At 33.9% G+C, this 61,980-nt stretch overlaps 4 protein-coding genes, 1 long non-coding RNA gene and 1 other non-coding gene across 9 annotated transcripts; 3 read left to right on the top strand and 3 right to left on the bottom strand.

The window, feature by feature from the left end:
- Positions 1-1,595: 1,595 nt before the first annotated feature.
- On the top strand, positions 1,596-1,702 carry LOC141662944 (small nucleolar RNA R71). The gene has a single exon (XR_012551043.1). It is a non-coding gene; the product is annotated as a small nucleolar RNA R71 (small nucleolar RNA).
- A 9,299-nt stretch (positions 1,703-11,001) lies between these two features.
- Positions 11,002-12,892, top strand: LOC141661896 (uncharacterized). Of its 2 annotated transcripts, XR_012550162.1 has the most exons (4): positions 11,002-11,493; positions 11,718-11,921; positions 12,305-12,463; positions 12,577-12,892. It is a non-coding gene; the product is annotated as an uncharacterized LOC141661896 (long non-coding RNA). The 2 variants fall into 2 exon arrangements; XR_012550161.1 differs by having other exon boundaries at positions 11,018-11,493; positions 12,305-12,892.
- Positions 12,893-26,692: 13,800 nt separating this feature from the next.
- On the bottom strand, positions 26,693-29,303 carry LOC141661894 (BIIDXI-like protein At5g11420). Its single transcript, XM_074468913.1, has 3 exons — positions 29,126-29,303; positions 27,642-28,154; positions 26,693-27,487 (listed from the first exon to the last, which is right to left on the bottom strand). Exons 1-3 carry the CDS (start codon positions 29,238-29,240, stop codon positions 26,952-26,954), a joined length of 1,164 nt encoding a protein of 387 aa, XP_074325014.1. The 5' UTR covers positions 29,241-29,303; the 3' UTR covers positions 26,693-26,951.
- Positions 29,304-36,612: 7,309 nt separating this feature from the next.
- On the top strand, positions 36,613-38,293 carry LOC141661893 (trimethyltridecatetraene synthase-like). The gene is made up of 2 exons (XM_074468912.1): positions 36,613-37,596; positions 37,670-38,293. Exons 1-2 carry the CDS (start codon positions 36,682-36,684, stop codon positions 38,291-38,293), a joined length of 1,539 nt encoding a protein of 512 aa, XP_074325013.1. The 5' UTR covers positions 36,613-36,681.
- Positions 38,294-44,593: 6,300 nt separating this feature from the next.
- On the bottom strand, positions 44,594-45,301 carry LOC141725032 (uncharacterized). Its single transcript, XM_074527394.1, has one exon. The coding sequence runs from the start codon at positions 45,299-45,301 to the stop codon at positions 44,594-44,596; it is 708 nt and encodes a 235-aa protein (XP_074383495.1).
- Positions 45,302-46,354: 1,053 nt separating this feature from the next.
- LOC141661891 (boron transporter 4) lies at positions 46,355-51,342 on the bottom strand. 3 transcript variants are annotated; one of them, XM_074468906.1, is made up of 14 exons: positions 51,201-51,342; positions 50,615-50,720; positions 50,432-50,514; positions 50,055-50,247; positions 49,824-49,962; positions 49,565-49,730; positions 49,299-49,465; positions 49,032-49,205; positions 48,853-48,948; positions 48,640-48,756; positions 48,093-48,412; positions 47,702-48,005; positions 47,447-47,581; positions 46,355-47,339 (listed from the first exon to the last, which is right to left on the bottom strand). In XM_074468906.1, the coding sequence occupies exons 2-14, from the start codon at positions 50,716-50,718 to the stop codon at positions 47,310-47,312; spliced, it is 2,028 nt and encodes a 675-aa protein (XP_074325007.1). In that variant the 5' UTR covers positions 50,719-50,720; positions 51,201-51,342; the 3' UTR covers positions 46,355-47,309. The 3 variants fall into 3 exon arrangements, with proteins under 3 accessions (XP_074325007.1, XP_074325009.1, XP_074325008.1); XM_074468908.1 differs by having other exon boundaries at positions 47,720-48,005; XM_074468907.1 differs by lacking the exon at positions 51,201-51,342 and adding an exon at positions 50,810-51,125.
- Positions 51,343-61,980: the final 10,638 nt, after the last annotated feature.

Raw genomic sequence — 61,980 nt, 5'->3', positions numbered from 1 at the left:
ACTTTTAAGCACTCCTCATCTTCTGTAGGGAATTTCATTGCCTTGAATACATTGAAGGTCACATCCTGATCTTGGACCCGCATAGTAAGTTCACTTTTTTGCACATCTATCAAGGTACGGCCAGTAGCCAAGAAAGGCCTTCCCAAGATTATGGGAATCTTCTTATCTTCCTCAAAATCTAGAATAACAAAATCTGCTGGAAAGAAGAGCTTATCCACCTTGACGAGCACATCCTCAACTATGCCCCTTGGGTAAGTAATGGAACGGTCAGCCAATTGTAGCGACATGTATGTGGGTTTTGGATCAGGCAGATCAGCTTTTTAAAGATCGACAACGGCATCAGATTAATGCTTGCTCCCAAATCACAAAGGCACTTGTCAAAAGTTAGATTGCCAATGGTGCAAGGAATGGTGAAGCTTCCTGGATCTTTCAGTTTTGGTGGTAACTTTTGCTGTAGAACAGCGCTGCATTCTTCCGTGAGAGCAGCGGTTTCAAGGTCATCCAGTTTCACCTTCCTTGCAAGAATAGTCTTCATAAACTTCGCATAACTAGGCATTTGTTCCAGAGCCTCAGCGAAAGGTATATTGATGTGAAGTTTCTTGAACACCTCCAGAAACTTCCCGAATTGTCTATCCAGCTTTTGTTGCTGCAATCTCTTAGGAAAAGGTGGTGGAGGATAGAGCTGTTTCTCCCCTGTATTAGCCTCAGGCAGAGTGTGTTCAACAGTAGTCTTCCTTGGTTCCGTCGCTTTCTCCTTTTGCTTAGATTCTTCATCTCTAACTTCAGCTTCGACTTCCTTTGCCTTTTCAGCATCAGCCACTTTTTCAGACCTTAAGGTAATAGTATTGACTTGCTCTTTAGCTTCCTTCCTGCCTGGTACTTCCGTGTCACTGGGAAGAGTGTCAGGTTGACGATTGAGCACTGCATTGGCTAATTGACCGATTTGATTTTCCAAGGTCTTGATAGAAACTGCCTGACTTTTGCACAACAGCTTAAGTTCCTCAAAATCAGCACTAGTGGGTGCAGCTGTACTTCCCTGTTGAGGATATGATTGCCTTGTAGCATACTGCTGTGGTTGCTGGAATCCAAGTGGGTTAAACTGTTTACTCATTCCTTGCTGATATGGTGGCTGAATAGCATTCTGATTATTCCCCCAGCTGAAATTTGGATGATTTCTGTTATTAGGATGATAGGTCGCTGACACAGGCTGCTGTTGTCGCTGATAATTATTCACATACTGAACAGATTCGTTGACAAGAGAACACTGATCCGTAGCATGAGAACCTGCACAAAGCTCACAACCCATAGCTATTTGATTAACTCCATACGTAGCCAGAGAATCAACCTTCATTGATAGCGCTTGGAGCTGGGCTGCAATAGCGGTGGCTGCATCAACTTCCAGAATACCTGCTACCTTGCCTGACGTCATCCTCTGAGTTGGGTTTTGATGCTCATTTGCAGCCATCGTCTCTATAAGATTATACGCCTCAGTATAGCTTTTAGCCCATAAGGCTCCTCCAGCTGCTGCATCGAGCATGGGCCGAGATTGGGCCCCCAAACCATTATAGAAACCAGTGATCACCATCCAATCCGGCATTCCATGATGTGAACATTTTCTCAACATTTCCTTGTAGCGTTCCCAAGCCTCGCACATAGATTCTGTAGGTTGCTGCGCAAACTGAGTAAGAGCACTCCTCATAGCAGCAGTCTTTGCCATCGGATAAAACTTCACCAAAAACTTTTGCGCAAGATCTTGCCACGTAGTGATGGACCCAGCTGGTTCAGAATGTAACCAGTCTTTAGCCTTGTCCCTTAGTGAGAATGGGAAAAGCCTCAACTTGATAGCCTCATCAGTCACGCCATTATACTTAAAAGTGCTGCAGATCTCGACAAAATTCCTTATGTGCATGTTGGGGTCTTCAGTTGCCGCTCCTCCAAAAGAAACAGAATTCTGCACCATCTGAATAGTGCCCGGCTTGATTTCAAAGGTGTTAGCTTGAATAGCCGGATGAAGGATGCTTGACTGAATGTCATCAATTTTAGGCCGAGAAAAATCCATAAGAGCTGGATCAGCTTGAACAATACGATCTCCCATGTTTACTGGTTCTTTCTGCTCAGTTCCTGAATCCGAATCCTCAAAATCTAACTTCTCCGGAATATCAAGAACTTCGTCTGTCTCCTCAGCTGTATCTAAAGTCCTCTTGCGAGCACGAGAACGAGTTTGCATAAACGCTTGCTAAAGTACCTGAAACACAACCGAAAAGAGTAAGTAACTACTACGTCCTAATCACTGAGTCCTAATGACCAATGATGGTAAGTACATAAAGTAAACAAATACGCCGAGTCCCCGGCAGCGGCGCCAAAAACTTGTTAGGGCGAAAACACGCGCTAATATTCACGCAAGTATACGCGTTCGCAAGTAATATATAATATTTTCTAGTTCGTTCCCTCAGAGACTCAGACTAAATTATTGTCTAATTAAACTCACTCACCAATGTATGATTACTTCTCAATGTTAAGATAATAACACTTAAAATTGTTGATTAAATATTAACTATAATTAACTACTTAATTAACCACTTAACTAACACTTCAATTTATCAATAATAAAACACTCATGAGATCACAACTTCATTATTACTTCCTTCTATAGCCATTGTTATTACCTTTAGCATGTGACAGTGATGATATTAATCGAATAACACGAAACTGATAAAAGCCAACTTTCATTGTACTAATACCATTCTACCAAGTATCCACAATTAAGATAGAAGTTGAATAGTCATCAATTATGTTGAGTTCCTATATGTCTACAGAAATTGACAACACAACGATTTAAGCTCAAGTTATTCCTTTTGATTACATAGGGCAAATAAAACTGTTAGAGTTACCCACTAATCATGCACAACGTACATGAACCTATGCTAGCATGGCAAGTTCTAAATCTCAAGATCCACCGTCGCTTCATAAGAGATTAACACCCTATCTTATATGTTCGCGACGCACATAAGACGAATACGCACAACCAATACTATATATCATGCAATCATCACACACTAAAGTATTAAACAATTAACTAAAGAATTCCATAATAAATTCGTTGCAACCCCATGATCACGATTAGCCCATAATAGAACTTATCGCCATCATGGGTTCATATGAAATCATGACAAACAAACACAAGAAAATAATAACTAAACTAATTATATTAAAACAGAGTACGTCACAAGAGTAAATAAGTCAAAGCAAGAAAACTAGCATCCAACGTTACAACGAAACAAGAATCACAAGAGAATATGCTTCCTCTTCGTTGCGGTGTGCTAAATCGGTCTTCTTCCTTATCTCCTTCGCTTCTTGCGTAAAACACAATCTAAAACATAATCCCCTTAATACTCTCTGTGAAAACGTCTCAAATCTACCTATATAATAGTCCCATAAAACTCAGATTACATAGAAGTTGGAAGCCAAACAGAAGTAGAAGTCTAAAATAATTTATCTTTTTCCCCGACCCTGCACGGCCGCTCAGCATAGCTGCGCGGGCGCGCAGGTTGCTGCGCGGCCGCTCAGCATTGCTGCGCGGGCGCGCAGGCCTTTACTGGAAAAAATCCAGGTTTGCTCCGTTTCTTCGCCGTAATCTGCCCATTCCTTTCCTCTCGCAATGGTGAACACATGCCAAGGCTTATTCTTGATGATTCCTCCCCCGAAATGCAACTAATACCCTGAAATGCATAAACACTAGAAAAACGCATCAAATACACAAAATACTTGATTTCAAGACACCAATTTAAGCCATTTTAAGATGTTCTAAGTGGTATAAAATGCCACTTATCAGCGGTCGGCGATGGTGGTGGTCGGAAATGGTGGTTGGAGGTAGTGGTAAGTAGAAAAGAGATGATGAAGGAAGTGATAGAGATGATGATGAAATATAAAAGGAGCTGATAATTAGATCTAGTGATTTTTGTGATGATATTGGTGATCATAGTTAATGAACGTAGTTGATGGCCGGATCTGGTGGATAAAAGTGGTGACCAGTTGTGATAATTTTTTTTCTCCGATGGTGATTTGTTGTTTATAGATGGTCGGAGGGGGTGATTTTTGTATTTCCGATGGTGATTTCTTATTTTGACGGTGGTGATTTTCTGGAGGTCGCCGGAGGTAGTGGTTGCCGGAAATGGTGATGTCCAGTGGTTGGAGGTGACGGTGGTTGGCTGGTTTAGAAAGAAGATGGGGGAGTTGATAGTTGGTGAAGATGATGTTGAGATTTAAAATGAGTGGTGTAGATTAAAAGTAGCTTTAAATTTTGTGTGGTGTAGATTAGATCTCATATCTCATTTTAAAATGGGTTCTCATTTGAGTAAGACTCTCTCTCTCTATATATATATATATATAAAAGAACTGCGGAAATGATGTACAACATATATATAAAAGAACAGCGAAAATAATGTACAACAATAGCGTATAACTAAATCTCAGTATACATTATTTATGTACTTAATAATTTTGTTTATTGACTTAATTGCAGGTAAATGGACTGAGTTATAATTGTTTTGCACAAAAATGGCCGACCTATAATAATAGGCGCCCGCATGACTGAAATTTGATTTTTAAGCACTCAATTGCATTCCGTTAGTTACCTTAAACGGACGTTACTTTTGAAGGGATAAAGTTGGAATATAGTCATTTTACCGGCTAATACGATACAATCTCAACTATATGTATATATTACAACATGTATAAATGAACTCTAACATTCAAGAATCAAACTGGCACCCCTAATCATACCAATTAACTTTGTGATGAAGGCAACCTGATGGGTGTGGCTGAACCACTTGTGAGAGTGAATTTTCCAGAGTATTGCCTTTTACTGATGTAAGAGTCTTGAAGTTTATATTGCAGAGTTTTAAATTGGATCTAGCCACGATGCCATGATGCAAGCTAGCTCATCCTCAAATTATCTTCAAAATTGAGTGCCTTTTAAATTGTCATAACACCATGATTGGTCGTCATATCTAAATTTATGGCCTTTGATCTCTCTTTTTACTATCCCCCCTTTCATGCAGATTGGAATTACTCCGAAGTGCCTAAAAAAGAAAAGTCATGTCCTAATATTATGTGGTTAAGCTTTCTTTTACTCAATTCTGAATTCTTTTGATTGTGTCTTCTTTATTGCTTTTTTGACTTCATCATCTTCTTCCACCATAACAAGTTCTATGGATTTTTCAGTACCCTGATTTTGCCTTGAAACTTTTAGGTCATCTAGCATCGTTCAATCACCGTATAGGGGTGTGTTGGATACCATTTTAAGCAATTAATTTGTAATATATTCACCTGATTTATATGATTGGAAGTTTAAATTTGGTTATTGAGTATTATGGCTTGGTTATATATGATTTAATGTATATATACAGCTAAAATTATATCAAATTAGAATAAAATTCAAATATGCGGGTTTCTACACTCTTTTTTCTCTGTTCATTTTTCCGTGCCCTGCATGGCTTTACCCAGCTCCTTCTATTATCCAACAGTTTGTTCCTCTCTTTCATCCAACCTTCTTCTTCAACCTTTTTTCAGGCCATACTTCTTAACAAACCTCTACTTAAACACGATTTCTACCTCCATATTCATTACTAGAAATACTGCATACGACATCGGTGCTTAGACATCGGCACGTAAAGCACCCGATGTTAAAATATTTTTTAACATTAGTTTCTAAATAAGTGATGTTAAAAACATTTTTGACATTGGTTTCTTATAATAGCTGTTGTCTATGTTCCCAAAAAAAAAAATCCAAATAGAAGTTTTAAACTTTAACAACCCAACTAATAAAATTTCTCAAGATAATACTTATTTAAATCCAAACTCCATTAAAATTCGATAAAACTTTCAATTCTTGAAATAAAATACAACCAAATTACAACCAAACCAACAAACACTAAAGAAAATCTAAGAAAATACAAAACTCCTCAAAGTCTTGGAACTCACACTCTTCCCCTTAAACGACCCACCTAAAAGAGAGAATACCTGCCGGAGGAAAACAAGAAAAACAAAGGACCGGCAGTGAGCGAAAGGCTCATATACGGATATAAAACAAAGCATAACTGAACAAAGATTAAAAGATGACGAGGCTAAGAACACAACTGAATATTTGAATGAAGCAAATAATAATAGTGAATGAGACAATATAAAAAAATGAATACTCAACTCACAAAACAAAACTAAATGCTTACCACCAAAAACTTATCATACTTTACACTACATATACTCTTACTCATATTCTCACACTTACAAAATAATATACAAAATAGCTTACATACGAACATGGGAGACAATCTTACACTTGCAGGATGTCCTACATTTTCGGTAATCCAGAAATATGTAGTCATCAAAACTTACAGGGGCTTGCACAACACATAGCAAATTCTACCCAATATCTTACAGGGGTTTGCACGACAATAAGCACGTGCTATCCAAAAGGCCAAATTATACACATACTAACCATGGCTATACGTTTCTCACAACTTCGGCGACACGCCCATACAATTTAAGTACACCGCATAGGAGGTGCCAAGCACGAGATTATCCACTCGCGACGGATGTCTAACAAACTCCCAAGTCATACAAATAACATAAATAACACAAAACAAATACTCAAATATCACACACTCAAATATCTTACATCTCCAAAATCATATATAAATTTATCAAATAACCTCAAAACACTATAACCCAACATCACAAAACAAAATAACATAACAAACCACTAATTATTGATAAACTAAAATCTGATCAGTTTCAAAGAATGTCAAATTACTGCATAAAGATGAAATCAACTGAAAAAGTACGAAACACGAAAGTCGTAGGAAATTCTGAGACCTTTCCACAATGGTAAGGCTCGTCAAAAGCGAACAAGTAACAAATTCAGAAAACAAATAAATGCGGACTGCAGAACAGAATCATCCCCTGATTACAATTGTATTTTGATGTTTAAGATATCAAAATCACAGAATTTAGCAGCATAATGTAAACACAAATTGCAGATATCGAAAAGAGCTTTCCAGAATGGTATTGCTCATAATATTTGAACAAATATTCAATTTAATATGAATTTACGAAGTCAGGCCGAACAAACAGAAATTTCAGCAATAGATTACAAAAACAACAGATTTTGACATATTTACAAACAGAATTTCAGAAAATACAAAGAAAAAAGAAAAACGGAGATAATCAAATTATCTTTCCAATGAGAATAAAATCACAATCATACGATGAACAACGAATCGGATGCGAATTTAACAAGATTCAGAATATGCAATATACACACACGAATTCGAATACGAAAAGAAAAAATACAAGAAAGATATCCGTACCTCGAGATCTTAGTAACCAAGAATGCTAATAACGATTTCAGAAACACAAATCACAAGAACCCTAATTCCACAAACGCCAAATTCATAACCCTCCAAAAAGTTCTTGATGTTCATCTCTATCTCCATCTATTTTCTCTTTCTCTTTCTCTCTCCCTCTCTCCTCTCTTCTCCGATCAAAGTAACGCAAACCCTTATTTTTTTGGCAAACCCTAACTCTTCCTCCTTTCTCCCTTTTTTTTATTAAAACCCTCACATTTTTTTAATAAAGCCTTACTATTTTTTTAAAACTAATACTCTTAAAATAATATTCTGATTATAAAAATAAAAAAAAACTTATAAAACTATTTTAACTACAGCACACTGACATTAATAAATAATAAAATCAAATAATCCAACTAAAAATAATTATAAAATATCGGGATGTTACATTCTTCCCTCCTTACAAAAATTTCGTCCTCGAAATTTAACTGACACATCTCTTTTTAAAAAAAAGCGGATATAGACAGACAACAAAGGAACACGAAGCGAATAACATTCTTAACTAACGATCCATTTTAAAGTCTACCCACACTCATAGGTCGAGCCTAAAGGCAACTCTAAGGCTATAAGTCTATCTTACAACTACCCACAATTCATACATCGAGCCTAAAGGCAAGTCTACAGAATCTGAAAACACTAGCTCTGATGCCAACTTTAACAACTCCACTAATAAAATTTCTCAAGATAATACTTATTTAAATCAAAACTCCATTAAAATCCGATAAAACTTTCAATCTTGAAATAAAATACAACCAAATTACAACCAAACCAACTAACTCTAAAGAAAATCTAAGAAAATACAAAACTCCTCAAAGTCTTGGAACTCGCACTCTTCCCCTTAAACAACCCACCTAAAAGAGAGAATACCTGCCGGAGGAAAACAAGAAAAACAAAGGACCGACAGTGAGCGAAAGGCTCATATACGGATATAAAATAAAGCATAACTGAACAAAGATTAAAAGATGACGAGGCTAAGAACACAACTGAATATTTGAATGAAGCAAATAATAATAGTGAATGAGACAATATAAAAAAATGAATACTCAACTCACAAAACAAAACTAAATGCTTACCACCCAAAACTTATCATACTCTTACACTACACATACTCTTACACATATTCTCACACTTACAAAATAATATACAAAATAGCTTACATACGAACATGGGAGACAATCTTACACTTACAGGATGTCCTACATTTTCGGTAATCCATAAATATGTAGTCATCAAAACTTACAGGGGCTTGCACAGCACAGAGCAAATGTTACCCAATATCTTACAGGGGCTTGCACAGCAATAAACATGTGCTACCCAAAAGGCCAAATTATACACATACTAGCCATGGATATACGTGTCCCACAACTTCGGCGACACGCCCATACAATTTAAGTACACCGCATAAGAGTTGCCAAGCACGAGATTATCCACTCGCGACGGATGTCTAACAAACTCCCAAGTCATACAAATAACATAAATAACACAAAACAAATACTCAAATATTGTACTCAAATATCTTACATCTCCAAAATCATATATAAATTTATCAAATAACCTCAAAACACTATAACCCAACATCACGAAATAAAATAACATAACAAACCACTAATTATTGATAAACTCAAATCTGATCAGTTTCAAAGAATGTCAAATTACTACATAAAGACAAAGTCAACTGAAAAAGTACGAAAAACGAAAGTCGTAGGAAATTCCGAGACCTTTCCATAATGGTAAGGCTTGTCAAAAGAGAACAAGTAACGAATTCAGAAAACAAATAAATGCGGACTGCAGAACAGAATCAGCCCCTGATTACACTTGTATTTTGATGTTTAAGATATCAAAATCACGGAATTTAGCAGCAGAATGTAAACGCAAATTGCAGATATCGAAAAGAGCTTTCCAGAATGGTGTTGCTCATAATATTTGAAAAAATATTCAATTTAATATAAATTTACGAAGTCAGGCCGAACAAACAGAAATTTCAGCAATAGATTACACAAACAACAGATTTTGACATATTTACAAGCAGAATTTCAAAAAATACAAAGAACGAAAAATGAAGATAATCAAATTAGCTTTTCAACGAGAATAAAATCACAATCATACGATGAACAACGAATCGGATGCGAATTTAAAAAGATTCAGAATATGCAATATACACACACGAATTCAAATACGAAAAGAAAAAATACTAGAAAGATATCCGTACCTTGAGATCTTAGTAACCGAGAATGCTAATAACGATTTCAGAAACACAAATCACAAGAACCCTAATTCCACAAACGCCAAATTCATAACCCTCCAAAAAGTTCTTGATGTTCATCTCTATCTCCATCTATTTTCTCTTTCTCTTTCTCTCTCCCTCTCTCCTCTCTTCTCCGATCAAAGTAACGCAAACCCTTATTTTTTTAGCAAACCCTAACTCTTCCTTCTTTCTCTCTTTTTTTATTAAAACCCTCACTCTTTTTTAATAAAGCCTTACTATTTTTTTTAAAACTAATACTCTTAAAACAATATTTTGATTATAAAAATAAAAATAAACTTAAAAAACTATTTTAACTACAACACACTGACATTAATAAATAATTAAATCAAATAATCCAACTAAAAATAATTATAAAATATCGGTATGTTATATAAACTTTAACATCAGTTATTTTTACAAGCCGTTGTGTATGACCAATTTTAAACAAATTCAAATTTGACTTATCATTTTCCCTGTTTTAATACATATATTTCCCCCCTTTACCAAAAATCTTTCCCCCTTGCTAAAAATCTTTCCCCCGCTGCCTCATTTTTTATTTCCCCCTTTCCTAAATTATCTCTCTCAAATTTCTCCATTCTCTCAAACATCCAACTCAAACCCGACTGTAACCTCGATTCTCTCTCTCTCTCTCTCCCTCCATCTCTCTCAACACTGAAACTCAATATCCTCTATATTCCGTCTCTCTCTCACCTCTCTATCAACCCATCTCAAACCCTAATTATTTCATCCTCACAAATTAGTACTCACTAATTCAGAAATTCAAACCATGTACCGTAATTAAGCACATGCCCAATTTGAAATGGGTTCGATTCATGCTTAATAATCTTAAAAAAAACTTTATTGGTTTGATTTATACGAAATCGATTGGTGGAAGGTCAGATTCTGGCCTTGGTGAAAGTGATTGATAATCGTTTGATGAAAGGGTTGGAGTTTTTCATAACAAATTGAGCTTGAAATTGGGAATATTTGATTTAATAGCTTGAGATCAAGCCTTGTAAGCAACTGGTTTGGTTTGAATAGGTATGTAAATTTCAAATTATTTTAAAATTTTAGGTTGTGATTTTAATTAGGTTCTTGTTCATAGATCTGAAGCTTAAAGCTTGAGTTATGTAATACATATTGCGAAAATATGGCCACTGTGGGTAATTATTTGGTCACAGTTGGTCCAAACTCGCAATGCTTACAACTGACTTTATTATTATGTCAGGGTGGTGACATCTGGTCGTCAACTTGCAAAGAGTTTGGAGTTGCAGTCTCTGAATGATATGGGATTTTCCAAAAGATATGTGTGGTGCTTACGGGTAGATTCCTGATTTTTATTCTAGTACAATATTGGTTGATTTGAAGTTCTTTAATTAAGCAGAGCCACTTTGTAACAAATATCTGAGGTGGTCAATAGCATGAAAGATCTTATGGATTTCTGCAAAGGCCAGAAAGATGGACTTATTGGTATATGTTGTTTACCTTTATTTAATTCACGGGTTCATTTAATATATTATCAAGTTTGAAGTGTCAATCGCCTTTGTTTCCAGTGTGGTTGCCTGTGTTTAGCTGCAACTACTTCTGAGCATCAGAGTTATATTGTTCTCTTGTGCATCATAATCCTGTCAACCAGACTTTCAGGCCTCTAGACGTAACAAGGAAGCTCCACAGAACAAGGGCTTATTTAAGGTTTGTGATTATGTTTGTTTTTGAAATGAGGTTTGTGATTTTTGTTTTCTTTTATTTAACAGAGTCCTGATGGAGATGTTGTAGAGTGTGTTCTATCTCACCTTCAACCAGCTTTTGATCACCCCCTACTCAAAGGGCAGAAAGCCATTGGTACTATACTTGCTTATTCTGCTTCCATTCAATCAATGTCAAGCTTTGTTTATGACTATTAAGTCAAATTCATCACCTAAATATTAATCATGAATGTCAGTGATACAAGTTGATGATAGTTTTCTTCTCTAATCAAAACTTTCGAGTGTTAGAAATCCATTATAATGCAGACCAAATCAGAGCCAACATAATGCTTTCTCAAGTCTAAAAGGTTTTTTATGCAGGAACCACCTGAGAGGCCAAAACATAATGAATCAATAGATTTTTCGACAGAGGTTATTCAGGCCTGGATGAATACAAGTGAATCATGTCCTGAAGGAACTATTCCAATCAGAAAAACTATAGAGCAAGATGTTTTAAGAGCTAGTTCAGTCAGGAGATTTGGAAGGAAAATTCGACGAAGAGACACCACAAGCAATGATCATGAGGTTGATTCTCTACTCAGTTTTAAAATCCGATAATCATTTATATTTAGACTGTGCAATTAAACATCTAATTTTGCCAAGTGGACTTTCTAAAGCTTCTCATGGAACAGAACATTTCCTTCTTAATGAATTATATATACCTACAATGTTTTTTGATACATAAAACTGTATTGTGATACAGAAGTTATCAATTTATAGACAAATCTGTCTATATGGTGTTTTCTTAACTGTTCACAAACTATCAGAATGTCGATATTGTTAAACGAAGGGCTAAAAAATCGAAAAGTTCACAGAAATACAATGAAGCATGGCACAAATCTTATAAGAAGCTGCAAGCCATCTTATCAAATTGTGCTTTTAACTGAACTATGATCCTCTGACTATAGCATGCAGTAGCATTTGCCACTGGAGATCAATATTATGGAGCTAAAGCCATCATTAATGTATGGGCGCCACGAGTAATTAATCAATACAAATTCAGTCTATCACAAGTATGGGTCATTTCTGGTTCCTTTGGAAATGGTCTTAATACCATTGAAGAAAATGTGAGGATCGTTACAACATCTTGTATTTGACTTAACTATAAGATGATTACTAGTCCAATGTTAAATCTGTTTCAGTAGTGTAATTCCAGTCACTTTCCTTCTTGGATCATCAGCTTGGTTTGCTCGACTTTTACACTGTCACTGTGGTATAATTTCTAAGATGGAGCACACACACACAAACACACATACTCGTTATTTAACATTTTAAGGGAAAAAGTCAAGCATGCCGCCTACAACTGACAGTTTGGTTGATGCTTTGGCAATTGCGCAATATCATGATACGGTTAGTGGTACTTGCAAGCATTATAGATGTTTATAATGTCGGATGTAATAACTAGGGAATTTGTGTTTTATTGTTTTTGGTTGTGATGTTTATTTTAGACTTGAATATATGTACGAATTGAGTTTGTTGGATTGAATGTTAAGAAATTTGCTATCAATGTATTTTTATGTTTCTATTGGATGTTTTTGGATGTTTTTTGTTGGGATGTTAGCATTGTTTTGTTTTTTTTGGTTGTAGATGCAATTGGTTCCCTGTGGCTGTAAATAGTACCAGGACGGTATGCAATTTACAGAACATTAACATCACAATGGTACATGTAAACCGATGTAAAAAATGTACAAAAGACATCATGTAAAATAATATTAAATGAAAAAGAACTAAAAAAACCGATGTGAAATAGTCATTTGACATCGGTTCTGAAAAGAAACTCAATGTATTTTAAGTCAAATAACATCGGTTAGGGAAATTGTCTGATGTTAAACATAAAGATTTAACATCGGTTTCGTGAAGAAAACTCATGTCTTATCTATCATTTCAAATCGGGGGCTAATTTAACCGATGTTTGATCAAACATTTGACATCGGGCAACTAATCTAATCAATGTCTGATCTAGCATTTCACATCGGTTTGTTCGAAAGAATTTTAATAAATGGCTTTTAGAGCTTGTAGGTTTCATGTTTTAATGGATAAATACCTCATAATATACTCATATTCACCTAGAAATACTGTAATATAAGCTGAAATTTGTTGCAAAGACATCATATTTAATCTTAAAACCGATGTATAGCACTGTAATAGACATCGGCTATTAACCGATGTCAAAGGCTGATGACATTTAACATCACACGCGAAGACATCGGTTCAGATTTTTTTTAACATCAGTTCTGAACCGATGTCTGATCCCATATTTCTAGTAGTGATTTCTCTTCTTCTAATCCGTAGCTTCATTCTAACACCCACTTTCATATACTTTTATTATTATGTCAAGTGATAGTTCTTTTAGCATCAACTCCGGCAAGTCTGCCATGATGTTTGGTGTTGGTTTTGGCCATGATTATGACATTGCAGCCATTAATAAAGCTCGATATCTTGAGGATGTGGACTTAAATGAAGTCTTCCCAAACCTTGTGAGGGTTAACACTAATGATATCTTGCATAGGGACAGTGGTTCCACACGAAATGACGATGGTCCTAGTGACACCGTGAGTTCTAAAGCAAGTGCTACAAGAGGCATTGTTAATGGAATTGATGTTGTAGGAGGTTTACAATCAGGAGAGGTCACGAGGACTCAAGAAAATGACCAGGATGTTAATGAAGGCTTATTACAACAATTGGATGCTTCCGTATCCTCACTAGAGGTACGATTTTGGATAATTCCACTAAGTCCCTTGAAAATCTTCTTGATAATTTTATTGTTAAGAATGGGATTTTAATTTTGGTTAATGAGCAAAATGATGGTGACATTGTGAGTCCTGCAATTGGTAATGTGGCATCTCCAAAGGGACTGTGGTTGTGAATGATGTGGTAGTTGCGGCGGCTGTGGCAGTTGTGGCAGCAGGGCCGACTGTGGGGACATGGGCAGTTGATGATAATGTGGGGGTTGTGGCCATGGCCAGCACACCTAATTTTCATCAAGGAGGAACTAGTAAAGCGGGTGGGAAGATGGTAACTTGGAGTGACGAGGTGAAACATAATTTACCTAACAATAATCCTAGTTTTGAGTATAAGGCTACATTCACCACGAACCCGGATGGTTCCATTAATTTGATTCTACCTCGAGAGTTCTTGGTGCAAGCTCGTAATCAATGGTCCACTAGTTGTATAGGACACTTTATTGGTGGAAGTTACGATTCAAAGTTTGTTAGGGAGAGAGCTATGGGTTTATGGAAAAATCGAGGCTTGATTCATGTCTTTTACAACAACAAGGGCTACTTTACTTTTAAATTTGATAATGAGAAAAATATGAAAGCAATCGTAGGGCTCAATTCGGTGCAAATGGGAGGTAGGGCTTTATTTCTCAAGCCATGGAAGGAAAGTTCAAAATTTAAAAGAAATGTGATATATAAGATGTCGTGTTGGATTAAATTGGAAAACATCCCACCATCTTATTGTTAGTGTTTGTGCCCTAATGACAACACTATTATGTTTATATTATGAAACATTTGGATTATTAATTATGATTATATGGATTATTCTTTAGTAATTTATTTTATCTTTATTTTCCGTGATAAGATGTTAGATTAATAAATGTCCTTGGAATATGATATGTAAAACTATATCTCTAAGTACGTGACTTAGAAATGAGATTATGAGAATAATATTGATATTCCTAAAGGTCCCTAGTCAAGTATTATTGTTAAGGGACGATAATAAATACATTGAGACTAGTGTGTTTGTTGGATGATGATCACATCTCATTGATCATACGTATGGTGATACTAAAGTCAAAACACATGCACATGTATTAAATACATGGTGCTGGATTGACCCGTTGTGAGATACTACATGTTTAAAGTGTCATAAGTTAATCTCACAGTGATAATGATGTATTAGTCCTTGACCTAAAATCATTATATTTTTATACGAGAATTAATATACTTTGATACTATTGAAAGTTATCCTTGACCGGATAATAATAAAAGTAGACATTGGGTACATTATGAATCGTATGAGAAATATGAATGATCTAGATGAGATTTAGTCCTCCTTTATTAAAGGAGTGATATTATTGGTCTCTTGATTGAGTAAGACTATAAAATACATGGTCGTGCTCCAATACTGATTTGTTTAATAGTTTACTCATTGATCAAGGAAAAAAGGATTAAACGTTAACAGAGGATGACACAATGCATGCATGGAGTTTGATTAATAATATAAGGCTAAAGGAATTATATTGCATTGTACATTATTCACGAAAGGTTTAATCGATCACTAATTTAATTATTATTACTTGGGTAGCAATGATGTATTACTAGATGTCACTCATTATTTATAATTTAAATATGAGAAATTTAAATTATTACCGATATAATAATAACCTATAGGGTCGCACAAAGAATGCATGGAGGAATATTTAATTCAAATTCGGATTTGAATTAAAAAAGAAAATTTGAATATATTATATATATAATAGAGCAAATAAGGGGTTATGTGAGACAATTTATTCCAAATTACTAATTTACCCCTCAATAATAAATAAAAATAATTGTCAAATTTAACCATATATTAATTACACTTAGGTCATTATTACTCCTTATTAATAAATATAAATAATTGCCATATTTAATAACATATATTAATTACACCTAACTCATTAGTATTAATAATTTTATATATGTTACCATTTATAATTTAATATTAACAACCTATAATTATATATCTAAAATTTAATAATATATGCATGTATATATACTAAATTCTTATTGTTTTTGAAGACTTTATATAAAATAAATTTATTTTCAGTAAATAAATTTAATATGTTAGCTAATCTGAAAATGACAATGTTAGTATATCAAGTATTAAACCCAGGAAATGTAATAGATATTCTCTTTGTATAAGAATAAAATAGTGGGTTATGAGGGGGTTTATAATAAAGTTGAGATTCTTATTATATGGCCAAATCGAATATAAATTAAGACTAGTTTGAAGATTTTGAATATATAATAAAATATTAAAATATCAAGTTCATTAATGGTAAGGTGAATTATTTTTCTTACATTAACCAATTTAAAGTTTTTTCAGAGGTATAAGTAAAAGAGTTATAAGATTACTGCAGTATTATAGAAATCGACAATTTCGCCGATAAATTGCTAGAAGACAACCAAACAATATTATAGAGCAAAATCGGAGCATACAACATTTTTGCCATTTCGATCAAAATCGATAATTTTCCGGTCAAAATTTGACGAATCAAACACACAATTTGAGGCTATGAAGAGAAGAAAATGAAGAATAAATATACTCAGCATCGAGTTGGTGAAGAATGACGATTTTAAATGAAGACATCAGACGGCTGCCGAATAGACTGAAAATATAAAGGAAGAAGAAGAGAGATGCGTAAAGATGATTAAGACTCTTATTATTTTAATAAATAATGCACACAAAATAATGTTATAACCTATTATGGATGTACAAATGCAATTTTACACATCTCAAATATAATTATTTTACTTATATATTTTTAAAAGAATATAAAAAATATGTTCGACATTATTTCGATTTAGCATTTCGATAAATTCTCGATTTTTTACGACAGTTCAACCGATGTAGTCCATTTTTCAATTTCCATAACCATTGATTACTAACGTATCTATTAATATATTTATCATAAAAATGATGTATATTGAAAAATGTATTTATATTATCAATTGTACAATATTATATTTAATATGTCGGCTTTCATATACAGTCATTACATTTTCTAATATGAAAAATAAGAATTACATCATATTCATTGTATTTTGTATCACTAATTGTACCATGTAAACAAATATAGTAACTCTTTAATTAACTTCGTAATATTTCATTCATTGTAATTATTTTCATGAGATATGTGTGCTGTCATTTGTATAATATTTTGATCATATATTTCGATTTCATTGCCGCATATTCAATTCATTTTGAGAAAAACGCGTTAGGTACAACATCGATCTCAATTCCATAAAGAGAGATATTTAGTTAATTGATCCATCATGAGACAACATGAATATATCATCGATAATTACAATCAAAATAACATCGATTCATGTATTGAGAACATGCCCGTGCATTGCACGGGCTATAGAGTTAGTTATTTATTATTAATTAAGTTGGACTTAATTAATGAGATAAATGAATTTCGAATTTGTATATTATTAAATCCGAAATTCAGTTGTTATTAAGTAATTGAGTTAAACTTAATTATTAAATAAATAGAATTTCAGATGTTAATAAACTCTAACTTGGATTAGGGTTAGGACTGTTTTTGGCCTCTATATATAAACATCCTTAAGGCTAAAATTAGGGTTACGTTTTTATTAGATAAAAACATAAAACCTTAGTAGCTAAATATGAGAGAGAGAGAAGGGAAAACAGGTTCGTTCTTGGTGCAAGTAAACGCCTCCTCCGTATCAGCTTTCGTGTGGATACCTCTACGGCGTAGATCGTCAAGGCGGGATACGTGGTGTTCGGTCAAAGCTAGGATCTCCTTTTGACAACCATAATCGTAAAGTTCTTTAAGGTAAACATATATTCTCCGTAATTATCCGTTCATTATACATAGATCCAGCGGTAGGGATTCAAAACTTTTGTTTTTCCGTTACGTTTTTATGCTCGAATCCCTGACATTTATTAATGTTCAAGATCTGGGATCTCTATGATAGCCAAATTGATTGGTCGTGTTATAAAGTTTGATGAAGTTACGCATAAATTTTTGCCTATAAAATTTGCTAGAGTTTTGGTGGAGCTCGAGTATAACTCACCACGTCCCTCGTATATTATTGTTCCTCTGTTGAATAGTAAAGGGATTGAAGACAAATTTCGTGTTGATGTTGAATATTAACAATTGCCTTATTCGTGCAGTTTATGCAAGGCATTTGGACACTCACTCTCTAGATGTTCAGATAACCCTGATAGAGAAATTCCAACTCGATCTCGTGGCAGTGTCAAAGTGTCAACAAGAAAAGTAAGACTGATCATGAAGAGAAACAACAATGTGAAGGGGACGATTTGATTAATACAAAAAATATAGAAAATCTGGAGGATTTTGTGGCAAATGATGACATGGTTCCTTATGTCACTGGTTCGTTTATGGGATGTGATGTTACTATGGATGATGATTTAGAGAATTTTGATTTGGAAATCACAACTGCTGTGGTGGGGGATTTAGTTGTTAAGGATCCTCGAGATCCTTTGGAGTCCCAGGATCCAGTTTTGGAGTCCCAGGTTCCAGTTCTGGAGTCTCAGGATCCAATCTCGCCAGGCCATCGCTCAGGCGCAAAGCGCGCCGCCAGGTCGCCAAGACAGTCCCAAGTGAATCCCAGTAATCACAAAATTCTTGTTGAGTCCCAGCGCCTAAGCCCTGTGCGCACGATTAGAGCTCCCAGCACGCGCGTTGCCTTGACAACGCCTGTCCCAGCACAATCTCAGGATCCTGTACATGACCCAATTACTGCGCCCAGCGCGCGCAGCACCCGGTCTGCTTGCACCACTGCTACTTTTACTGCCCACACTGAAATTTCAAAAAGTGGAGAGGTTATTGTTACTCAGAATAACTTTGACGCTTTAAATGAAATTGAAGAAGGAAAATTGATGGATTTTTCTCCAGTCACTAGGAAGAGAAAGGGTAAGAGCCCTGTTAAGGTGATTTTGGCACATCCAGCAAAAGGAACACGATCCTCAGGCTTTAAGGCTCCTTTCAAGAATGATGTACAGAACAAGAAAATTATAACTAAGAAGAGTGTCAGGCTGGCTAGCCTTCAAACAGCCACCAACAAATCTCAATAAATTTTGCCGCCTAGAATGTCAGGGGCCTCAATAAAAAGCCTCATCAGAAAGAGGTTATGAATTTTCTTTCTTCTAATCAATTATCTATGATGTGTTGTGTTGAGACTAAAGTTAAGCTCCAAAGTAGTTTGAGTGTTTCGAAACGTATTAATATGAACTGGACATGGCTGTTTAATTATGAGTTTCATGATAATAGACGTATTTGGATAGGGTGGGACCCTAATATTTGGATGGTTTCAGTCATATCAAAATCTGCTCAACAAATAACTTTTTCAGTCACTTTTGTTTGAAAATAAGTTCATTTTTTGGTGACTTTTGTGTATGCTTTTAATAAGCCCCATTTGGAATGAGATCCAAGCAATTGCTTCCACAGTGGACTTACCATGGTGTGTGAATGGTGATTTTAATTATATCACTGGCATGGATGAAATGCTATGGGGAAGGGAGACTTGGACGACTGATATGCAAGTCTTCAAGAATGTGATTACTTCTACTGGCCTTGGTGAAATTCGAACAATGGGGCCATTATTTACTTGGAATAATAAGTGAGGCAACAATTTAATTCACAGGAGACTTGATAGAATGCTTGGTAACAGTCTATGGTTCCATGCTTTTCCTGAGACTCTTGTTCATGTTAAACCTAAAAGCCTTATGGATCATACTCCACTGCTTCTTCATGTTCCCATGAAGTTGGAGAAACTTATAAAACCTTTCCAATTCTTTGATTACATGAAGGACTTAGAGGGGTTCCACGAAGAAGTTCGTAAAGGGTGGAGCACTGTTTGGTATGGGGATCCTATGGCGATCATTTGTCAAGAACTGAAAGAGGTCAAGACAGAATTGAGGGCCCTTAACAAAGCTCATGGTAACTTACACAATAATTTTAAGGCTGCTAGAGAGCATCTCAGTACAATTCAACAAAGTCTCAATGATAATTTCTTGGACCCTGTTATACTAAAGGCAGAATTGGAGGCGTCTAAACGCCTTGAGGGGGCTTTACTTGAGGAAGAAGCATTGCTGCTTCAAAAATCTCGAGTCCAGTGGTTGAAACTAGGGGATGGAAGCAACAAATTTGTCTTCAATCAAACCAAGGCCAATTTGAACAAAAATAAAATTCTTGCAGTTGAGAACGATAAAGGAAATGTTATTTTTGGACATAAAGAGGTGGCTTCTGTAGCAGTGGATTTCTTTGCCAATTCTTTGGGATGTTCTCCTGTAGCTACGAATATTAACTCGGATCCCTTGAATTGTTCACTCCAACTAAAGCATTGAGTCTTATTAGTAAAGTTACTCCCACCGTTGTTTGGGACACATTAAGGAAAATGAAGAGAAATAAGGTGCCGGGATCGGATGGATTTACTATGGAGTTCTTTATTGTAACTTGGGACATTATAGGTAAAGATTTCTGTGATGCTGTCATTCAGTTCTTTAGTAGGGGTGTTATGCATCCAACTATTAACACTGCCTCTATAGCCTTAATTCCTATGAGTGTTACTCCAACAAACATAAAGGATTTTAGGCCTATTTCGTTATGTTCTATTGGTTATAAGTACATAGCAAAGATCATGGCTTATAGAATGAAACTCATCATGCCTTCGATTATTGAAAAATCTCAATCTGCTATTATTCCGGGAAGGAGCATTTCAAATAATGTTTTCTTGGCGCAAGAATTATTTCGAGGTTATTTTCGAGAGACAGGGACCCCAAAGTGTGCTCCTAAGACATGGACCCCAAAATGTGCTCATAGAAAATTGTGTTTCCCTCTTCAATTTATTTCATGGGCTGAAGCTTGTATTACCACCACACGCTTCTCTGTGAAAATCAATGGAGACCTACATGGTTTTTTTCACGGTGCTAAGGGACTTCGTCAAGGGGACCCTATGTCCCCGTATTTGTTCACTATTGGAATGAATATCCTCTCGAGCTTACTAGGGATGCATCTGTAGGATTTAATTTTCATTGGAAATGCAAAGACTCAAAGCTTACGCATTTGTTTTTTTGCTGATGATGTTTTGCTTTTCTCTCGTGGGGATGTTAACTCGATTACTTATATTATGGAGTGTCTTGGTACCTTCTCAAGAATCAGTGGTCTTCAACCAAGTCTCCACAAAAGTACGGTGTTTTTTTGCAATTGTAATGAGGCTGTGATCTCTTGGTTTGATAACACTTTTTCAGTCCCCCGTGGTGCTTTACCAGACAAGTTTCTAAGGGTCCCTTTGATTTCTTCGCAGCTTTGTGTGAATGATTGCATCCCTCTCATTGATAAGATTATAGCTCGCCTTGAAAGTTGGACCTCCAATTTTCTCTCATTTGCTCGACGAGTTCAACTTATAAAAGTAGTTATTTACTCGATTCAAGGTTTTTGGACTAACCATTTTTTGCTCCCTAGATGTGTTCACAAGCACATTCAATCCATCTTTACTCGTTTCATGTGGAAAGGGGACCATCGGAAAATTGGAGGAGCCAATGTTGGTTGGGACTCGTTGTGTTTACCTCGTGAGGAAGGAGGCTCGGGGCTAAAAAATACTGAGCAGTGGAACCATGCTCAACTGCTTAAACATTTCTGTAGAATCATTTCTAAGACCTCTAATCTTTGGGTCTATTCAACACACTTGGAAACTAATTCGTTTTGGACAATGGAGGTCCCCACTGATTGTTCATGGATTTGGAGGAAAATTTTACAATTTCGACCAGATGCAATTCAACATTTTGAGTTCGAAATTGGGAATGGTAATGCCACTATGCTCTGGTTAGACCCCTGGGGGAAAGGTCACACCTTGGCTTCTCATAAGCGGGACTCTATCGCTACTAGAGTGGGACTCGATATTGGGGACCCTGTATCAAGGATCCTTTATGAGAATACTTGGAGGCTCCCCTCATTGAACAGTATAATTCGTCATGTTCAGCCCCGTTTAACTGAATGGTTGTCTCAATTTGATTTTCCTGAGGTTGATTCCACTAAAGAGGATGTTATTTTTGGGATCAAATCAACATTAAAAAAGTTTCTACATGGCAGATTTGGGACTCCATTCGAATGAGAGGTCGGGTAGCATCTTGGCCTCCCCATGTTTGGCACAAGCTTCAAATCACAAGGTATGCACACCATGAATGGCTCCTTTGTCTGGGGAGGTTACCTATATTTGATAGATTACACTCGTTTTGGTTTCAAAGTAAATTCTAGTTGTGTCTTGTATGTGGGCGTTAGTGAGTCCCATGATTACCTCTTTGAGCAATGTTATTACAGCAGTTTTGTGTTGCAACAACTTGCTATAAAACTGAACCTTTGCCTCCATGGTGACACCTGGGTCCAACTTATTCACTCGTGGGGACAGATCACTCTCAGAGGTCACAGGGCTCTAGCTTTGCTCTGCCTTCAAACATTTGCTTACCATATTTGGCGAGAGAGAAATTCAAGGGTCCACAATAAAGGTCTACTGGGACCGGCTGCTCTTATCAAAGGTATCGTCTAGGATGTGCAAGCTCGAGTATCTACATCAGCATGGTTTACTTCTCTGAATTTGAACTTCAACTTAGTTTGTATACACAGTTCGTAGAGTTTCTAGATTGCTTAGCTCTAGTTTGTTTAGTCTAGATTAGCTTGGCCCCTTTTTCTCTTTCTATCTTCAATCTACTCGAGTAGATTGACTATAGATAGTGGTCTCTGGGCTTGTCTTAGAGCAAGGGTCAACCCCTGTATTTGTTTTGTTGTTAAAATATATCTAATTTAGCAACAAAAAAAATTATATCAAATTAATAGTTAAGATCAAAATGTTCCAACTTTGCCCCTAAAAAGATAACGCCCGTTTGAGTTAAGTAACAGAACGCAATCAGCTGCTTACAAAATTAAAGTTGAGTCATGCGGGCGCCTATTATCATAGGCCGGTCATTTTTGTGCAAAAAAATTATAACTCTGTCCATTTTTCTGCAATTAAGTCTTTCTTTTATTATAGCTTATCTTAAATTTGTCTAGTCATTAAATTCATATTAGTGTTCTATTAATTCATCAATACGAATTTCCTCATTTAACAATACTACTTGTTTGTTACATTATACTAAACAATTATTTTTCTTATATTTATATTAAATAACAACTGTAAATTTTCTTAATATCATATTAAATAATTATTTTTTTAAAAAAATAAAAACTGAAATCGATAAACTGTTAACCGAACTGAAAATAACCGTTCCGAACGGTACAATTACGATATATAGCTGGAAACCGAATCGAACCGACATACACGATTCGGTAACAGTTTTCCGTAAAAACCGAGCTAAACCGAACTGTGTAGGCCCTTCCACCACACACGCTTGTTTTTAAACTTTTTTTACCATTAGTTAATTTATTTTTTATACCGAAAATAAAATCCATCGATAGTAATCAAGAATATAACTCGGAGTAATAGAGCATGTCATTCATAAAGTATATCACCTGCAAGCAGTGTTCTAAAAATACCCGATTTAGTCGATTAATCCTCTGCAAAGTATTAGATCGGTTCGATTTTTGAAATCCGATTAAACTCTACGAATTTTCCTTTATCCGAGTATATATAATTATTTATTAAAATTAAAATAATATATTAATTTAAATATGAATAGTTATAAAAATTATGATATAATAAATATATTGTTAATAAATAACTAATATACTCATAAAATATAATTTAACATTATAATACATCTAATTTTTACTCCGATTAATCTCCGATTTTCAATTAATCCCAAATCGATAACTCGACCGATATTCCCTAATTTCCGATTTTTACAACACCGTCCACAAGCAAGTACTCTTAGACATTTAAAAAAAATAGTTTTTAGTGTTTGAAAAAATAACCAACAAAAAGATATCATTAAAACTCCTTAAAAGTAAAGTTGTATGAGAAAAAAACTAATTATAAATAAATACTAATTAATAAATAAATACTACATAATCATATATCATTTATTTACAATATATGAATTTTAAAAAAAATATAACTATATTATTACACTTCAAACGGTCTGTAATTTGTAAGATATATATATATATACACACACACACATATATATACATACACACATATATATATCAGCCCAAAGCGGAAAATATCATATTAATGTGGAGTTAGGTCTGCTTAGCAAACCGAACAAGTGGTATCAAAGTCAGGTTGTAACGATCCAAAAAAAACTCAGGTGAGCTTTCAGATGGACCTAGGAAGCGGCAAACGGGCTGCCCCGGGATGGGCTTAAGGAGGAGACAAACGGACTTTCCAGTATGGGCATTGGGGGGCAGATAGCTAGATGGACTTCTAGTATGGGTCAAGGGGAGCAAGATAGCACTGAAGAAGGCATAAACGACATGTGTCAAGCTCGATGTATGAAGGGGGAGATTGTTAGGAGTTATCCCACATCGTTTGTGGAGGGTCAAATTGCTCTAATATAAGCAGTCAGATAACTCCATTAGTATGATGTTTTTTTGGAAGTGAACCAAAAACAAATCCGTGCGGGCTCGGCCCAAAACATAAAATATCAAACTAATGTGGAGTTAGGACTGTTTAGCAAGCCCAACAAGCTAACTGAGTCTAACATACTTTTCCTTCCTAAGAAAGCATCACCCTTTTCCATCCTCCTCTTTTTAACATCAACATCATCTTGCCAGGATTTTCAAATAAATAAAACATTTTTTGAGCATTATTTTCATTAATCTTAATCATTATTTCTAATATATTTTTTACTTTGTCTATTCTATTAATTACTATTAATTACATCTATTGATCAGTATAAAAGAATTAGCACGATTCAGTTTTGCATGGAATCATTAAAAGTTGGCATACCAGAAGTATTAGTCCACATATCAATTTATCTCGTTTGGATATTACTTTTTATTTTTATATTTGTCGGTTTTGTAACCGAACCGAGCCGACTATAACCACTTTTAGAGCATCTCCAATGGTCCAACCCCCTAGCTAAAAAATTCACGTGGCCTACCATAATTATAATTACAGAGATTATCTAAAAATAACATGTCCTCCAATGGTGCAAAACCTTTAGCTAATTTTAGATAACTAAGTGATGTTGACTATATTTGTTGAATCTTTAAAGACCCTGTAGCAATATGCCAAATCATTTGATTACCATGTTACAATAAAACATTATATTTATAACAAACAAAAATAATGAATACATACTATTTTTAAAATATAGTCAACCATTATAACCAACTCCGTTGAAGTACAATATCTTACATGTTCAGTAAAATTTTAGATAATCAGTATTTTAAAAGTAAATTACAAAGTGTTGGTCGTACTTTATACCTATTTTCAAAATAGTGGCCAATATTTCAAATCCTCAGAACAATGACCAACTTTTCTTTTCACCTTTAAAAAAATGGTTGTCGTCAACTCCCGTTAAATTTTCGCCGTTAACAAATATATTTAAAGCATAAATTACATAATGGCGGTCGCACTTTACACTTATTTTCGAAACACTGACTACACTTTAAATTTTCAAATAATGACATATTATCGGTATCAGAAGAGTTTAAAAAGTTCTCTTAGATTGATGTTAATACTACGTGTCGATTAACAAATCACTATCACTTTGGTTATAAGTTTTTAAATGGGTGATTACTCTTCTCTATATTTTGATAAATTTTTTATTCGTGTTCTTGCGTAAGGAGGTTGAAAAAATATGGAAGTCGGGCACTTGATTGAATTAGAAGAAGTGAAAAAACTGATGATTATTTGAGTTGTGACTATATCTATTTGTTTAGCTATGTCATATGTTTTTAGTGACAAAAAAGGTGTGAGTCTGGACAACAATTTGACAAAACCATTCTTTTAAAAGGCGAAAAAAAATTTCAACAATTTATAAAAGTTTAACCACTGTTTTGAAAACAAGTGTATAGAACAACCACCATTTTGTAATCTACGCTTTAAATATATTATTTAAGAGTGAAGATTTATCGAGAGTTGACGACAACCATTTCTTTGAAAGGTAGAAGAAAAAATTGGCCACCGTTTTGAGAATTTGAAATTTTGATTGCTATTTTGAAAATCGATATAAAATGCGACCACCCCTCTGTAATTTACTCATATTTTAATTATCTAACCAACCATTATAGCCAACAAGAATTGCAATGCTCTTAGCTCTTTCTGTTACAAGCTTGGCGTATGCATTCCCAGAACACCAAGCTTGAGGGGGTGAAAAGATTCTAAATGATGATAAGGAAAGAAATAAATCCTTGCAATGTATAAGTGCAGCAAATTGATTTGCTAGCTGGTGGTAGTATATTATTATGTAACAAACATACTCCCTCTGCCCCGGGAAGTATATACCGGGTACCGGGAGCCGGCACACATTTTAACGCAACTTTATGTAATAGTATACATTTAATAGCCATAATTGAAGTATGCAAAGGCACCAAAACAAAGAGATAAAGGTGATTATAACGTTCAAAAGATAGCAAGTGAATAAAGTTTAGAAAATTTAGTTTAATACATCGTATAAGTTATTATTAATATAGTTTATAAACCATTTAAACAAGTGATCCTATGATACAACAGCCTTTTCTTCCCTGCACTTTCTGTTACAATGATAGAAACACACCATCTTAATTAATAATACGAAAATATTTGATAATATGCTCATCAGTCATCATATACGCAGCATCACAAGCTCTGCAATGTGATCTTCATTCCTCAATTTCTCATCAAAACGACGATATCTTCTTCATCGAATAATCGTTCATGCTCGTCCAGGGTAACGAACGCTAAGCAATTTAACATCATCGATCACTGGACCACAGAGAGAACCAGAATGGTCACTCTTCATGTGATAGTATGTGCTCAGAAATCTAACTCTTGTCCTTGCAGACACCGCCTTGAACCGAAGCTTTGCTTTCTTGAATCCACCTTTACCTGTGGACTGATAAGGAACCTGCAGTGTGGATTTCCCAGCAAATGCCTCGATTATCATGGAATCTTCACAAGAGTTCTTGGCATCCCCGACGGAGAATGTGAGATCATAGACCTTTCCTGGCGTGGTCTTGACCACTTGTGCCAATGCACTTTCTTTTCCAGCTACAAGTTCAACAGCTCTTTTGCCCTCGGGTACTGCAAAATGCGCGACATCAATGTACTTTACAGCCTTGAGGGACTCAACCATCCATCCGGGTAATGGGGAATGATCATCCTCGATGTTTGGAGGGATCAGTGCACCCCATGAGGTGTTGGGAAATATGTATGGACCCTCTTCAAAATTTCCATTCTTCAACATGTTAGCTGCAAAATATAGAACAAACGATCAATATGACTGTTTTAAAGGTGTATTAAGTAACCAGTCCGTCTAAAATCTCAACGTGTTAAAGGAAGGTCCTTTCCAGGATCTTATATTAATATTCTAACAGTAAGTAATCAATGAATGAATGGACCGAACCTCTAGTTCTTTTAGGAGAAGTCAGAGCCTTCAAAGCGACAGAATCAATAAGTGGACCGCAAGCAGGGTCTTTCTCCATGCCTGGATTATGGATGGTAATCTCAATTTGATTAGACTCTGCCAAGAATCCCCAAGAATACGAATCCCAACCATCACTACTATACATAGTCTGCATTGGTAGCATACCCCAGTCTTTTTCCTCAGTTTTCGGAGACACTGAAACATTTAGTTTCTCTTCTTGTGCACAAGTTCTGGCTGCACTAAATGTAAGAGCATAGAACATTCCGTTGACAACCTTAACTTTGGTTTTAATTGAAGCTTCATCTCCTAAACGAACCGCGAAGGCTCCTTCAGGCACCACCAACAACATGTCTCCTTGTTTTTGACCTGACTTAATGTACTCAACATATCCTGAAATTTCCCAGTTTGGTATGGCATTAGGACCTATCACTTTGGTGCCTTTCAATTGCTGCGGTTTTGGCCCGAATTCAAAGTTGCCATTGGGCAACAATCCTGCATTTTGATCAATGACTTGCATCAATATACACTTCAAACATTCACATTAGAATAACAACTTAACAACTTGAAGGCAATGACCATGACCGTGAACTCGAATTCAGAATACTTATCTGTGACATCGCCAACCTGATACATGTAGTACCAAGCCAGGGCCGACCCTGAAATTTACGGGGCCTAAGTTGAAATCAAATTTCAGGACCCTAACATACATATACGTTGCATAAATAAAATACTTCTTTCATCCCAAATTAGTTGTCCTCTTTGATTTTTACGCGTATTTTAAGGTAACTCGACTCTATACCTTCTTTGATTATTTTTAAAATTTTCTTTTTGTGAATAAAAATTTAAATATCAAAATTTTTTTCACAAAGAGAAAATCTGAAAAATAATTAACGAAAACAGCGGTCAAGGCACCTTAAATTACGTGCAAAAGTCAAATGAGACAAATAATTTGGGATGGAGGGAGTATTTATAAACAAAGTAGTTTAGAATGTCAGGACTCATAAGTGTCGGGGGATCTAGGCGCAGGTCCGGTCTAGTCAGCCTATAACCAAGGCCACTCCTTGATCCTGACCGCTTTCAATTAGCAGTTTATTTCAAGAATGATAATTATATTACTCAATACATGCAGCTAATCAACATTCATCTCCAAACCCCAAACAGATAATCTATACCAGCATGGAGGATCTAGTAAGGGGCACCGGGGTGTCCCCCATAAAATTAAATTTAACATTTTTTCACGATTATTTTTCCGAAAATATATGAAAGTTTCGCCTCAAAATTCGAAAATATAAAAGGGTATTCTCAAAATTTGCCCGGTGTCCCCCTACGCCCCTGTATACCAGTATACCAGTACTTGCATTTTAATGAAGCAAAGAAACATGGAAGAAGCTATAACTAGCAGGCATGTTAAATGATGAATAATCTTGATAAACAATAAATGTTGTAGAGAAGTAGTTAAGTACCATCAATAAGTGAAAGAGCAGAAAGAGGTTTAGCTGAAGCACAAAGTACAACCAACACAAGCAGCAACATTTGCTTCATTCTTTGCATTGTCCTAGCTTTACTTCTTGTGATCATCAACACCAATAATATATATACAAAATGTATAAGACTGAGAGATACAATGATCTTGGATATGAAAAATCACAGGGGATAGCTTTTATATACTACAGCTTCTTAAAAAGCCCTTTGATTCTTGTGTTATTTACATGCATTGCCACTAGATTGGAACTTTCCCACTGGGGTCCAACAAGCCCATGCGACTGTATCTCAATCAATCTTTTTTCATAATAGTTACCACTTTAAAAGTTATAATTTCATTGTGAAGATACAAATTTGGAATTTACTATTGAGCAACACTATGTATCCTGAAAATGTTTACAAATTGAGCGCGACGAGATAACTCAAGTAGTTAAGGATTTACTCTCTCCGTCCCTCCAGGTTATTTATATTAGCGGACGGGGATCAGCACACATTTTAAGGCTCCCGTACGATATGGTTCCCTAAATAATTTTTTCTTTTAAATAAAAATATAATGTTTAAATTTTTATACAAAAAAAAATTTAAAAATTATAGAACTATATTTTATAGTATCTTAAAATGCGTGCCAAAAATGAGGAAAAAGTATGTAAATAAATGAGTGAGACGGAGGGAGTATCTTTTATCGTCGGATTTATCTCTTATCATCTCAGATTTTGAATTCGATTCTTGCTCACCTTCCAGATTTGTTAGAGTTTATACTCAAGTATGACATATAATCCTTATTAGTTATTAGTCAAAAGAAAATGTTTCCAAATAACACGTGGAGTTATTTCATTCGTCAACGAAAAAAACCCAGTAACACTACGATTTTGAATTCAATTCTCGCTCACCTCCCCGATTTGTCAGAGCATATACTCAAGTATGACATATAAGCCTTATCATTACTAGTCAAAAGGAAATGTTTCCAAATAACGCGTGGAGTTATTTCATTCGTCAACGAAAAAACAACCACTAACACTACAACACACGACTACACGAGGATTTATGCATGATTTCAGGAACGTTTTGGGGACTCTAACATTTCTCTTTATATTAATACACAATACACAGGATAACAAATCTCCATTCCAACACTGACGGGCCAGAACAGCTCAGAATTTTATCGGAAGACGTGAAATTATTCCTTGCTGCAAGTGCTAACTGCAAGCAACATTAGTATAATGACGAGATTAAGTTATTTAAAATGTGATTTGTAACAAATGTGACTCCACTGAGTATCGGTTTGGTCTGGTGGAGGTTAACGACAAAGCCATTCAAAGCCACATGCTTCACTTAACTAAGGCACTTTCATTGTCTGCTAAGGGCTAAACTGTCATTCTCTTGCTCCTCCTAGTTCATGTCATTATCTCCACCATTACCATGTTCTTGATTATGCAAGAAGATTAGGACAACTAATCACCAGATTATGAAGAAACGTCGAAGTTACGAGTTTGCCCTTTTATGGTATTGTTAATTTTGGGATGTAGCGCATGGTTTTTTATTTATAATTATGTTTTTGTCTCCATCTTCCAGGGAAGGCTTATCCCTGAGCCCTGACATGTTCTGATTATATAATATAATGCTTAATTATTTTCTAATTCCATAATTAGATAGTCCCTGCATTATTTAGCATAAATGTGGTTCTGTTTCGAATTCAGTTTCGAAATCATGTGCATCAATGTCACAACCAGAGCAGATTCAGGAATTTTAGTTTAGGGAATATCGACCAAATTTTGAGAATATCCTTTTATATTTTCGCATTTTGAGGGGCACTTATATATATTTTCAAAAAAATTGATGGTTGAAAAATGTAAAGTTTGATTTGTTGGGGTACACGTGCCCCCGATGTCCTTACTAGATCTTTCCCCGATCACGGCTGCACAATAATAGAATTTGAGGTTGAAATTCAATTATGATATATAAATTCAGCGAGAGCAGGTTTAGGAATTTTAGTTTAGGGGATATCGACCAAATTTTGAGAATATCCATTTATATTTTTGTATTTTGAGGATAATACCCTTTTATATTTTCGCATTTTGAGGGAGCACTTATATATATTTTCAAAAAAAATAATGGTTGAAAAACATAAAATTTGATTTGTTGGGAGACACGTGTCCCCCCATATCCTTTATTAGACCATCTCCCGATCACGACTGCACAATAATATAATTTGAGGTTGAAATCCATTATGATATATAAATTATGAAATCTAGAACACTTAGTGTCGATTTGGATAATGGAATTTTAACCTGTTAACGAAAATGAGAATGATAGTTTAATAGAAACATATACTAGAAACTCATTCTCGTTCGTGTTAACCGGGCTGAAATCACATGATCCACACGGTTCTTAGATTTATCTACTAAGGAATGAATGTACAACTTTCTTGATGATAAGCTTTACCATTCTTCAAAAATCAAGCACAAAGCTTGAAGTGCATGAACAAAGATTTGGGCAAGAACAAAACAAGAGATATGGTGGATGAGTAGGGTCAAAGAGTGGGTCAAGAGAAGAGCTCTTCTTTTATATGAACATCAATCATACCATTGATATCAGCTCTCCTTTAGATCTGATCCTGGGCAACCCATGTGCTTGCATGCAGCTGAGGTTTTTGATTAATCAATGATGCATTCACTTTTATATCCTGCTTTTATTTTTGTGTACCTTGAATCATGTCTCATTTACTAAAGAAACTGATGTGAATATCTAACCACATGGCTATATTCGATGTTTTTTCAAATTTTACATATTTTTTAATATAGCAAAGGTTAATATAGCATTGTGGCAAACTCTCAGGATCAAAGTAGAATCTATGTCTTCTTCTTCCTTCTTGATATGCGCCCTCTTGTTTGCGATTTTTTTTTATCTGCTACCCTTCGGGTGCGCATACGGTAAACCCTATGAATTATTATCTTGTAACGGCAAATTTTGATATGTAAAACTGTCTAATGGTCTTGTATGTTCTGGTGGTCTTGTTGCATAAGTTCTTTTGGAAAAAGAAAATTGTGCAAGTAATTGAACTGTCGATATAGTGTTAATTGAAGTAGTAGGATTTTCGGTGTTAATTGAGGATACAATAAAATCATAAAAAAGAAATTATTCCGTCTCAATTTATCTGTCATGTTTAATTTTTTGCAGTCAAATTGACTCAACTTTGACCAAAAATTTCATTAATATATAATTGAAAATATTATAAAAATTATATCATTAGAAAGAACATTTAATCTACTTGAATATGTGGTTTTCAAATTTTCAAAATAATGAAATAATGAATTTTTATTTACGATCAAAGTTGAGTCAATCTGAAGACAGATAAATGGGGACGGATGGAGTAGCCAACAAAGTGGTGCGGTGGTTGAGTTCTTGTACCACTTGCGGGAGATCAGAAGTTCGACTTCCGGCTTGTGCGTGTGTAATCAATTAGAAAAAAAATCATAGAAAAAGATATTATCATGCTGAGTACTGCATTCTACATCGTTGGCATTAACAGTGATAGTCTTGTTTACTCTTCCTGGGTTAAAATGTTGCTCTTTAGTTGTTTGTGGTCGGCGAAAATAATTAATACAGGGGAGGGGCATGTGCACCAACTGAATAGACACTATGATGTGGGTATTTTTGGCTTGTATTATTATCACACTCGGGGCTGTCTGTCTGTTCTTCTCTGCCAAATTCACATGATCACATCCACAGAAACTAGCCACAGGGCCAGTAACTAGTAAGGCAGTAAAGACACTGATTTTCGGCATTTATTTACAAACATTATTAAAGATTTTGTTAATATCCTGCAGGTTTAGTACTCGAATTTTGGTTCTACCTAAGATAAATTTTGTATGCATGTTACCTATGTTGATTTTTCTTTATTGGCGAGGGTCCTCGGCCTTTTTTTTGTTAATCCGGTGTCCGGGTTAGCTTTCACGTACCTCAATTAGTCCGGAGGACTGCTGACACTCTTGTACCCACCGAGCATGACAATCCACTTATTTCCGCGTCTCCCGGGGGATTTGAACTTGTGACCTTAGGATGATAAGTCCCTAAAGTCACACCATAAACCAATTAGGACAACCGTGGTGGCTTGAGGATCCTCGTCCTTATAACCATATATCGGCTATAACTTTTCGTTGATAAGTTCAATACTGAAATTTTTTGTGAATGCAGAGGTCACGTCATCTGTCCGCTATAAAGTTTTCCGATACCAAGTTTTCCGTTACCGTGGAACACTTTTTCACAGCCAAGGATAGGGAAAAGCTGTATTGTTATTTTATACTCCCTCCGTCCCATTTTGTTTTTGCTATATTGACTTTTGGTACTGTTCACGGTAAGCGATTGACTATTAATTTACGTCTGATCTATAATATCAAACATAGTCATGAGTGATCTCGTTGGATTCGTATTTATCAGTACTTTAAGACAGTGAAATTTTTATATTTAATACTAATACGAATTTAAAAATATTAACAATCAAAAGTGTATATTGGCAAACGTGTTCAACACAAATAGGAAACGTTTTTAGGGAGGGAGGGAGTACATTGAAAGCTAGATTTTGGAAAAGTGAGTTAGAATATTTGCAATTGATCCTGAAACTCAGGAATTGGTATCACTGCGATTCGAATTTTAAAAAATAAACGATGAACTGATAACTTCATTTCAAAAGTTCACAAGGAAATCGACATGTTACACATTTTTACATTGTTTTATTTAGTTCTTTCTTGCAAAATATCTTAAAATATCTCATGTTAAATGCTAGATCGATCGCATCCCATCCGGAACCTTTAACATTTTCTAATACAATAAAAAAAACTGAGAAAATGTTTCCGAAACAAAACATATAAAGACGGAGAAACTCTAGAGTGTCCGAAACCGTTTACAAAACAGTTCCCAAATGATGACGTGTCATTATACTATGGGTCAGTATTTGAGTCTCACGAATAAAAAACTATGATACATTTCGGGGTACGTAGCATTGCTCATCAAAACGTGACGGAAAAGTAGTACAGTTGTAGGATATATGATCTGAGTATCTTCATGAACTGGCCTCTGTTTTGTTAACTCCGGATCGCAAAATAAGAAAGGACCAAATCAAATGAAATTGCGGCATATCTGGGAATCAGTATTTATTCGATTCAGGGTTTTGATTACATATTCTGTGCACGTGAAGCCCAGAAACTTGGGGCTTTGATCATCTCGTTACAACAAACACTATACTCGTATAGTTTATTCTATTTTTGCAACGAGGCTTGACGTGGGATCCGAATTTAATCTAATTAGGTCAACTAGGTCGACCGCAAGTTCATGGACGGAAACATGCACGAGCGGATCTAGAAATTTTCGTTTAGGGAAATACTGATCAAATATTGTGAAAACACCTTTATATTTTTTTAATTTTGAGAGGCACTTTCACATATTTTCAAAATTTTAAATAGTGAAAAAAGGTAAAATTTGATTTTATGGAGGACACGTATTCCCTATGTCCCTTACTAAGGATTCTTCCACGGGTATATATATCTAGAGGTTTCTCGTTAGCAGGTTATTTAGAAAACAGGTTCCTTTCTTCGGGTCATATAAGTCTAGGGGTATGATTATAAACATCAAGCAATCGTGAAGAACATTTCCGACTCATTATACTATTTTGGTGTGATTTTTAGACTATAATAGTGTAAAAATTATACTATGTTTACAAATATCTTGAACCCGTTTGCACCAAATATCCATTCTTATACCAAAAGTAATCTTTTTTGTATTTATAAAGTAATATTTTATTACTTCTTTTTAAAAAAACGGGGGATTCTAGCTAAGAGATGTGCAACCCTATTTGCGTGCTTTTTAACGTGTCAGATAACAATGTCGTTACGATGCTGCATAACTCCATTACAAGCTGCCAGCATATTGCTAACTTCCAGGTAATACTCAGATTTCTGTTGCAGAGCATGAACCACAAGACTGGAGTCACATTCTATTATAACCTGCTTAAGATGAAGCTCTTGTATCCGACAAAGAGTTGAAAATACAAAAATGAAAAAGTTGTTAGGACATGTAAAGTAGAAATTTGTTTTAGTTAGTGTTTCAAGTCAAAATTTTATTTTCTTGTTCCACCTGTAGGATTTAAATTGAACTTTGTTGTGCTTTGGATGTTACTACATTGATTTGTCATCGTCTTACATGACTCAGAATTAAAATTCTAAGCGTTTAGATGCATTTCAATACTCACGCGTTCAAGAAACAGGAAGCTTAATCACGGTAATGTGCATCATCTGGAAAGAAAGTCTTGCTGAGACATCAACTTTTACAGAATACTCTTACCTTTATAAGTAGAATAGCTCCTGGTAAAAAATTCTTCAGTTCTGACGGGAGTGAGAAAGAAATTGTGACGGTTAAAGAATTCAAGAAATGTTAGAAGAGTATGTGTTGTAACGGAAGCAAGAAAGATTATAATAAACGTAAGAAAGAACACAAATAGGCAGAAGAGAAAATTTTTATTGGTCTCGAGGATGCAGACTACAGCATACGTTTAGGTTATAACCTAGACATGACTCTGTCACTAGTGTGATTAATATCGGAGATTGGATACCTTGGATTAACTTCCTTGATCTGCAAGGTTATGTTAAGAGATAAAGGCTTTTTGAAAGAAATTTGATAGGTTTTATGATCATGTTCTTGAAGAGAATAGGGCCAGGATAGATCTAGAAAATGATAATTTTGTGGCAAGGGAAGTTGTCTGATAATATGAAGAATGAACTATGTGCCACTTCTTTACTAATCACCACTCAGATGTCAATCTGATACTCTTTCTCCTGATGTTTTCTTTAGTTTTTGTACTGTGAACTATACTACAATGTATAGTAATAACAACAAAAAATTTTAAATTACTTGTTTCATAAGCCATATGCTTTCTCTGCAGTTTCTACATAATGCTCAAACATTTCGAAATGTCTGAAAAAATAAATAACTTGTACTCAAAACCAGATGGAGTATGCAGAAATGCAATCTGGCCAACAATTAGTTGGTCAAGAGACACAATACTTGATAGTTAGATGGCTCAAAGTTGGTACCTAAATTAGCACCATGCACCTTATAGAGAGAAACCATTAAAATTTTGTGTTTGTATTGCTTTTCCATATCAGAGTATAATCTTGTTCAAAAAGGTTAAACTCCAGCTCAAATGACTAAGCGCCATGCCTAATTATGATCTTACATCCGCTATAAGATACGGTTAGGTATGAAGTCTCAGGATTACCAGAATTTAACTTGCAGTCCAAAATATGATTAGAACACCTTCTTTTGGTCGGTTTGGATAGGGCTATGTACTAAAATGGTGAGCAGATAGCCAAAAGAAACTACAATAACTAGATATATTCTTGCAATAAAAATTAGGTACTCACTTTGTTGAGTTTCATCTATCAACTTGAGCAACTCGCAGTTGAACATAGCAGCATTGTACTTGGCTGAATGTTCTATAAGTAGTCTCGGATCCAGCCATGATCAAATTCACATAGGGATATATATGGATTCTCCTCCTGCATTTGTTTTAGTCATAGTATTGCTCGTTACATTAGTCATTTGTTCAAAACTCTTTAGTTCTCTTAGAAAAATCAGAAAACTACCACCAGGTCCAAATCCATGGCCTATCATTGGCAATCTAAACCTGATTGGTCCTCTTCCGCACCAATCCTTCAAGAGATTGTCCCAGAAGTATGGTCACCTGATGCATCTCAAATTTGGGTCGCGTCCAGTTGTTGTTGCCTCGTCAGCTGAAATGGCAAAACAATTCTTGAAAACATATGATCATATTTTTGCATCAAGACCAGCTACAGCAGCTGGCAAGTACACCACCTACAACAACAATAACATGCTTTGGGCTCCATATGGAACTCACTTTCAACAAGCCCGCAAAATTTACCTAACTCAGATTTTCAATTCCAAGCGTTTAGATTCGTTTCAGTATATTCGTGTTGAAGAAATGAAAGCCTTGATTGCAAGGTTATATGCATCGTCCGGGGAGAAAGTCTTGCTGAGACATCAACTTTTACAAACTACTCTTTGTAGTATAAGTAGAATAGCTCTTGGTAAGAAATTCTTTAGTGCAGAGGGCAGTGAGAATGGGATTGTCACTGTTAAAGAATTTCGAGAAATGTTAGAAGAGTATGACTCGATAACTGGTGTGATTAATCTCGGAGACTGGATACCTTGGATTAACTTCCTTGACTTGCAGGGCTATGTTAAGAGAATGAAGGCACTGAGCAAGAAATTCGATAGGTTATATGATCATGTTCTTGATGAACACAGAGCAAGAAGAGATACAGAAGACGATAAATTTGTGGCACGTGATTTTGTGGACTTCTTGTTGCAGTTAGCCGATGATCAAGACTCATCTCATGAAGTTAAGCTAAATCCTGATCAAATCAAGGGGCTTACACAGGTATGCTTGATTTTTGTTTCATCTACATTCTGTTTATCCTTGTGGTTTTCTCTAACTTATGAACTGCGATCAGGACTTATTAACCGGGGCAACAGACACTTCAGCCCTGACAATTGAATGGGCTATGTCAGAGCTAATAAAACTACCAGACACCATCAAGAAGGCGATAGACGAGATTGACAAAGTGATCGGGACAGACAGATGGCTGCAGGAGAGCGATCTCCCACAGCTTCCATATTTAGAGGCTATAGTTAAGGAGACAATGAGATTACATCCTCTGGTTCCACTTCTGGCACCACATTTTGCACTTGAAGATTGTAAAGTAGCAGGATACGATATCGATAAAGGAACTACAGTCTTTATAAACGTATGGGGTATTGGTAGGGACGAGACACTGTGGGACGATGCAGAAAAGTTCTGGCCTGATCGATTTTTAAGCAAGAAAATCGACGTCAAAGGGCAGCATTTTGAACTGCTGCCATTTGGGTCAGGAAGGAGAATGTGCCCTGGTTATGTTCTTGGACTAAAAGTTGTTACTTCTATAATAGGAAATTTATTACATGGATTTAACTGGAAGTTACCTGATAATATGAAGAATGAAGAACTGGGTATGGATGAAGTTTACGGACTTGGTACGACTCGGAAATACCCCCTGGTTGCAGTTCCCGAGCCTCGGCTACCACCTCATCTTTACTAGTTATGTGTCAATTTGATACGCTGGTCTGAACCCTCGACATTGGGAGCTAGGGAGATACCGCTAAACCATTTTTCTATTTTTCGTCTTAACATTGTTGACGTTTTCTGTGTATCTTTGAGCTTGATTTGGTTTTTAGCTGACCTGCAGCCGAATCATACTATAAAATTAGATACTGAATAAGCATGGTCCGCAAAATTGATGGAAGACTAAACCTTGTATTACACTCTGTCGGTGCAGAGAATGTAAAATAGCATATCCTTTTCTGCTACTCTCTCTCTATCGTCTCTTTCGTTGTTCTCTCTCTCACTCTCTTCCAAAGCATATCTCTCTCTCTCACTCTCTTCCAAAGCATCTCTCTCTCTCTCTCTATCTTCTCTTTCGTTGTTTCATCTCTCTCTCTCTCTCTCTCTACCTCTATCTTCTCTTTCGTTGTTTCATCTCTCTCTCTCTCTCCCTCTATCTTCTCTTTCGTTGTTTCATCTCTCTCTCTCCCCTCTTTCGTTGTTTCATCTCTCCTCCCTCCCTCATGTACAAGCAAAGCATTTGCATATAGATTTGGTAAAAAAAGAGAATGCATTTTGAGAAAACAGAAAAATGTAATATCATTCAGTAACTGATTACACCGAAATCAAAAACACAAATTGATGCGATTACACATTAAAAATCGTACAACCACCAAATCAATTAAACAACTACCAGTAGCACCTATAACAAGTAGTATTTAACTATTAATTATCCAAACAAACAAGCAATTAAATTAAAAACATCTTGTTTCATAAAACCAAATCACCGATCCGAAACATCAGAAGCGAGCCTAGACGCAATCGCAGAGTGATACATCTCATGAGAATTAGCACTCTCGCCGGTCTTCATCCTCATCTGCTTCGCTTTCTCCTCCGTAAAACAGCCTACTCTAAACCTAGATCCCGATTGCTTCACCGGAGCTCCGGATTCACCTACATTCGGATCTTCGGGTCCGGATCCGGATAAGTAATCAGGATCCGATGACCAGCCGAACAGCGAGGTCCACCAGGCGTTGGAGGACGCCGGAGTGGAGAGATTGCGGCGAGAGACGGCGACGGCGGTAGGCTTGCCGGCGAGAGAGGAGTGGAGGAATGGAGATGGTGAGACGAAGGAGAGAGATGTTGACATTGTAGTAGTGTGATTTGAAGAGTTGTGAGAGAGATTAATGATGTGAAAATGTAAATGTTGTGAAATACGAGAGAGAGAGAGAGAGAGAGAGATGGAGAGAGATTTATTTGTTTTTGGTAATTTGGATTGGGATGTGAGATGGAGATGGATAAGGCCTGCTTACGTGGATTACACTTTTTCTTGCTCACTTTCTTTCTTCTCTTTGATATTTAATGTCCCTCTTTGCTTTAATTTGAATTTCACTTGTTTAGATATTTTTTTTCTAGAAAAATGGTGAAATGTTCAATTAACTGAAAAATCATTTAATTTATTTATTATTTAAATGCTACATGTGAAGAATTTGTAGAGCTTAGCAATTTGTCTCTTCAAACTTAAAATAAAGAAAATGAATTATTTTTATACTATAATAAACGATATGTAATTTCATTAGTGATATTTATATGTGCGACAAATATAGTTAGTTTAGTGAATTCGGCTAAAATTTTAGTTGAATATAGTCAATTTAGCTAAATTTTTAGTTAAGATAATGCATAGTGATCACTTTTTATATAATCTGTATATTTTTTGTTCATGGCTTGTTTTAGGGTTCATGCGGGGTAATAACCCAAATCGTCTAATTCAAAAAAAAGTACGGCTCAAAATACCAACTAGATATGCATGTTTCATATGCGTATTCTGGAATACTTTCAAAATGCGCATGTCTCACATATTTATCACATCTGTATTTTTTTTGAATTTCTGTTGGTGGAAATAGAAAAAAAATATTATATATGCATTTTATAAATGCGCACAAGGGGATACGTATTTGTAGAATGCGTTTTTTAATAAGATTATGAAAAAAGGTGGAGGATACGCATCTACAATACTGTGAAGAACTTCAGCTATTAAATTGAAAAGCATTAGAAAAATTGGGTCGCCAATGAACTTTTCAAACATGTCAACTAAATCTCTTTGCAGAACATGCCACAAAGCTTTGTAATACTCAATGAAAACACCATCAGGGCCTGGCGCCTAGTTAGTGTTCATAGACAACATAGTTTTGTGAATTTCCGGAACACTAAAAACTCTTATTACACTGTCATTGTCTTCTGCAGAAAGGATGGGATTAACAAGTGATCCCAAGAAGAAAATGTCACGATCAATGTTACCATTGAAGAATGATTACTTGAATAGAAGTAATCGGGAACCAGAAATAATTGACAGAAACGATAAATATTAACATACAAAACTAATCATCGCGAAGCTGAGGTAAAAAGAATTTAATGTTGAAAGAGGTTGTAATTCTAGCTTCTATCATTGTGAACAAGAAATAAGTAAAATGTGTAAAACTGTATATTTTTCTGTACAATAAGACCAGTTGCTTATATACAAGAAATGAGAGAGAAAGATTCTAACTAACTCCTAACAACCTGACAACTAAGCAATGTAAATGGAATATCTATTTATTTCTATTTACAAATAATTTAGCTTAATACCCCCCTTCAAGCTGGACTTAAGGAGGATCAAACTGAAGTCCAAGTTTGGAACTAAGGAATTTGTGATGAGCTGCATCTAATGGTTTAGTGAGAATATCAGCTAGCTGGATGAAAGTGCTGATGTGAGTAATCTGGAGAAACACGGACTCTATATACTTTCGAATGAAATGGCAATCAATCTTTAAATGCTTAGTTCTCTCCTGGAATATTTGGTTTTCTGGAGCTGAAGTATTGTCACGGTATAACTTGATAGGTCTAGGCACTTGAACATATAAATCTTGTAATAAGCCTTCAAGCCATATAATTTCTGAAGTAGTGTAGCTCAAACTCCTATACTCAGCTACCGCACTACTTTTGGAAACAGTTTTCTGCTTCTTTGTCTTCCAAGAAATAAGAGAAGATCCCAAGAATATAGCATAACCAGATAAGGATTTTGCAGAGAAAGAGCAAGTTCCCGAGTCTGCATCTGAATATGCAGTCAAATGCAAAGGAGTGTTTGCCTTATAAAATAAACCAACATTCAAAGTACCTTTGAGATATTTCAACACATGTAATGCAGCATCATAGTGAGGCTGTGCATGCTCTTGTAAGAATTGAGACAATTGATGTACAACATAAGAAATGTCAGGTCTGGTGAGATTAAGGTATAAGAGTTCCGGATCAGGCAGCTTTGGTACATCTTTTGTGCATAAGTGCAATCCTTTTGATAATGGAAAAGCAACTGGAGTACATTCAGTAAGATGGGAATCAACCAACAAATCAAGAATATAATTCCTCTGATTAAGCCGGATCCCTTCTACAGTCCTCAAAACTTCAATGCCAATGAAATATTTCAAATCTCCAAGATCCTTAATAGTAAATTTTTGATGAAGTAACATTTTGATATTATTAATTTCCTGCATATCATTTCCAGTAACTAATAGATCATCAACATATACTACAATGGCAGTAAAGGAATCTCCATTCTTTTTGACAAACAATGAGTAATCTTGAGAAGATTGAATATAATTCTGACTAATAAGGTATGCAGACGGCTCTTTATTCCATTCACTGGAAGCCTGTCTCAAACCATACAAAGATCTTATTAACTTGCACACACGACCTGTGGCTTTAGAGTAACCAGGTGGGGGATACATGTAGATATCTTCAGTAAGATAACCATACAGAAAAGCATTATTGATGTCTAACTGTTTCAAATACCAACCATTTGCTGCAGCTAGGGCAATTGGTGTTCTGACTATAGTAAATTTAGCTACAGGACTAAAAGTATGCTTAAAATCCTTCCATTTAATCTGTTTATCCCCCCTTGCAACCAACCTATCCTTGCACCTTTCAACACTACCATCTGGATTAAATTTTGTTTTAAACAGCCATTTACAACCAATGGCATGCTTATCAGGAGGTAATGTGGTCAGCTCCCAAGTTTGGTTGTCCTCAAGAGCTTTAATTTCTGTATCCATAGCAGCAACCCAAACAGGATCATGTCTTGCCATTTCATAACATGAAGGTTCAACAGGAGATGTAAGAACATTATTAAGACTGACAAAATAATCTGTTGTTTGAGCATTAAGAATATGTGAAGGTTTAGAAATGATATAGGAATTAAATTTCTTTGGCAAAGAAGAGACTCTAGTAGACCTTCTTAAAGCAAGATCAGTCTGAGGATTATTATTATGAACTGAATTATTTGTGTTGGACTCAGATGATGTTGAAAGATTAGTACCAGAAGTAGATGATTCTGGCAAAAAGACATGAAAATGAGGTATAGAAATAAATGATTGAGAAGAAGATGATGCATCAGGATTTGAATTTTGAGAACCTATTATTGATTGAATATGTGACTGTGGCCAATGATCAATATCAGTCGGATTAACTATGGGTAAAGATGTTACTGAAGAAGGAACACACGATTCAGATTGTTTATCTGAAAGTTTGAAAGGAAACTGTGTTTCTTTAAAAATAACATCTCTGCTAAGAAAGGTATCATAAAGCTTGTATCCTTTTTGTGCATAAGCATAACCAAGTAGCACACATTTCCTTTCTCTTTGAGCAAACTTATCACCAGTTTTCGCTGCAGCAAAACAAAGGCAACCAATAATTCTTAAATGAGATATATCACGTGGTTTCTTCATGAGAATTTTATAAGGAATTTTCCAGGATAACACTGAGCTAGGCATGAGATTTATCAAATATGTAGCAGATAATAAACAATCACCCCAAAAATTCATGGGAAGATTAACATGTAATCTTATAGCTCTAGCAGTGTCTAAAATATGCCTATGTTTCCTTTCAATTCTTCCATTTTATTGTGGAACACCAGGTAAAATTTTCTGGTGAATAATGCCTTTTGAAAGAAACAAAGAAGTACATAATTCTTTTAAAATTTCAGTGCCATTATCACTCCTAATTGTTTTGACAGTAGTTTTGAAATGGTTTGACACATAAGCTAAGAAGGCAGACATAATGTGGCTAACTTGATCCTTAGATACCAATAAATGTGTCCAAGTAACTCTACTATGATCATCTAGGATTGTCAAAAAATATTTGCAACCTGAAGATGCTGGAATTCTATATGGACCCCATAAATCTATATGCAACAGATTAAACACAGCATGAGCTCTAGAATGTGATTCAGTGAAAGGCAATTTATGATGTTTAGCAAGAATACAAGATTCACAATTGAAATTATTCAACACATTAGAAGTAAACATGTTCATATGCTGCATTTTGCCAACAGAAAAATGCCCAAGTCTGGCATGAAAAATATCAACATTTGGAACAATTGCAGAACTAAACATGAATTTAACATAGTCTGAGAACAATTAGACATATGCTGAGAAGAAAATCTGTACAACCCAGCAGCTCTTGTGCCAATTGCTTGGATTGTATTACTCATAAGGTCCTGAAATGAACAAGTTTCCTTGTCAAACTTAGCAACTAAAAATTTTTGATCAAGAAGTTTGCCAACGAATAACAAATTATATTTGAAATCTGGCACAAAAAGAACATGTTTTAAAGTAATTTGTGGTGTCAAAATGACATCTCCCACTTGTGTGATACTTTTAACATTCCCATCAGGCAAGCAAATTGTGATAGGTGTACTGATGTCATAAATCCGAGTGAATAAAGATGCATTAAAAGCCATATGATCATTAGCTCCTGTGTCTATAATCCAATATGCATTAGAATTATGTGATATAATAGAGTTAGCAGATATAATACCTGCAAAATTCACAGATGATTGAGGTGTGTCTGACAAAGGAGAAAAAGATTGTTGTTGTTGCAACATTTTAAGTACTTCCTGATAAATAGCAGCCACCATTTTGTTATCAATCTGTGGTGTCAAATTGCTAGAATCACCACACACAAAGTTTGTAGCAGAATCATTAGAATCAGACACAACATTAGCAGCCATTCTTTGAGAGTTCTTGCTTTTGTTATACCATTCAGGATAGCCTACAAGCTTGAAACATTCATTAGCACCGTGACCTTTCCTTTTACAATGATCACATATCAGGTTTAGTTTAGATTTCTTAAGGTGTTTTCTGAAGTTTGGTTGTCCTTGCCCTCTACTATAACCACCAGATCCAAATCTTTGACTGAATAATGCACTAATTGCAGACCTAGAACCAAATCTTTGACTGAATAATGCACTATTTTGCTTCTCAATCTATTACAGAATATGATATGCCTTCAGAACACTAGGCAATGGTTCCATGCTTAACAAATTTGTCTTAACAGAGTCATACGGCTTGTTCAATCCACAAATGAATTGAATCAGTTTCTTAGTTTCTTGAGCATCCATTACTTTCTTCAACAAATTACAAGTACATTTGTTCATAGCAGAGCAAGTATACACCAAATTACCTTCACGAACATGCAATTTGTCCCAAACTGACTTCATCTTACCAAAATACTCAGCAATATTCATATTATCCTGTTGAATCTTGATGAGAGTAGTATGTAACTTATAAAGCAAGGGAGCATTCGACTTACCAAATCGATCAGCCACATCAGTCCAAAGTTCATATGCCGAAGTAGCGAAGATAAAACTATCAGTGATTACCTGATCCATAGAGCTTGTTAGCCAAGACATCACCATATAATCGTTTCGAATCCATTTGTTAAGATCAGGTGAATTCTCATAAGGTTTGCTTAAGGATCCGTCAATGAATCCAAGCTTATTCTTTGCTCCAAGAGCCATCTTCACACTTCGACTCCAGTTGATGAAATTTTCACCGAATAGCAACATCGTGCCAAGCTGCTGGCGAGGATTATCACCAGAAGAAAGATAATACGGATCGTTATAATTCACAACTTGATTATGTGAATTACTCAACATCTCGTTTGTTTGTGATGTTTCAACAGATGAATTCGCCATAACAAGAACAAGAGATCAAGATATTTGTGCAAGAACTGAAATTGCGATCAAAACACGAATAATCGATTGAAAATTACGATGAAATGAAATCGATCGAATAACAAGAAGAACTGAAATCGATTAATCGGAAAAGATGAATCAGAAATCAAGATCGAGTGAGAATTACAGCTCTGATACCATTAAAAGAGGTTGTGATTCTAACTTCTATCATTGTGAACAAGAAATGAGTAAAATGTGTAAAACTGTATATTTTTCTCTACAATGAGACCATTTGCTTATAAACAAGAAATGAGAGAGAATGATTCTAACTAACTCCTAACAACCTGACAACTAAGCAATGTACATCTGGAATATCTATTTATTTCTATTTAAAAATGATTTAGCTTAATAAAAGTAAGAGCCAGCTGAAAAATAAACTTGATATGTCCCATTTGGGTGGTACTTGTATGTTAACCGTGTTCCAGCTGACCTTAGGCATGTTTTCTTCGGCTCATGCAGACTCCAATCTTTTTGCCTTGGAACTGAAAAATATGATTTTTCAAGTAACTGCGTCGTCTTGATGCACAAACATGATGACAATGAGAGGTAACCTAATGAACTATGATCAGAAATCATCAGACTGCAAAATTAAAATCCTAAATTACACATCAGACACTATTGATGTTATAACTTAAAATTTTAAGCTGACATTAATCATCATATTGCAAATTTATTTTGATTTTATGATATGTTGTTACAAGCGTATTATGTACATATAAAACTCTTTTGCAGGGCATAGTTGCAGTGGTTCAAATGATGTATTTTTCACCAGCTTATGTACCAGACTCTCTAAACAATTGCTTTTACCTAGCTCTACACTATGTATTCTTATTCCTGTGTTTTAGAGTACTTCCCTATATAATGCAGTTCTTTTATTTTTTGAATAAACAATAAAGGTGGATAGGTGGAAGAGATTGCAGGTCACTTATAAGAACCGCAAAAGTAATAAAAAAATTATAGGGCCTTATTGTAATGGTTTACTACCAATTTAACGATATGAAACTCATGACAATAGATAGTTAAACTAGAACAACGAATAATGTTTAAGTGTATTGAGCATTACAACTGAAAAATAAACTCGGATGTTCGAGAGACCCGCCTCTCCCAAACCCTAATTTTAGATACACATAATAATCAGATAAGATCCCTAAAAATAGTCTGTGCCTTAGTAAATAACCTCTCCCTTTAGTGTAATCCTCATTTTACCCTCATGCCCTGTTTTGCTGTTGACCATTGAAGTCGAGCCCCTTTCCTTTTGTTTGTTTAACACAATTACGTGTTTGCCCCTCCGCTTTGATCTTGTGTAAACCTTTAACGACTTTGAGTTATTTGGCTGCGTAATACTTATGCTATACGTTACTCTGGACTCGGCTAGAAGTATCCGACATGGATATGTGCCCGAGTATCGGACTCGCCCTGAAATAAGTGCCCAAGTCCGAGTGCCCATATATAAGTGTCGAGTGTCCGACACGGGTACTCGAAGATAAAATGAAGAGTACGAGTAACATATCTTACGGTAGAGGGGGGAGACAAAGGCTCATAAGTTCAAGAGAAGGGGAGGATACAACACAGCTGTAATCGCATATTCACGTATAAATGAAATAATAACTCAACCTTTGAAGCAACCTTTGAAGCACTTGCTCTCTCTTCAATATCAGCTCCTAGTCTTGTTTAGTAAACAATAAGAAAGATTAAATGATACTAATAGCTTGCAACATCGGAATCATATTAAACGGCATCAGACTTTCAGTTCTGTGACAATATCTCCGAGATTCTGCCTACGACAATAATTTGGGCTATGAGCTATTTGAAATGTGATTGCTTCTCTGTTGATCATTTAGGGCCTGTAGAACAATGCTCAGTTGTTCAAAACATTATTTTTCATATTCTTTTAATGTCTGTTAAGACTCTGTCAGCCAAAAATGTGTTGCTCTCATCACATTTTGTATATTCCTGGACTCAACAATTCTCATGCTGCTGCTGCATCGTGGGGATGAACCTGCAAACACACAATATGCAATAAGAATTACATTGGAAAGTCCACTTCATACAATATCTCGAAAAGCAACATGTGCACATAATGCTTGTGTATGAGAATGTGTTTACCTGAATGTGTTTCTCTTCGTTGGAACTTCCAGTTCTGACCTTGATCTCCCCTCTGTTAGTCGTTAACTCATCTAGTATTTCTGCATCGCAAACTTCTACTTCTTCATTGACATTTCCAGATTGCATTTCTTTATCCTGATCACAAATATAATTTACTTGAAACTTTTAGTGTTGTCTCTATGAAAAATCTCGTAACTCTATGCAGATAAAAAATGTGATTGTTACATGAAAATTAATAGTGAGTTAACAATAAACCTGATAATGTTTGCATACCCTTGAAGTCAAAGAGCCACTAAACGATTGTCGGGGGGCACCAGCTATTTCTTCATACTCAGCAGCATCCAGTTCTTTCAAATGATTTGGTTGGAACAATTTGGGCAAAAAATGCTCTCTTATGCTTACCAGTAGAAAGAACGGCAGGGGGAAGAGAATACCAGCTATTGGGATCCAAGTGACTCCAAAACACAGCAACAAAAATGCAAACTGAAACAGCGTAAACCCAACAATGTATCTGAACGGTACTGTCTCCACAAAGGAAGCATGGTCACCTTCTAAAACTCTGCAATAATTTTAAAAATGAGCTATCAACAATTTTTCTCAGTGCATTCTAATTATCTTGTTCATCTAAAACAGTGGTGAAATTTACTTGTATCTCCTGCCGGGAGAAATTAAGAGAAGCGTCATTCTTTCCCAGAGTTGATTTCCAGGGAGACTATCAATTGCCATGTAGGCAAAATATCCCCAAAGGACTGACGATGGAATCAGCTTAATCACGGGCATTGCACATACAGATGCAGCAACAAGGAGAGACTGCAGAAGATTGCTCATTCTCTGCTCATTAACTCTTACAGGCAAGTTGCCATCAATGTGCTTGTCAGGATCAAATGATTGCATTTCTGTTCTTCCATCACTTGTATTCATAACAGCATCCTTTAAGTCTTTTAACTCTGAGACCACCGAGCTAGCCTGAAAATTCAGATTCACATATTCAAGATTAAAGAATTATTCTCGATCACAAATAATGAAATATAGAATGTTAGATTTAAATATAAATCTAAAATTAGATTCAGTGCATAAAAGTACCAATGATGATTATGCAAATCGTAGAAATTTAGAATCATTTATGCACTTGGTATGGTATAAGAGTACATGTCTTTGTTGTTGAATATAGTTATTTTTCCAAATGTACTTACAGGTGGTGTGCTGTCTATTTCTATGAAAACAGTTTGCATCTTGCTATAGATTTCTGACTTGCTAGCTTGCTCTTTCATGCTTTCTTTGGCACTTCGAACCATCTTCCTTCGGATAATCTGACAAATATTATATATGACTAATTTAGCATGCACCTATCATCATTCTTCAATAAATTGTGCAATGGTAACTTTTGTTTGTAATTTCCTCGTTACCTGTCTTTCGAGAACAGCAAGGCTCTTAGTGTGCATTGGAGATTGTGGCAGGACACCATTTGAAGGAGGTAGTCCGATCAATCCACAAAGCAAAGTCTGTTGCATAAACATAGACAATTATTGTGGATGATTAAGATAGAAACACAATCAAGATGTTCGAGTACTAGTTTGAGATATACCATAAATCCCAGCAGCAATATGTCATAATGATAGGCAGAGGGTTTCTTGAGATTAAACTCCTCTTGTTGAGCTAGTTGTGAAGCAACACTGTGATCAAAAAAATATAGCCCTGCTACCATTATAGCAGGAATAATGGCAGCAAAGACATATACAAGTGGAACCTCGATCATGTCCTACATATTAAAATTGAACAATAACTTGGAGACTATTTGTTACAAAAACTCGCGTGCCACTTCTGAATAGGACTAATAAAAGCATGCAATTACCTGGATCACGGTCCAATGGTGAATAGAAGCAGACTCCCAAGCGAGTGGACTGAAAAGCCTTCTGGGAACTCCAGAAGGAAGTTTGCTAGGTCCACTAAATGAGAGTGCTGTCCAGACTACGACCATCAAAGGAACACCATAATCTGCGATGAAACTTCTGAGCAACCCTGTTCGACATGTCAAGAATATCATAAAGTTAAAGTTCTTTAACGAAAAATATGAAGCTGAAAAACTGTCACTGGTATTACGCAAAATGTACTGCACACCTGTACCGTACCACCAAGACCGTGCCTTTCTGCTCTTTAAGGCAGTGTAGAGAAGTCCAAACGAGAATATGATTGCTAGTAACCCATTCGTGTAAAGCCACTGAAACTGATATTTTTCTGCATTTGCACTCTCATCTTTAGGGACGTTGAACTCACTCACTACTCCCTATACCAAATCAAACAAACCTAATATTAAGCACTGCCTCAGAAATCAGAGAACGGCTAATTTCTTATGTTGTATACCACTCAAAAGTCATACCTTAATAGCCTCTTGAATAAATAGAAGAGCAATTAACATCCCGAAAGTTTCCCCAGCAACTCTTGTAAATCTAATGATAATTGTGCCAGCATTGAAGATCGCTAACACAAACAAGAAAAGAGCTGTCCAAACACAAACCCTGCAAAAAAGAGCTGTCTTAAATAGCATGTTCGCAAACAGAAAACATTTTCATCATCATACAAGAAGCATATAAACGAAAATTGGCAATACCATCCGGCCCAAGCTAAGAACAAGGCTTTCCCCAAATCTTCCTTCCCTTTCGCAAAGTTGTACAAGTAAGTGTACATTATAACCGTCGGTTCTGCAACTCCCAATATCATAAGCGGTTGGCCACCAAGTATGGAATGAATGATACCACAAATAGCAGTAGATGCTAAAGTTTCAACAGTACTTAAGCTTCCATCTACATTTAAAATATACAATTAACACATTCTTAATTACTTTCAACAAAAACAATATATGCAGTTAAATTACATATATAGCTCAAGAGACGTGCTAATTTGTGTACTTAATCCTTCTAAAGAAGCAAAAGAGGCAGAAAACGATATAAATTGCAGTATTAGGACTGAATAGCAAAAATAATCAACCTGTATCTCGACTCAATTGCTCTCCGAAGGCAATGACAGGAAGAGCAGATGCGAAAAAGATGTACATAGTCGGAGCAAGTATCCTACAACAACACAACGAATGTCATCTAGTCAAAATCACCAGATTATGAAGTTAAAAACATCGAAAAATATGGCTGTAAGTTAATATATAAATTTCTGTACCCCAATCCGGAGCGAATTCCAGCAAACCAGTCATGCCTGTAACAGGATGCCCTTCCTCGAAAATCTTCTGCAACACCTCTAAATGGAGCCCTAATGCCCTCCATTACTGACACAGTGTAATTACAACAATCAGACAACTGTTTGATATAGAAAAAGTAAGAAGCACTATCATATACACTAATAAGAAATCATTACACTAATTTCATTTGTCTAATAGTCAAATACATAGAGAAAAGCCAATGGTTATTCCTGGTTATTCCAGCAACCCTCGGATTCCTGTTATTACGAAATTCCTCGTGACAACAATTCGGAAGCTAAAAAAAAGATTTGAGTAATAATCTATACATCATCATTAGGCAAAAGAAGAAATCAGTTCCTAATATTTCCGATTACGTAAAAGCAAAACAAAACACATACATGTCATGTGTGAATACTAAGCATTGTAACCAAACTCAGTCAAAAACACACACGTTAACATGCAGATAACAAACAAACACATATCTACTGTACAAGAAAATGAATGTGATAAAAAGAAACACATGTGAAATGTAATAGAACGATGAGAATGAAGTACTAATGAACATACAGAAGAGTGGAGAATAAATTTGAGGAAGTTTGAGTGTTGTTTCGCCTTAATTGATTTGTAAATTTTAAGAATGAAGAACGGGGGGAGACTAATGGAGTAACGGTATATGTAGGAGTCCAAAGTGGCCCTGCTGGCTGCTATACATACCGCCAAGGGCGGAAAAATCTCACGTATATTTTATGAAGTGCCCCGACAAATGTTAAGGTCTCGCTCCCGAGTTTTTTAAAGGGAATGAAGCAATTGATAAGAAAGTAAAGTACTTTCATCACACTTTTGGAATCACACTTTTGGAGTGAAAGTTTTGAAATGAAAATTTGTTAAATTTACATTTATTATCACTTGTTTTCGCTCCTTTTAAAAACTCGGGAGCACAAATATGAATGTAAGTGAAACTACATTACTTACCCACCACTTGTTTTTCTTCTTAATCAAAACTCGGGAGTAAGGGGTAAGTGTTAGTGTTTTAATATTACGGTTAAACATCGAAAAATGAATATTATTGAGACCGGAATATTTTATTTATCGAAATCAAAAATATAGTGTCTCTATTATATTGGAACCGAAAAAATATTAATTTGATGAAATTATTCGTTTATCGAATATTCATTTATCGAGGTTTTACTGTAGTAAATATTTCATATTTGAGTTGATATTTAGTTTAATTTAATAATATATGATCATAATTTTGAGATTAAATGGCTGATATACTAATTTTTAACACTTACATATTAAAAAAAATAAAAAAATCTAGTAAAATTGACAAAAAAATTAAAAATTAAATTTAAACAACCAACTCATAACATACTCAATTACGTACATTACATTAATAAAATAGTAAATTTTTTATCCTCGACCGCTTCTAGAGCATCTCCAATAAGGATTGTCAAGGAGGTTGTCAAATTTATATGACATTGACACCCTTGGTTACCTACCTATTGGAACTGGGAGGTTGCCAAAAGGTTGTCTACGAAGGTTGTCAAAACTTGTCAACCTTGGCAACCTTTAAAATTGTTTAACTATTGAAACAAAATTTTAATAAATATTGTCAAGAGTGACATGGATGTGAGAGAAAATTAAAAATTAATATATTCAATAATTTGTCATGATTTGACAATTTTATTAGTATAATCTATTAAAGATGCTTTTATAGCCTTGCCTTTTATAAATTTTTTTTTATTGAATTTGGATTACCAACTCGTAACATACTTACTTAAGTACACGGTGCTAGGTGAATATTAGATTGTGTATGGGTCGCCCTGCTTTTTATGATTTTCTAATTTAACACGTCTTCCACACACCTAGCTATTACTGCTTACGCTATAACCTGAACTGGCAAAATATTTCTATTAATCTATTACTGTATCTTATTTTTAATTCTCTATTTTCTTAATTAAGAAAGTAATTAACTACTTTATTCACTCCCTGTGGACAATCTACACAATGCAGATCAATTTTCTTTTCTTTTTTTGGCTAAGCAGATTGAATATTAAATGCATGCATCTAATTATCAACCGAATATAGCAATCATTCATTGTACATGGCTGCATTGTAGATTGCTGATCCATAAATCTGGTTTCGGGTTCAGGTTCGGGTTAGAGTTTGACAAACAAAATCGGGTTCAGGTTTAGTTTTTACTAAACCAATTTCGACCGACCTGATTGTCATAAAACTCCATTGACCACATATATATATATATATATGTCCCAAGTCAAAATACCTGTATGATATCATTTGGTAAAAAATTGGGAAATGCCCTTGATATAGTCCGCAAACTTTATAGATAGAAAAATCAAATAAATTTTATGAAACATTAAATTTGTAGATTTTGTTAGATTTTTTGAAGAAATTACATCAATATAAAAGATTTTCATGGACTAAATGAATTTTAAAGCTTTTTCAAATCTTGCTTCAACTTTTCCTAAATTGTAAATTATTAATACTAGCTCCCGGCCTAATGCATGGATTTTTTAAATAATATAATTTTATAATAATTACATTTATGAAATATATTCGTAATGTTTAATTTGCTTTAGCTGAAAATTTAAATTATTGATAAAATAATAGAGATTGAATCAAAAAATGTAAATTAAATCAAACAAGCCCCTTTGCAATATATAAAATGTTTTCGGGCTCATTTTAACTTGAAAAAGTTATTTAAAATCTAATTTAGAACTTATTCATAATATTTAATTTTTTTAAGTTTTAAATGATAAAATATCATTTTTATAAATTTTTAACTTCTTTCAATTTTTACTGAATTGATTCATAGTCGGTCGAATTTGTCGACTATTAATTCTACAATCGATTGATTGAATTTTACCAAATACACTTTTTTTTTCAAAACCAAACACGTTTTTTAATTTAATTATAATTAAATAATTTCGTCGAACTGTCAAATACTCCCTCTGTTTTTTTTTATTTGTCGCTTTGACTTTTGCACGTATTTCAATGTGATTTGACCGGTTAGTTAGAAATATGATTTCAAAAATTTTCTTTTTGTGAATTAAAATATAAGTTGTCTACTTTTATTTATAAAAAAAAATTTTATAAATGATAATTTTAACTAACCGGTCAAAGAACATTGAAATATGTACAAAATTAAAACGACAAATAAAAAAACAGAGGGAGTAGATATTAATCAACCATTAATTTAGATGGATCACAATTTTTTAAGAAAGTGCTTGGAACTTATTGAGCCCGTTTAATGTGGCCAAGCATGGTTAATGTTGTACAGTAGTACTTCCTATTCAATCTTGACCGTAAATTAAATATTAATCTTTCATTATTTAGAAAAATCAAAGAATATGTATTAAAGTAGATTACGTGTTCTTACTAATGATATAATTTTTATATTTTTTTTGGTTATATTTATATGATTTTCAGTCAAAATTTGATCAATTTGGTAACAAAAATTCAAACAGGCCAGATAAATTGGAACGGAAAGAGTGTTATACATATTAGACTAGTAGTAATAGAGAACTGCATAAAACTTTACACTTTAGCCTGCCCTTATCGCGAGTAGGTCTCACAAATTTGGTACCGTAGTACAAAATGATACGAAATAATTAATATTATCTCCGTTATCCTAAGTTTTTAACATTTGAAATTAAGAGTTTGATACGTATTTTAAAATTTTTATCTAGTACTCCCTCCATCGTATATTATATGTCATGTTTTGACCAAATTATTTAAATTTTGACTGCAAATTATGTATAATATATAATTAAATAATTTTTAAAACTAGTATCATTAGAAAATATATTCACTTCTCTTTCAAATGTATTTTTAATTTTTTAAAAATAATACATAAAATTGTCATAATTATCGGTCAAAATTTGGTCTATTTGATCACATATTAGTCAACACAACACACATAATATGAGATGGAGGTAGTATAGTTTCATTACTTATTTTTTAAGTTTTTTTTTCTGAATAAAAGTTTAATGTTTGAACTTTTATTCAGAAAAAAAAAGATTAACAATAAGTATTATGACTATACTAAATAAAAGTCATAAAATGTGTGTCAAATTTTTTATTTCAAATGTTAAAAACAACAGAGAGAGTTTTTGAGTTCGAAAATTTTGTACACGAACCCGAAAAAATACAAATATAACTAGTGTCGGGTTTGGTTTCCGAAATAGGTATACAACACATAATAAAAGTATATGGAATAAATAAATAAATTTTAAATATATGTTATTCTAATACTAAATACTCTCTCCGTTCAATTTATCTGGCTTGTTTAACTTTTGATGGCCAAGTTGACTCAATTTTGATCGCAAATAGATACTCATTTTTTCATTATTTTGAAAAACTGAAAAATACATATTAAAGTAGATTAAATATATACTTTCTAATGATATAACTTTTATAAATATTTTTGATAATGTAATATGTAAAATTATCAGTAAAAGTTGGGTTAATTTGACTGAAAAATGTCAAACATAACACATAAATTGGGATGGAGGGCATAACAAATATGTATATTCTATTTATGTAATTTATATATTCGGAATTTAGTTATTTACTATCATGTATTGTTCTAAAAAACGAAAATCGGCATTGTTCGGTAGAACAATCTTTTAGTGATTAATCGGATAATCGTTGATTAATCGGAACATTAATCGGATATATTTAATAAAATACAAAAAAAAATATTAAACTAAATATATTAATTTAAGAAAAAAGTGCAGTGATTAATCGGAGTATAAAATCAAATTGGCAGAGTACATTAGAACGCGGTAAAATCGGTGATCTTGAGAACTTACCTTTTTGACCTATGAATTTGAGTCTATACCATAGGCGTTTGCTATGAGTACAGTCTTCAACTCGTATGCCCCAACCCACGTCTCTACATTAGTAAAAGTTAGTGGGTTTGGCTGGTGCGATTAATTTGATGTTGTTAGTTGTTACTGTGTTGCCTGATTAAAGTTGACCACCTACAATTTGTAACCCAATTACACGTTGATTAGTTTACGTGAAATATTATTGTGTCCGTACCTTTCAATTATTTACGTTTTTTGGAGAGTGTCCGACACGCATTTTAAGGTGCATATAAAGTATAATTCTGTAAAAAAAATAAAAATAAGTTACATAACTATACTTTTAAAACATTCAACTTTTATTCTGAAAAATAAAATTTTAAAAATAAGTTACATAACTATACTTTTTATGCACCTTCAAATGCGTGTCAGACACTTTCTCAGAAATGTAAACAATTGGAATTGGAAGGGACTAAGGGAGTATATTAACAGATCGTAATTTTTGAAGGTACGTGATGAACTTGTCAATTACACAGGTGAGCTATAATAGCGTCACTGAATTTCGACTTATTTCAAATTCAAAATCAGGAAATGATCTAGTTTTTAAAAAATATTTCGAATTCAAATTGATTTGTCATGACAATACTATCTCCATTCTCTTTTAATCATCTATTTTAGAAAAAAATTACAAATCTATATTAGTGAATTGAATTCTTAGTTTATTTGTTAATCCCTAATAAAAATGAATATGAGTTGTTAGTATATATTATATTAGTTAGTCAAACAATAAATGTGTATTTGGAAAAAATCTTTTTAAAAAGTTGTTTATCCTTTTTTTAATCGTAGATAACCCGCAACAGCTATCATTCGGATGCGTACTGGGTAAACCTTACGGATTCATGCAATAACTTGCAAATCATGTGAAACATGATAAACCGCATTTAAGCGACACTCTCCGACTCAGGAGACATAATTATAAATTCTCCAACTTGTAACCAAGAAAATAATTATTCTTCCTTTTAACCACAACCGGGCTAAAAGTTGTTTATCTTCAATTTCTACTTTTTTGATTTTTTATTAAATTATATTTTAAGATATTTAATAACACCCTAGTAGTCTTAAATTACACATATTAATTTCGTATAAAATTTTCTTTATGATATTCATATTTAGACGTATTAGTTATATATTAAATTTACTTAATATTATTCATGTAGAAGTTAAGTGTGCTTTTTCCCCCGAGTATTATAATTATTTTTTCAATATAAATATTATTATTTTTACGAAAAAAAAGGTGAAATGACCACTGTAAGTTATTTATATTTCGTCATTTTTAATTACCTATTAATATCAATGTAATTTATTTTCGGACAACGGTAGGTCAAGCCATCTTACCTTTACGAGAAATTATTTATTTTAGGTACCGACAAACCGTGATAAATTATGAAAATATATAAAGTTATCGGTTTACATCTAAAATTTATATACAATTAATATAGATTTTTTTACACATGAATTAGTACTAAAAGACCAACTCTATTAATTTAACCAACAAAACTCTTTTTTCTTTTAAATCTAACTAACTAACCTTTTTTCGATCGATTAAATAAAAAAAAGTATCCACTTTTTATTTTATTATATTGTACTTGAATATATTAATGTTTTAATTAGATAAATTCATAAACTAATGTTAAATATATATTAGGAGAGGGCTGACGGTTTTTAAAATATTACTCAATTATATTCAAAATATATGATATTAATTATCAAATAATTAATCACGCTCGATAATATTATGAAATAGGTTAATTAAAATAGTTATAATGTTGCGCCTAGGGCGACTTTGTGTCTGTCTGGGTGTCAAACATATTCATTCCATTTGATCCAAATGCCTAATGTAGATAATGCTAACTTAAATTTCTAGCGATGTATGGTTCTCGTTAATATTTTTTAAAATTTATTTATTCAATTATATAATAATTTTAATATAATTTATTAATATAATTAAAAATTTATAATAAATATAGTAAAATAATTAAGAAGAAGTGGTGCTTGTAATTTATAGAGATAAACTATGTTCGTAATTTAGCGAATAAGTAAATATATTTAATAGTTTAGCAGATATATAACACTATTTATTTTAATTTTTAATAATTAAAATAAAGGAATAACGGTTGAGCCAAATACGTTTAGTATAGATTAGTTTAAAACTCGCATGATGCACGAACTTATTTTAATATTATATAATTTTTTAATCTAACTAAAGTCGAATTTTTTTTAATATCATTTATAAATTTGAATTGAATTTTTTTAACTTATAAATTATAATTAACAAACACGTCAATAACTTATAACTAAAATTATCCAAACATCTAACTAAAAGTTAAGTATTTCATATCACTTATTGAATAATTTTTAATTTTGAGTCATAAATTATACTCCATCTATCCCATTAAATTCTGTACGTTACTTTTCGGTACGTTTTTTAATACTCATTTAAAACATAACTCCGCAATATTTTTTTAAATTTTATTTTTCCGAATAAAAGTTTCATGTTTAAACTTTTATTAAAAAAAAATTTGAAAAAACCATTATCAAACTATATTTTATAAAAATCTCGAAATACGTGCAAATAGTAAACGTATGGAATTGAACGGGACGGAGAGAGTATTTTTTAACGAACTCCAAACGGGCTTTTATAGAACCGAAGGAATGGTTGGTTAATGCGCGTACTTTGTTTTTTGCACGGGTTTTGTAGGGTTTCTTCCTGTAGAATCGTGTTCAAGTTTGGTGTCGATCGCTCATACTTTAGACTTGATGTCATCAATCTCTTTTGTTTAGTTGGGAAATGCAAGCTGCACGTGAACTTTGTTTACGGGATGCATTTAGTTCGGTTTGAGATTGCCTCAGGAAAATTGTAGTGATGTTAAAAAAAGTGTTACACAGAAAACGTGTTGTTGAAAAAAATTAGTTGATTGATTGATAATATTTTTAATATATATATATATATATTGATGTCAAAATTATAAAAAATAATATTTCTGATGAGTTTTGATGATAAAATTAGTATCTGTTTTCCGCAAAAATTGAAAAACAGATTTTTCGAGAAGTATAGGGACTTTTATTTCTCTGACAATACCTTTTACGCTAAAGCACTTTTCATAAAAAGCTGTTTTTAAATTTTACTAAACAATTTTTCAGTTACTTTTAAGCAAAAAACTACTATTATTGTCGGTAACGGCAGTGCCAAATACAACTCTCAATCTCAAAAGGATACTTAATAACTATTGATCTTTGAAATAATGTTGTTGATTTAACCTTGTTAGATTTTTGTAGAGTTGATGAAAAATGTGATAAAATGTGGTGGCTTGATAATTTAATTGAGATTTTCTTTACAATATTATTAAAATCTCATGTAATTTATAGGGATTTTAAAATAATAAAAATATACTAATAAATTTCTCAATATTCACCAATTTATTAAATAAATGCACTCAAATTTTAAGACACTATTTTCAATTTTTATTTATTATCGTCGGATTTCTTAGTTTCCGCAGTTGCTCTTTGTTTTTTGTCTCACACTAACAAGTCATCTATCTATTATATATATAATAGATCAACTAGGGGTTTATTGAGATATTTTATTTCATATAAAACTACTAAAATACTACACTCATAATTATATATGTTAATAACTTTTTATTTAATATACACTTATTAATTACAACTAATGTGACTCTATTAATTAGTCTAGTTCATTATGACATATATTTATTACGTTTTCACCATTTAAAACAATTTATAACTATATATATAAATTACATCTATCTTAGATATATTTTAAAATCTGACAGAATTTTAACACAATTTTAAGAAAAAAATAGGTTAGTGCGCTAAGATTTCAACGTGAAAAGAACAAATTATTTTTATATAAATGGTACAACCATACAAGAAACTGTTATAAAAAATTAAGTTGTCATCACACGACCAAAACTAAACGTGCACAAATATTATATCGAAAGATATACGTGATATAATGCTCGAAGTTTTTAAAGTATATAAATGTAACAATTATCGAACTTTAATGTATATAAGAAAAATATTTGAGCAAATTTGTGGGGTTATTAGTGTTACGACACATACTCTTCGGAGATTATTAATCCCACAATACAAATAGTTTCAAGGTGACGATCACACATTATTTTTATGCAAATGTTATAAGAAACTATTATAAGAAAGCATAGTTGTGTATTAGATCGAATAGATAAATGTGATATAATGTTAAAAGTTTTAAATATATTTATATATAAGAAATATTGAACTTTCATATATATAAAGAAATAGTTAAGCAAATTTGTAGGATTGTTAATCATAATATTTTCATCACGATAAAAATTTATGTAACCTATATTTCACATAATATATTCGTATTTTAAATAAACGCGTGCCTTTCACGGGTCAAAAAGCTAGTTTAGCACTAATCGAGGATGAAAGTGTCATTTAGATTTATCTCATTTATTACTATCAATTATTAGCCAGTGTTACCCAAGTTAATATATGGTGAATAAAATTAAAACATTGAATATCCTTGGACGAACAAAAAATTAGTCCTTGAAGTTCACTTAAACTTGAATATATGTGAAATGATAAATATTTGTGTTTGATTAAAGATTTTTCCAAAATCTCAAAATGTTTGGATCTAGATCTACGAAAATTAATTTTTCCAATAATCAAACATCTTGGTTTTAAAGTTTTTTTTTATTTGAGTTTTAAACAAACATTTTGTTTTTAAAAATAATCAAACATCTTGGTTTTAAAAAGTAAGTCTCCTTATTAATAATATTTACGTTTTTTGAACTACCAGTTAGAGTTAAACCTCGATGAAGTAATAATCGATAAAATAATAATCTAACTAAAATAATATTTTTCTCCGGGGCAAACATAATGAACACGTTATATTTTTATTTCCGGTAATTAATAAATTCGTTAAAATAATATTTTTTGTTGGTATTAACTGTGTTAATTTAAAAAGGTTTAATTGTATTTAACTATTGTCTAATAATATGCTATGATAAAGTTAAATTGTTGTTAAAATCGATTCATCTTTGCTCAATAAAATCAGTGTTGTAGTTTTCAACTTAACATGCTGTTGAATTAATTTAACGAAAAAACATGTTATTGAATTGAATGTGAATACTTTGATGAAAAGTTGGTAAAGTGAAGCTGGCCATAAGGTGTTTTCAAAGTCTAAAATGTGGACTTCTACGCGTGAAAGATTGAGTGTTTGAAAAGAGTTTCAAAATTTGAAAAATAACCATATATGATGTACATTGTAAATCTATTTAGTATTTTCCAATATTATAAAAATCGTTAATCAAAAAATATTAATCAAGGTATCGATTTAGAATTAATCTGAAAAACGGGTATTGATTGGAGAAAAAATCGAAAAAAAGTCTAAAATACACCATTTTTCGGTTTCAATTGCCCAGAATACCCACCTGCAGGGAAACTGTCTAAAATATCGACGAAATGCGCATTTTACAAATTCGTATTCTATTTTTTAAAATTTTTGCAAAGAATACGCATGTCAGACATGCGTATTCACTACATGCGTATTCACTGTTTACTGTAATTAGTGAATACGCATTGTAATTTTTTTTAAAAACAGAGTACGCATGATGGTAATGCGTATTCAGCGGGTAAAATGGGCAGTCCCTCCCGTCAAATGGTATTTTGGGCACCAGCCCCCAAATAATGGATATTTTGGTTTTTCAACCGAAAAAGTCAGATATATTTTTATTTAATGTTAATTATATTTAATTTGAACTCCTTATTTTATTATAATTTATAAATTAATATATATTTATTATAGTACACAGTTTTTAAATTTAACTAAAATTATATTTTATATTGGATAATCTATTTTCAATATAACGGCCAAGAAGATTATATTGGAATTAATTAAATTTTAAATATCAATTCACTAACATATCTTGTAAAAAATTAATCGAAAATTAATCTGTAAAATCGGAAATTTTTAGAACTTCCGACGAGTTAATTCCTGGTTGAGGGGTCCAATAAAAGTCATGGAGGTCATACAAAACCAAATTTACTGATCCCTCTAAAATCCTGAAAATGAACACCCATCAATTTTTTGGTTTCTAATGCAATTTGCATACTCTCCTTATCTCCAAAAAAAAAAGAATTTTTCAACATTTGTAGTGTATTTTTCTACACCGATAAAAGTTTTCTAAGGACTTCTTATTTTTGGCATCTCTATTTAGTTTTTTCTAAAAAGGTTCTATTAATAATATCTTTCACACGCTCTGCATGAGGCTTGATGTGTACGTAAAAGGCCCACCTTTTTTGTATATTAATTTGACAGAAATTAAAAGGCTGTCCATGAAATATCGTGTTTTTTAGTGAAATATTCGAAATACTACTCCCTCCGTCCCATAAAACAATTCCTATTTTGACTTTTATCATTGTTCACGATAAGCGATTGACTACTAATTTAC

Source organism: Apium graveolens, chromosome 5, assembly GCF_009905375.1.
Source record: "Apium graveolens cultivar Ventura chromosome 5, ASM990537v1, whole genome shotgun sequence".
Lineage (NCBI taxonomy): Eukaryota > Viridiplantae > Streptophyta > Magnoliopsida > Apiales > Apiaceae > Apium > Apium graveolens.
This window is presented reverse-complemented; position numbering and strand designations above follow the sequence as displayed.

What these genes read in the sequence shown, in the direction of transcription:
- LOC141661894 (XM_074468913.1), bottom strand. Translation starts at nt 29,240, where the DNA reads ATGATCACAAGAAGTAAAGCTAGGACAATGCAAAGAATGAAGCAAATG. An exon ending in TGCTCTTTCACTTATTGATG is followed by an intron (nt 28,155 to 29,125) that starts GTACTTAACTAC and finishes ATCAAAATGCAG; the next exon opens with GATTGTTGCCCAATGGCAAC. An exon ending in TTCTCCTAAAAGAACTAGAG is followed by an intron (nt 27,488 to 27,641) that starts GTTCGGTCCATT and finishes TATATTTTGCAG; the next exon opens with CTAACATGTTGAAGAATGGA.
- LOC141725032 (XM_074527394.1), bottom strand. Translation starts at nt 45,301, where the DNA reads ATGGCGAATTCATCTGTTGAAACATCACAAACAAACGAGATGTTGAGT.
- LOC141661891 (XM_074468906.1), bottom strand. Translation starts at nt 50,718, where the DNA reads ATGGAGGGCATTAGGGCTCCATTTAGAGGTGTTGCAGAAGATTTTCGA. An exon ending in TTCTTAGCTTGGGCCGGATG is followed by an intron (nt 49,963 to 50,054) that starts GTATTGCCAATT and finishes TCTTTTTTGCAG; the next exon opens with GGTTTGTGTTTGGACAGCTC. An exon ending in GGGTATGCAAACATTATCAG is followed by an intron (nt 47,582 to 47,701) that starts GTTTATTGTTAA and finishes ATTTGTGATCAG; the next exon opens with GATAAAGAAATGCAATCTGG.
- LOC141661893 (XM_074468912.1), top strand. Translation starts at nt 36,682, where the DNA reads ATGGATTCTCCTCCTGCATTTGTTTTAGTCATAGTATTGCTCGTTACA. An exon ending in AAATCAAGGGGCTTACACAG is followed by an intron (nt 37,597 to 37,669) that starts GTATGCTTGATT and finishes AACTGCGATCAG; the next exon opens with GACTTATTAACCGGGGCAAC.